The sequence below is a fragment of the Rousettus aegyptiacus genome, unplaced genomic scaffold (assembly GCF_014176215.1).
Source record: "Rousettus aegyptiacus isolate mRouAeg1 unplaced genomic scaffold, mRouAeg1.p scaffold_m13_p_12, whole genome shotgun sequence".
Lineage (NCBI taxonomy): Eukaryota > Metazoa > Chordata > Mammalia > Chiroptera > Pteropodidae > Rousettus > Rousettus aegyptiacus.
This window is the reverse complement of record NW_023416287.1, coordinates 41609140-41681228: the sequence shown is the minus strand read 5'-3', so window position 1 is coordinate 41681228 and position 72089 is coordinate 41609140. Positions and strand designations below refer to the sequence as shown.

The 72089-nt window shown below is 42.1% G+C and overlaps 2 protein-coding genes across 2 annotated transcripts in view; one reads left to right on the top strand and one right to left on the bottom strand.

Moving 5' to 3' along the window:
* Positions 1-40480: 40480 nt before the first annotated feature.
* LOC118610014 (cystatin-9-like) lies at positions 40481-66635 on the bottom strand. Its single transcript, XM_036229762.1, has 5 exons — positions 66493-66635; positions 61414-61491; positions 43384-43815; positions 41671-41784; positions 40481-40773 (listed from the first exon to the last, which is right to left on the bottom strand). The coding sequence occupies exons 3-5, from the start codon at positions 43645-43647 to the stop codon at positions 40684-40686; spliced, it is 468 nt and encodes a 155-aa protein (XP_036085655.1). The 5' UTR covers positions 43648-43815; positions 61414-61491; positions 66493-66635; the 3' UTR covers positions 40481-40683.
* A 3700-nt stretch (positions 66636-70335) lies between these two features.
* LOC118610013 (cystatin-C-like) overlaps positions 70336-72089 on the top strand; it is a 4240-nt gene continuing 2486 nt past the window's right edge. Inside the window, exon 1 of the mRNA XM_036229761.1 lies at positions 70336-70697. Coding sequence (XP_036085654.1) covers positions 70359-70697 — 339 coding nt within the window. The 5' untranslated portion in view covers positions 70336-70358. The remainder of the gene's footprint in view (positions 70698-72089) is intronic.

Here is a 72089-nt window from a genome sequence, read left to right as displayed (position 1 = left end):
GGAGGAGTCAACAGATTCTTGGGTCCTTCCAGTACAAAAACTAGCAAATATTAATCTTCTTCTTTAAAAGAGTCCTCTTATTTATTCCAAGAGGTTACAAGTAACATTGAGGACTTGATCTCTAAATGTTTTACAGAAATGACTGGAAGCATTATATTTTACTAACTATAAGTGATAAACTTTTACTAATGGAAAGGTCTAAATATAGTAATCTATAAAATTAAATTAAATTTTATGGGCTGCAGAATGATGGCACGTTGTACCAAATTTCTATCTTACTTTGCACAACCTGCCTCCAGTTCTCATAGTAAATCAGAATTTATGCTAGAATATTTTCATCAATGGTTACGTATCCAGAACCACCATACAGAGCCCTCTCCTTAGCCAATCAAGTCCATACTCTGTCCCTCACTGTCATGGTCCCTCTGTTCTTTCTCCCCGCCTTGGGATTGCTGCCTTGAGCAGCACAGTGCTTCCCTCTATAGGCCAGTTGCTCCACCAAAAATGAGGATAATGAACTTAGGGTGGCATCAGGAGGGTGGGAGACCCAATGCAGGTACCATGCAGAGAACAGGACCATAGGAGGTAAGCAGGAATGCTGCCTGAGTCATCATCATAGTTAACGTATGACAATCAATCGCATGTCTCATGCTTCCCCCTTTGCTTCATATTTCTAGTCTCTGTCTGAAGCTACACTTATAGCCTGTGGAGGAGGGAACCAATTTAATTGCACATCTTTTCATGTCACCTCTGTAGATGTCTCTTGCATGTAAGAGGGGCTCAGTGTACAGTTATTGATGCAATTTTCTTTTAATTTTCACAGTTCAGACTAGTTTATGGCTGATGTTTTTCAGCCAAGGTGTAATTTGTTAGATGAAAAAATGCTATATTTTTCTGAGTAAAAACTATGTTGTCTTCTGCTTTATTCAAACACGGATTTTAAGTTGTTTAAGAGGAAAATGAACTGACAGGGAAGCCTAGTGCAGAACTTGACATATTACAGACATTCAATAAATATGAGTTGATTTGGAGAAAAGAAATAGAAATCTTCTATTAAGAAGAACATAGTAAACCCCACTAGTAGCCTTCTAAAGCACATCGATGATTTAGGGAATTTTCATTCAAGAAAGTCGTTAATGGGATGTCCAGAAACTTTTGTTCTGATGGAGAGAAAGGAGTCACGCAGTCCCACACGGAAGGCCCATTGTGTTCTGTTTGTCTTTCTTTGCTATTCATTTTTCTCTGCCCCAATAAAATCCAAATAGCAGCAGCAGCATCTCTAGGCAAGAGATTTAAAGATGCAGAGTAACAACAACAATACAGAAAGGATTAACAAGGTGTGCTCAGGAAGCCTAAGATGTACTCTCACAATGCCAGTGTGGTTCAATCACATGGGATGCTGGCTCTCAAACTTTAGAGCACATAAAATTAAAGATAACTTCCAGTTTTCACAGATCAATCTATTTGCCCAATGGATGAAAAACAGTAGAACGACTTTTAGAATTTATTGGCTCTTGATTCAATCCTTACTCTTGTTGACTCTAACTCTAATCATTTATTGAGTGAAACAATTAAAGTTAATATCCACATGCTTTATCTAAAGAAATGCAATTGTTGATTCTGTCCACAGTAAGTCTTCCAAATGAATTCTCAAGGTGTGTACCAGGCATGGATTCTTTTCTCATTCATACTCCGGCAAGAAAGAGGAAACTACCCTTTACAAAGTTGTGCATAAACTCTAATAAAAGGAACAACTGCATATTCCTAATCATGGCTCATGAACTTGGTGGCCTAATGTGAAACTGGATAAGGAGCCTTACAGGTATGTAAAAGTCCTTTTGAACTCTGTTTATTTCTCTGAGAGAAGGAAAAAAAACCTGTCAAAGTACTCATACCTTCCTTGAATGAATTAGATGTGGATATTCAGGACAAGGTAACCCTTAACTGGAGGTGAAAGAAAATAAGATGCCATGTTATTCAGCCCTGACACTGTGCCAGCACCAATATTTAATTATATCCAACAAGGCTGGAAATTGAAAATCAAACATCTGAACATTACACTTTGTTGAGAATGACAACATCAGTGGCAGCAACCCCTCCAGAATTATTCATCTCAGAACCACTCTCACCCACCTGAAATCGAAATCTTTATCTAGACTTGACTCACAGTTAATCCCTTGACATCTCGCCTTTTTTTCTGGTAACCTTCTCAATTAATTTGAGTAACTAATTAATATATAATCTCAATTAATTAATCCCATCATGGCTAAGAATTTCAAAAAGAGCTTTCCGAATTCCTTGCACAGAAGTAAGAGACAGCACTAGAGTGGAAGTCAATGGCATAGATAGTCGCCTGATTGCATAATCATGGGGAAATCAGTTTCCATGTTTCCAAAGCAGAGTTTTACTTGGACTGAAAAATCTTTTCTAATCCTAATGATCTCCAATACTCACGAACCCCAAAGACATATGAAATAATAATATGCTTAACTTCTGCAAGCAGAACCTGAGTATGAAAAATTATACCAGCCCCCTAAGTGAGTAGGGCTAATGTGCCCGAGGTGATGCTCAATGCTCAGTGTCCATCATCTTGCCTACTCCTCTTGGTGAGGTGGGTGGTGTCACTGTGCCTGTTCCATGGATGTAGAACCCACTTCTTAGAAAGGACAATTCAGATGGTGAGGTCATATTCACAGCCCAAGTGCTCTCCCCTACCCACCCCTGCCTCATGTATCACCTGACCCATAAGTAGCGACAGCAAGTTATGATTGCTGGCATCCTTAACCCAAAATGCATCGACACCAGGCTGGGTACACAGAGTGAATATCAATTTAATAACATGGATTTTATTTTTAGAAAAGTCATGGCCAAGTCAACACCTTTTCAGATTGTGTGGTGGTCATTACTGTTTCTCATGGTATTGAGTCTGAGTCCTCGTTACCTAAAATGTTCCCTGATAGTTAATAACTAATAATGGTCCTAATAAGTATGATGCTAAAAATTACCCTTTAGTATTAGTTTTAATTATTTCAGGCTATAGAAATACAGACATGTGAGCATCAGTCCCAATTCTGTACAGGGCCATACTGTTACTTGACGAAAACCAGCCATGCACTGGAATTTCTTAGCCATCCCAGAGTCACACAGGGACAACAAAATCCAAGTAGGGCAATTCAATGAGACAGCAGGTGCAGAGGCCTTACGTGGCAGTTTTAGGAAACTGTTTGCTGTCCTCCACAGCTGAAAAGTAGGGACACATGTTAGGAGGGGAGCTTGGAGGTTGTACCGGGAAAGGAGGCCAGAAGATAAGTAGTGTCCATCTTGTCAAACTACAGGCACTGAGCTATCTCCTGGAGCTGTCAGGTCTTTGGAATACTGTAGAGGAAGAGGAGGATCCCATCAGGTAGGCATTTTGGAAATATTGTGCCTCTTCTAAGAGTTCCTTCAGCAAAAATAATGTGATAAATCAGTGGTAAGAGGCTGAAACTTAGGAGCGTAAAAATACTCTCAATACAGTGTAGACAAACTCCTGGCATGAGAGGCATGAGTCCATTGGAGGATTGGAAGTGAGCAGGTACAATAGTTTTTTGGGTGGGTGGATGATTGATGAAGGTGAGCTTGGTGCTGTTGGACTCAGGCATGGACAATTTAGGGGCTCTCTTTATGAAAAATACCATAATATCACCAGTGCCAAGTTAGGCACAGAAGTTATATTTATTGAGAACAAGAAAATAAACTATGACATATTACAAATTCTAAAGTGCTGATAAATACCACAAATATGAAATCCAGAAACATAACATGAGTCAGTGCAATTACACCACCAAAAACAAATCTGGAGTCAAGAAACTCACAATTAGTGGTTCCTTTCACCAAGGGAATACAGTCACACCAGAGCGACCCAGACAACTCTCCAAACAAAGGGAAGAGAGTGTTACAGGCCTAGGGAGAGATTGAAGGCAGCATTGAGGATTCAGAGCAAAGTAGAATTCGTGTGAGGGAGTCAACGTCAGGTCTGGTCTGCAAGGTAAACACAAGCCCCATCTCCCAAGAAAACTTAAAATTCAGCCAGACATGGGCATTGTGTACAGATCTCTGCTGAAGTCCTGCCTTCTGTGCGCAGGTTGCTTCTATGGGAGCAAGTGACCTAAGTCCTCGGGCAAAGGGATATTTGCCTCTCATTGATGAGTGATGTTTCTGTGAACCCAATAATCTAGAAGACAAAGTCTTTCATAGAGTAAGAAGCAGTAGTTAGTTGAAGAAGATGTTGCTCTAACATTTAAAGCTGCAGATGGGAGAACTGTTTTCTATTAATGTTGCAACTGGCTTCGCCCTCATTTGTTCACCCACCCTGTGGATGAAAAGGCAGAGTTTTCCTTCCTTAATTCATGTTTTTACCTTATCACATAATATTTTTACTAATTACCTTCTTTACACAACTCTAATAATTTTCCATCATATTTTCATCCCCAGCTAATGAATGACTATTGGATTGCCTCATATAATATTAAAAATGACATTTAAAATGACATTGATTTTTAATATCATTTTCTGTAAATGTAGTGAAAAGATAAACAAGTCTTTCCACTAACAGGCTTGAACACTTTTAAAAAATTATTGGTATATAATGTTTTATTTCTGCTTCAAAACTCATAATTGGTGATATTGTATAAATTTTGCAAATTATTGTCAAATTTGAGCAAGCCTCTGTTGGTTTTCTTTTATATATGATTTCTTAGATATTAGTACTTCCTTAGTTTTTTATTAAAGTTTATAAATCTTAAAGATTCGTTTAATTGACAATGCTCACCAAACACAACATTGTAAATTGTGACTATATTGTCTTGAGTATAAAAGTTGTGTGGTCATATAATTTTATACTTATTAATAAACTTATTAAATCTACATAAGGATTTTGTACTAAAACAAGTATTTCTTCAGGACATCTTACTATCCAGGTCACAATTTTATCTGTCTTATCTGGACCTGACAGACTTCATCAGGTGAAGGGGATGTGAGAGGACAGATCTCATACATTGGATAAATGCCACTTTGCACACATATGTCCTTGTTGTGGGTAATTACACTATCCATAGCTCTGTGTCCTATAGATAAGAAAGGTTGAGAAATACTATTTCATCCAATTCCCATAAAAAAAAAGAAATACAAGATACATGAATTATTACATATGCCACATTAGTGAGTACATTTTTAATAGAAGAAAACTTCTAATTTTTTACTAGGCATCCTCCACTCATAATTTTACATATTTTATGATGGAAAGCATTTTTCAAGACCAGCTTATGGTTTCTTGTATTTCTAATGTGAGCTGCTAGAGGACACTTCCTGATCAAGATCCATTTTCTTACCTTACTCCTTTAGGTCAAAACCCAGGTAGAAGATACAGTTGTGTTTGGAGGCCATTTCTACATTAGAATAGCTAGAAACAGTGTAAATATACACAGAAGTGACTGAGAACCACAGGAATATATTCCACTAACCTTGATCTAAATGCATTCTCAAATCAACTGGTAATCAGACATTGAAAATGCCTGTGACCACCCCGAAGAAAGAGACTGTGATGAGAGAAGTCAGGGTGGAAAAAGATAATGTTCTTAACTGCTCTCATTTTTGAAAATTATACAAAACGTATGGTCAAAGAGACCTGTTGCTCAGGACCCGTTCAGAACCTTCGATAGAGTTTATGAGGAGTGGTGCAGTGAAGCATCATTAGGTTCATGGACAATTATCTTCTGATAATAATATGAACAGACTCCACTATTTTGCAAGTGTCAGATGGGCAATGGGGATATGTGGGAGAGTGTATATCTACCAGCCACAGTAGTGGGAAAGCATCTGAAGAAGCGGTAAGGGTAGGAGAAAACTTTGCAGTAGAAAAGTTCACAGGCATCGGGACCTGAAGAGAAGCCTTCAGCTGCATCCAAAAGAAACCCCTTCCCTCTCATTGGCCAGGCCTGGGTCACTAACCACTTTCAGGAACTGACGTCATAGATATTATCACCAACACTAAATAAAACATGAGTAAAGACTACAGCAAAGTGTTATTGTCATTGGGGATTGGTTCAATAAAACGTGGTGTGCACATATGATGGGATAGTACACGGTCATTAAGAAGAGTTAGATAGCAACCTATGTATTAAAATGGAAAGAATGTTTAATGTATTATTTTGTTGGAGCACATAGTATGGTAATATAAGCCTCTTTGTGAAAACAAAAGTATATGTGTGTGTATGAACACACATGCTATCTGAGAGAATGAGTGAGAAGTGGGGCAGACTAGCTTTTTTCTTGCTTCTGGAAGAAAGTAGAAGTATTAATAACAATGGATATTTTTGAAGAGAGGTAGCATGGGTAGGAGAATGAATTATAAGCTTTTACTTTTTAAAACTTTGTGCCCTATGGTTCTGTTTGGATTTTGTACCATGTCCATGTTTTTAATGACAACCATGGCTGTTTGAGGGATAAGATTGTAAGTTATTCTTCATCTTATTTGTCTATATTTTAAAAACTAGCAAGTGCTATGGCTAAATGTTCTATTTTACATGGTCGACATGCCTGCCTATGCTTAATAGTGCACTACATTAACTAGGAGTTAATCTGTAAGTTGATTTTCAACATGAGGTGATTCTACATGTTCCCTTGAACGCTGGCATCTATTTAGTATTAAACACATTTTGGAGGGAGACACCTAATGTTCTGGATATGTCCTCTCTGGGTGATATTGTTCACTCATAGGGAGAAGAGCGCCTGTCTTATATAGATCATAACCCCCATGGTGCCCATCTTAGCAGGGAGCATGTCACTGCTGCTGCATAAATGGCTGGGATTATCAAGCTGCCTCCTACTTGACTCTACAGTGCTCACTTTTCTCCTCTTTCATCTCCCTTATTGTTACTCCCATGACATGTTAAGTTGAAGTAAGCTGCTTCCAGTTCAATTAAAAGTAAAAGACATATTAATCTCAAGATGGTAGTCTACATTTTATTTCAGTGCAAGCTTCAGAGATTACATTTACATTTCAGCGCCTCTACCTTAAAATGGTAATTGTTTATTGTCACTGATCCCTTTAGGATTCTGATAGAAGCTGTGGGACATGAATCTGGAAAGGCATGTGTGTAATACACACACACACACACACACACACGTGCACACACAAATATTTGATACTTCCAAAGTCTAATGCAGTTTCTAGAAGTCCTCTGTGGAATTTCATATTAAGAAATTCTGGTCTAAAACTTGGCCAGCTCTCCTCAACTCCATTCTTTCTGCCTGCCCCCAAGTGCAAAAGCTGAAAGTGCCATACAATGATTCCTAGCCTTCCCCACCCCAAAGGGACCTAGGATCCAGTTCCAGACTATGACGTATAAGACTTCTGCTAGGGTTTTTCTAGGAAGACACCTATTCTGCATAAAAAAAGGAAGAGTTCCTGGAGAAAGTCTCTCTCTCTGTCCTCCTCCATCATGTCTCTCTGTAAAACCCCCCTTCCTGCCCTGTGATTGCCTTCTACTCCTTCTGTCCTTTGGAAGGTACATTGTAGACAGGATATCTAAGGCTATGGTGGTCTTTTTGGTCATGAGCAATGTGCCCAGGAACAGACCTCAGAAAGGATGGAGGAGATGGACAGAAACAGCCTCAGCCCTGTTGACAATGTTGTGCCATCTGCTTTACTCTGTGATTACCATATCCTCATGGCCTGTTAGTCAATGGTCAATGTCATCACCGGAGAGGCCAGTGTTTCTTAGGACTGCTAGTAGCCATGACATTTCTAGGAGAGATGAAGGTGAAACCGTAAGTTACAGTCCCAGTACCAGGGACTCGCTCCATAAAAGATTATTGTCTTTGGGGTTAAGAATATGAACTTAACTGAAAATCACATGTCTCTGCTTGCTGTCCTCAATCTTCCTTTCACTTATTTCCATATAAGTAAAAGGAGTTTGTGCCCAGCCTTACTCATTTTATGGATCAAAGGAGATTAGGTATGTGAAATGTTCACAAAGACCTGTACAGACGGAAGCTTTGGTTATTATTTCACTGAAGATGCCAGAGGGGGAAAATTTCTAGGTTGAGTAAGAGATTTTTGAAAACAAGCAACTTCCCAGATGAGGCATTTTTCCTTGAGCAAGTCTCAGATCTGAGAACATTTAGATCATCTTATGCATACATCCTTAGAAGGGATATATGGAATGTCCTAAGCAAGAAGTGCCTTGTCCTCAAAAGTTTATAGACCAAATACACAATGTACTGAAAGGGTCATGGGACACGGTTTTGGTCCTGACTTCACCCTCTTAGGGTTCCCTGGCAACAGACTCTGATATGGAGATTCATGTGCAAGAATCAGGTTGAAGAGTGTGCTCCAGAAACAGGAATGCAGAGATGGGGGATGCAGGACACAGGGGCACAGAGATGCAAGATGCAAGGACCCAAGAACATGGAAACTCAAGACTTGGCATGGGAGAATTTAGGTGGAAATGCAGTTCCACAGAGGCCTCAGCAAGCCCCATAGAGCGCTCTGGAGCTGGGACAGCCCCCTGAGTTACCGCACATTCAGGTAGAAGAGTCAGGTCTTTGGGCCCCATCAAAACCATTCATTGAAGATTGGAAATCCCAGGGCAGTGGAATGATCTTGGGTAAAGCAGCTTTTGTTTCTTCAAATCAATGCCCACAGAAGCATTCAGATGTGAACAATGAGTAGCCACACTCCCAGCAGCTGAGAGAATAAAGACTTGCTGCTGAAGAGGAAACTGGTTGATGCAGGGTCTACAGGATAGGGGAAAGGAAAAACATCTCTGAGGCTCAGTTAACTCATCCATATAATGGGGAGAATTATAACTGGTCATTTAAGAAATAAGTGAAAGAATGTTTTTGAAAGGGTTTGAATACCACAAGATATTATATAATGTTGGTAATTAAAATATGCAAATGCAAAGGAAATAAAAATAGCAGCACATAGTAGCATTTAACCTGCACCACTGCAATACTCAGTGAATGCTTGTTAACCAACTCTTAGGTGCTTTGTGTGATTCTAAGTCCCAGGAATAAAAAGACGCAGAAGACATGGCCTCCTGCATGTGTAATTGAGTAAGCTAAACCTGTGGGGATGGAAAAGGCAAGATTACTCTTATTTGTAGTTTTTCTCATATGTCTACAAAGCTCACAAGAATCAACTGAATTGAGAATCAATATACAAGTTCAGCAACATGGCTGAATCCATGGCAAAGATCCAAACATCAATATATTCCATACACATGAACAAAAACCAATTAGAGTTTATGAAGAAAAAAAATCCTACTCTAGCAACAACAAAATGCCCAGCGATATTCTTAAAACAAAGTGCATTGTACATCAATGTTCACAACAGTACTACTGTTCACAATAGCCAGAGGGTGGCAGCACTAGTGAAAGAATGGATATGCGTATGCATATATATACAATGGAATATTATTCAACCTTAGAAAGGAAGGAAATTCTGACACATGCTACAACATGGATGAACCCTGAGAACATTATGCTAAGTGAAATAAGTCAGGCATAAAAGGACAAATACTCTATGATTCCACTTATGTAAAGATGCTAGAGTACTCACATTCATAGAGACAGAAAATAGAATGGTGGTTGCCAGGGGCTGAGGACAGGGAGGAATGGGCTGTTATTGTTTAATAGAGTTTCAGCTTGTAAAGATGAAAAACTTCTAAGATGGATGGTGGTGATGGTCGCACAATAATGTGAATGTACTTAATGCCTTTGACCTGTACACTTAAAAATGGTTAAAGTGACAAATTTTATGTTATGTATATTTTACCATAATAAAAAATTTATTGGATAAAGAAGTTATGGTTCATGTATACAACAGAATATTACTCAGCCATTAAAAAAATGAACCTAACATTCGCAAAGACATGAATGAACCTACAGGTTATTATGCTGAGTGAAATAAGTCAGACAGAGAAAGAGAAACAACACATGCTTTTACTTATATGCAGAATCTAAGGAACAAAAAGAACAAACTAATCAAAAACATACTCACAAACATAGAGGACAATCTGGTGATGTACAGAGGGGAGGAGGGTTGTGGGGCTAGGAGAATGAGGTGATGGGTTAAAGAAATGTAGATTAGTCATTGATAGATGGTCATGGGGATGGGGAGCATGGCATAGGGAATGCAATTAGCATTAATGTATTAGCTAGGTGGAGAGCCAGAGGAGAGAAAGAGCAATTAAGGGGATTGTTTTATAAACTATATAAATGTCTAGCCAATGTACTGAATACTTGAAACTAAAATAAAATTTAAAAAATTTATTTAAAGAAACGTGTGAATTGTTCATGAATAATAAGAAAACTTTACTTAAATGAAAGTTATATAACTAGAGCTTTATAATTTATTTTATGGAAAAAATAATTATAATAAAGATGTTAATTTATCTCAAATTAATTCATCTATAGATATTTTGAGCTTCATTCAGAATACATTAAATCATTTTTAAGATGCAAAAGTCATTTGGAAGAATAAACAGAAATAGCTAAGAACATTTGGGAAATACCTGCTGTACCTGATATTAAAATATATTATAGAATTAAAACAATGTGGTCATGATGCAAAATAAACACTGGTTTCTCTCTCACGTCTTGGCATCAGTTCACACCCTATTTCAAGAAATCCTACCTCCTGTGTGCCAGGCATGGCTCTGGGAGGCAGAAAACAGAAATCAACAATTATAGGGTCCTGGGTTGTGCCAGGGACCACAGAGGGGCATCTACTCTAGCCCAGGAAAGGCCACCTGTTTGCATGTAATCCTGCCTGTGTTGAAATTACAGGCTAAAGAAGAGGAAGGGACCCAAAGGCACACTTTCCAGACTCAGGACAAGAAGGAAGACTGGAAGAATAGAGTCTCTCAGGGATCTCAGGGGCTCCTTTGTGGTAATGTCAGACTGGAGACAGGTCAATATGTGGTGATCTTGGGACTGGGACCCACACTAGTAATGTCAGAGGTGGTGGCCATACACAAATCTGAGGCAGAGAAGCAAACTATTTAAAGATGCTGTAGGCATTGGGGGAATGTTGGGGAGAAGGACAAGTATTCAGACTCCAAAAGGTCTCATTTTAGAGTTCAGGGCATTGGTTAGAGTCCTGTAGCTGCCTACATAGCAGTCCTCTTCCATAGTCTAAGCTGGACCACCTGATCTGCAGCTGGCTGTGTGAGGGGATTAAGTTGGCCAGAGGCAGCTGCAAAAGATACAGATGCTGCACAAGGAAACACTGACCTCAAGGCCATCAAGTCACTGACTGTCCTCTACATGCATGAGAAGCTTAGAATGTTTTTTTTTTTTTTTACCTTGAGTGACTTCTTTGAATACAAGCTCTAGTTCCCATGAGCACCATCCCACAATCCCCAAACATTAAGGAATGAATATGGAGTTCACCCTCATTGCACTATGAAAATTGAGCCATATGCTCTTCAGTTTTCCACTTAAAATGTGCAGGGCACAACTGCAAATGGCAATCGACTAAGATCCTCAGGGAACCAGACCCTGATTCTCCCAGCATTCTGGGACCTGCAGAATCTACAAGAACAAAAGCAAACTAGCAGTAAAGAACATGTGATCTGCACCTAGGATCAATCTCTTGAAATGGCTTCACGGCCTCAAACCAGAAGGAGTGACGTGAAGTAGAACTCTCAGTCAAACCTGGACTATGAGACCCAAATTTTCTTTCTCCTAAACCTTTCTCCACTTAACTTTCTTGCTCTGTCACATGCCTCATTGCTCTTTTGGTGGGAAGGCATCACCGTGGTCCCATTTGAAAGGAGATAACTTAGGAATCCAGGTAGACTGGGGAAGATAAAGGAGAGGAGGTAGCTGCAGTTAGAGAGAACAAATGAAAAAACATGAAACTGTGCAGGACAGAGCAGCCTGCCTGGCAGAAGACATGGCCACAGGCAAAAAGACAGAGATGGGCAAGGGTGTGAAGGAACTGTTGGAGAGGGTTAAAATGACATGAGACATAAAAGGAGTCATGTAATGATATGCTTTTCATTCCACACCAATGGTTTTGAGTATTGGCACACAGCCCTCACGTCCTAAAGACTTCCAGGGAACACCAGTACCATACAACAATTCAAAGAGGCGAGATCTATGTTCAAACTGTGATAAATGTTATATACTAAACCTTCCTCTCTGAAGAGTCACAAAGCTTTCAACCAATAAACTAAAAGTTCTCAGTAATCTATAAATATGAAATAGATTTTATTTTGTTATCCAAAACATTTCTCAAAATTTCTTGATCTTAAGACATTTTATTCACATAAAGCTCATTGACTAATATGTAATAACTACAATATAGTGAAGAAACTTTCCTTGAATTATATTCTGAATGTAAAAACGGTTCACAAAAATAAGTCCATAGACAGAGCACAGTATGATCATTTGTAGTAGGTTGTACTGTAGGTTCCTCATCTACTGTGGTAGATGATATACAGGTTCCTGATTATCTGTAGTAGTCTGTATTATGAATTTCCAAGTTTTCACCCCTCTCTGTGTTCCAGCATTTGCCGTGCGACTTTGTAGGTATTCCCTTCAGAGATGGGATGTTGGGTTTGACCAATGGTATGTAAGTAGGCATATTGTAAGCTAAAGCATGAAATGTACCCCCACATTCTGCCATCGCCACTGAAATTACCCTCAGTAACCCACTGCTTCAAAGAGTGAGAGACACAGAGGTGCTAATCTGGACCCAAACTGCAGCTCAGAACCAAGCCCAGCAAATTCAGTGGAGCCTGGATCAGCCAGCCCCAAGACAGGTGAGTCAGAATTAATAATTATGGCTTTGAGACATTGAGGTTTGAGTGGCATCGCATGCTATTTGTTTAAGAAAATAAAACAACTTCCAGATTAAAATGGTAGATTTCAAACATGCATCTAATCTTGGTTTTCCCTGTGACACACTACTTGAGAGAAAGCGACTTTTTAATTTTATTCTATTTTATTTTGTTTTGTTTTGTTTTTTTAGGAGTAAATCCACAAGGACAAATGGGAGTAAACAGGAAGATTTGGGAACCTGGGAAGAAAATTAATGAAAATAATTGACTCACTCTTTGGGAAACTGTTCCTGACTAGAAGCAGGAAAATGTCAAAACAAAACAATATAATTTACATCATGAGCCGATGGAGTCAGTTACCTCTGGAGAGAAGGGGGGGGGGGGGTAAAATAAGGCATTGTTGATAAAAAGCAATTAATCCACAGATCCTTTTCCCAGAACCTGAGAGGTTTGTTTTCTGGGGAGGGTAACCTAGAGGGTCTGTGCATTTGGGTGTACTGAGTAAGTGTATGTAGATGGATATGAAGAGCCCCCAGCCCTCTCTACCAGATATGGTAGCCAGGCCTCCCTCTCCTGGCAGGAAGTTAGGAGACTCTTTACTGAGAGTCTTACCAGCCAAGGGTAAATCTTAAAGATGCTAAGATAAAGATACTAACCTTTGGGGTTTCCCAACAGAACAGCACAACCGGATCACTCTACAGTGAGCTCCTAAAATGAAACACAACCAAGGTCAATAAAAAGTACCCCAAAATACAGCCAAAGAAATAGGGAAAAGAAGCCACTGTGGAAGACCAAAAAAAAAAAAAAAACAAGGCAATGCAACTACACAGCCACCAGAATAGTTGCAGTTAAAAAGATTGACAGCCCCAAAGGCAAGGATGTGGAGCAACTGGATTGTCATGTATTGTGGGCGGGAGTGTACCATGGTACGATCACTTTAGAAAAGTTTGTTACATGATTGAACAAACACTAAACCCACTGATTTTTGGTATAGGTACATGAAGGTTTTTTGTTTTTTCTCTCTCCAACGAAACATCTTAAAGGAAAAAAGTCATGGCGACTCAGTAGCTCAGGGTAGATGGTATGGTGACAGTGAAGCTCAGGGCAGGTGCTCCTAGTGGTAGGGCCAGGGATGGGGCCTGGGAGATGCAGGATATTCTTAGGCCAATTCTGCCAACCAGGTGTGAGAGCCAACTCATACAGCTTCCATCCTGAGCATGTGGCTGGTGATGATATTATCAAGTGAGATGAGTTTGTTTGTGGATATTTTGAATTTTATTTAAGCTTTGGACAGCTGGATAGAGATTTCTGGCAAACAGTTGGAAATATAGACCCAAAGTTTAGGAGATGTGGACCATATTTATAAATCTACATCAAAATATGCTTACAAAAGACAAACTACTAATATGTAAAAATGCTCTGATGGAGAGAAGAAAGAGTGTACTTTTGGTAAATTCATCTTTGTAGAAACAGATTATATGATGAACTGATTTAAAACCAATAAAAATTTTAGGTCATTTTACAAATGAAGAATGAGGATTGGAGAAATTAAATTACTTGCCCAGCATCACAGCAGAGTCATGATGCATAACTGAGACTTGGAACAGATGGGTGCACTCAAAATCCTTTCCACCTATTACAGGCCTCACCTCAAATTCACATGTTGAGTCCTAATCCAGGTACCTCAGAAAGTGACTGCATTTTGTGTAAGGTCTTTACAAGGTAATCAAGGGAAAATGAGTTAATTAGGATGGGCTCTAATCCAATAAGACTGATATCATTAAGAAAAGGGTAATTTGGACACAAAGACAGACACATATACAGAAAACATAATGTGAAAAGACAAAGAGAGAAGATGACCAATAAACAGGCTTTGGAACAAGTCCTTCTCTCACTTAGAAGGAATCAACCCTCCTGATACCTTGATTTTGGACTTCCAGCCTCCAGAACCATGAGAGAACAAATTCCCATTGTTTAAGCCACTTAGTCTGTGGTACTTTGTTAGAGAAACACTAGCAAACCAAAAAACCTCCCTTCCTGCTCAGCCATAATAGGTACTTTCTCTCAAATGTCATCACCACAGAAACATCAATATTGTTTCTCAATGCAGTAGAAGGAGGGTGGACTTCATTCTCAAAATAGCATTCGACATGCCTAATGAACCAGAGGAGCCTTGAGTCCAGCTAGGTTCGTGAGTTTGTAGTCTGACTGTAGCCAGACACTGCTGGTATCACTTATGTGAGACCACAGTCTCTTTACTCCTTGCAGAGGACTTTGCCTATGAAACATATTCTTGGGGTTTGTAGAGATATTATTTTCAGTGTGTGAAAAAAACAGAGCTGACATAGACATCTCTTCCAGAAGCATCTGATACTTCTGCTAATGAATGTGGAGCGTTTCAGGTTAAGAGTGGGGTAAAGTTGATGTCTGGCCTCTATATGACCAACTGGCGTCTGGCCTCTGTCTGTCTTTGCTATAAGCTTAGTTCACCCTGACTCTCCATAATGAGGCCAAAATAGTTTTTCCATATATCATAGGTCATTCTGAGCTTGTAGAAACTGTAAAACAGACAATTATGGTCATTTCAACCATTACAGGAAGATAGCTGAAATCTCAAAATGCTGTAAGAAAGTTGATTTCTATTTATAGCCTAAAGGATCTTTTGGAAAAGGTGGCCTTTTCCCTGGAAATTTCATTCAAATGTGATAAAACAGCAGTGTTCTTGAAATGCTTTTTTGTTTTAGAGCTGACTTTGTCTGCCAAATTATATCACATTAATCATAAATTAGCATGGGATGCCCTTAACTAGTGGGAGGGAGGTCCTCTTTCCTTTTTTTAATAATAAAGAAGAGAGAGAAAAATTTCAAGAAAGAGGCTTATAAAAATTGCACGTAGTTGTTTGACACCTATTCATTTCTTTTTCCTCCTTATTTATTCTTTTCCTCTTCTTCTCTGCTGTCTTCTCTTTCTCCTTCCCTTGGTCTCAGTTAATAATGACAGTTTTCTCTCCTCATTTTGACTATATCTTGACTGTCAAAAACAGAACACACAAATCTATCAGGCAAATATACCTCTTCTTCAGGGTATAATCTCAGGAGAGTTTCTTAGTCATTCTGATCTCATTTTTCACATCTAGAAACTACTGCAGCCATCAGTACAGTCTGGGTTATTCTGTCATAACAAACCACCAAACTTCAGTGACAATACAGCAAAGTAACACTCAGCTGTCGTGTCCACTTATTCACAGAGGCACTACATATGCCCTGGGACTCTGCTCCATCTTGTGCTCATTCTGGGTCCCAGAGTAAAGAAGAAAACAATGCTTGGAACAATGCTGGCACCAAGGCAGCAAGTCACATAACTATGCCTAATCTAAAGGAAGGAGGAGTGCAATGGCATCTTGTATTTGGGAGAAGAAGCAGGAATATTCAGAGGACGGCCCTAATGGCTACCACAAAAGTCCACCTAACCACACCAGGTAGATGTCTGCCACCTCTGCAGACAGCACATGGCTATAAGGCAAGTAGAAGCAGAACTTAAAGCCACTGTGTCTCTGCTTATAATTCTTCTTTCTTGAACATGAGGACCCTGAAACCCATGGTGTGAGTAGGATGCAATTTTGAATGTTAACAATTCCTTAAGACATAAAGAAAAACATCTTACCTCATTATTGAGATGGTCAAGTATCACCTAGACAGAGTGCATGGATGACCGGATGACCACTTACACTTCTTATCCAATTTTGAAAAATTCACCAAGAATCCAAGATGATCCTCCTCCCTGAAAGCCACTTGTACCTACACTGGGATGCATTTTGTTTTTGTCATGTCTCTTGACCAATTCCTTGTTTAGTCAGAAGAGAATGAGCTTCACACCACCCGTGATTTGTTTTAATTTTACCTTATTTTAATTCTGGGCCTTCAGGCTATTGATGATCTTTCCCTACTCTTGTATTCCAGATTAATGCATTTTAATTTTTCTGGGCGATTTTCTAAATTGTGTGAAGAAGCTTGCTTTTTGTTCCCGCAGCTTCTATAAAACATTTTTGTCTTTTAATTATTTAAGAGCATTCCTCCATAAATTAGCTTCTGAATGATATGAGCCTAATTTTGTAACACCTCATACACTAACTGAGGATATGTTCAATGCCAGAAACTCTATCAGGTGCTAGGGAAATCAAGAGAAAAGAGTCTTTGGTCCTCAATGTGTTTGGAAGGTGGGGTGGTAGACATGAAACAGAAATCAGAGACAAGAATCAGGTACTGGAGGGCACTGAGGGACACCACACCCACACAGAGGGCTGGCACAGGAGGTAGCTGTGATAGATGCTGTCCTCATCTTCCTGGTCCTCTTTATGTCAGTGCCTACCTGCTCACCTCCCAATTGACAGCACCTGCATCAGTTTATTACTGCTAGTAGCTTGAGGAGTACTAGAGAATTAATGTCTCTGGCAATCCCTGAACCACCTACAGATCCCGATCAAACCGTTCTACACCATCTTCTAGGAGTTCTTAGCAGAACCAAGCCCCAGTTATCTACAGCACAAGCCCAATGATTCTTATTTCCTTTGTTGGCTGCCTTCCTTCCCTGTCTCATTTCCCCACCCCTCCAGTAGTGTTTTCTATCACTACCTATCAAATAAATCAATTGTTTGTCTACTTGTGCTCTGCTTCTGGTTTGCCCAAACTAGACAGTCATCTTAATGGAGAATATAATACATTTTGGATAGCAAAGGAGGAAGAGGAATCAATGAGGCAACATAAGGGTAAAGAAATTCCAAACAGAAGGAGAGTCTGGGCCAAGACATCTGGGTGTAAACTTGTTTCACAGGCGAGGACAATGACCCAGAAGTTTTAAAGGACCCATCCTCTGAGCTCCAGCTCAACAGCAGTGGTGTACCATAGAATCTCTCAAATGTCCAAAGGATTTGGAGATTGCAGACAGCTAGGACATCTAAATTCATGACAAGATCATAAGCTTTGGGTTCAGACTGCATGAATCAATATCTTAATTCTGCCACTTTTAAGCTTTGAGATACTTTCCTAACCTCTCTTTGCTTCTGTAAACTGGGAGTAGTAACTACTAAATAGTTATTGTTGAAGCTATAATGAATTACTGAGTATTATGTTCACTGTTAGATGGTATTATTATTATTATCATTATTATTATTATTAGCTACTTTTTGTTTGTGATTATTTCATCATTGTTGTCTGAGAGGTAAACCACATGGAAGAGACTCCAACTCTGCCCTCTAGGATCATGGCTTGATTGGGCTAGAAATATAAACATAAATAAGAAAGACCCCAAAAAGAGTGTGGTGAATGTCTCTAGTGAATGAAAAGCAAAAATGCTGCAGATCTTCAGGAGAAAGTTATTCACCTCTGGCTGACTGGGCCACAATGAATTCATACACAAGGTGCATATCAACTGAACTTGAAGAACAAATACAATTTGGGGAGGCAAAGATTTGGGGTGAAGTAGAAAAACAGAGGTGAACTTTCCAGAAGAATAAAATTGCGTTAGCTTGGACAAGTAAGATTGTATGTAAAACAACAAGGAGCCCAGGATCCTCAGAGGCCAGGATAAGTGAAGGGCAAAACTGAGGAAGATAGCTCCTGAGGGCCAGACCACGGCTTTTCATACGGTGGGTAACGAGGTCTCTGAAAACTCTAGAACCAGGAAGTCAGACTCTAAAGGAGGAGACAAGTGGCCAGTGAGGACATCATGCCAGATGTTCAGCTTTCAGTTGCCTAGGGAGAGCTCAGAAATATGGGGAGTGGGGGGAGAGAAATAAAGTGAATGTTTTCATTTCTTTGATTGCAAGACAGTTTTTGAGAGCAGAAAGCAAGTTCTTATATTCTCATATCTCAGTTCAAACACAATCACTACCTTCTTTTTATCTATAATTATAGCATCGGGATGGTTATGTAATCAAATAAGGTTTATAAAGGGTGTAAGCACAATGTCTAATGCAGAGTAACTGCTGACACCTGGCAGTGATGATAGTGGTAACAGTTATGGTGGCGATGTTGGGGTAATGATGGTGATGGTTGTGGTGGTGAGGGTAGTGATAGTGCTGATGATGATGGTGATGATGATGGTGTGGTGATGGTTGTGATACTGGTGGTGGTAGTTGTACTGATGCTTAATGGAGAAAAATTGAGCTCTTTGGAGAAGAGGAAAAGCACCAAGACTGAGCAGGTGCCAGTAAGAGAAATCCTATGTTTGCAGATTTATTAGCTCAGGACTCCGAAGATTCTTTTCAGTCACCTCACTGTGGATGAGAAACCATGTCCATTACAAATAGGTTGTGTTCTTGTTAACCACTGGATCAAAAGCCATGTTCTATGACATTCATGTTTGTGTCTCCCAGAAATGACTATAAACAAGAAGGAGAAAGTTGTCTTGAGAAAAGGGAATGAGGAACAATAGAAAGCAGAGAAAAGCAGAGGAGGGTATAGAGGCGAGACAGCAGAAACCAGACTTGTCTGCAGAAGTATCCACACACTCATTGTCACCTGCTTGAAGGTCTCTCTACTAAAATGGTCAGTTCTAGGCCTGTCTCTCCTTCCTGGAGAGGCTTAGTACTTGGCATTTCTCCTGAAGAGTTGAATAACAAGAGGCTGCTGCATTCTACTGGCATTTTCTCTGTTCAATAATTCCTAGTGTTCCCAGATAGCCCAGAGCAGTGAGCACAGAGCCAGGAGATGGGTTCTCTAGAGCGTGTGACAGCACTCAGGGAGTGTTTATTTTTCAGAGCTCCTTCCCTCAAGTTAGACCTCAAGTTACCCTAGGGGAGACCTGGAGAATATGCAGCACACATGTGAGGCTGGAATAAGAAACTAGAGGAGAAGTCTAATGATTAGTGGGTGAATACTCCCCTCTGGTTATCAAGGCGAGGATGCAGACACAAGCCTAATAAGAGAGAGTCTCTGCAAACTCATAAATTCATCAAAACTTACAGAGCAGGAAGGCTGCATGTCCTGGAATGGTCCCTATTGTTGCAGTTGAAGTTCAAGCTTCAAGAATTCTCTTCTTAAGTGTCTTCATCTTATATTTAATATCTCAGCATATTGACTGCTTCTCGATTGTGGGTGAGGGCTTCCCTCATCTTGTGAGCCTCTCCTTCATCTCTCAGAGTTCTAAAGGCTCACCATCCTGCCAATTCTGACACAATCCCATGGTCCTCCTCAGATAGCATCCAGGCCATGAGTAACAGAATGTACATTCTTATAACTGGTGTTTATTTAAATGAACTATTGCTAATGCTTGTATCTTCAAGTAAGACTATCAAAGAAAAAAATCTATCACTATAATAGAACGACATTTTGATACTTCCCAAAATGCAGGGGTGTCCTGGTCTTCAATTTAACTAATGAAAACTACCCCTTTAGGCTAGAATCCACAGGCTGTCATCTCAGATCCACAGACCTACGCCCATGACTCTATCCATGATTTCTCCATGAGAACATCCCCCTATTACTCCCCCAGGCTAGAGTCCTGATGGTCCGCTCATTCTCACTTCTTCTCCAGTACCTCTCACCTTCATTTGCTCCAGCCCGGGCTGCAGTTTTTGTTCTTTTCTCCTCCTCTGAACACACACTCAAGCCCTAGCAAGTTGACTTCTCACATGCATCTTGAGTCTTTCATGTGCACCATATCCCTGATACTACAGAAGCCCAAGTCGCCATCTTCTCATCCCTCAACCACGGCAATATCTTTCTTACCGTTTCACATGCTTCCATTTTTGATGACTTGAAACTCATTCCCTTCACCCTGGCCATGCTCATCTTTTAGTAATATGTAAGTCATCACGTTCTTAATAAAACCTTTCAAAGGTTTCTCATTATATTTTGAAAAAATATGAACTCCTTATGAGGTTATGTAAGGTCTGGCATGAACAGATGTCTGTTCGTCCATCAAACCCAATCTCTTTTACCCAATCCTGCCAGTCCCTAGCAATCCATACAAGAGCTTTTTGGAAAATAACAAAGGCTTAAGGAGAAATATCAAAATACAATTGGGGAGGGATGAAAAACAATGGCCCTAGAGAGAGTAGCTCATAGCATAGTGTGTCTCAGAGGCAGGGTCCTGGGACCAGCCAGAAGAACATTTACTGTCAACACTTGTCACCCTCTCTTGAGTGCTTTGTGTGTCAAGCAGATTACAAAGGACCTCACACACATCAAAATTTTCTCTTCACAATTCCCCAAATAGATAGATGTCCTTTTGACATTGATAAAATAATCCCTGATATACACTGAGCACACCTTAAGCTTTTTTCACTGACTGAATGTATGGAGTTATTTTCCTCCCTTAAAGGTTACTTCACTGAAGAGTTCAAAGATCCCAGGCGGAGTTTAGCAGTGATAAAATCATGCTGTGGGGTCTGATTGGCCTATAGTCAAATTCTTCCCTAACACTGTTTGTTGCAGTTTCATCACTTGCAAAAGTAGAAAAATACACTTTATAAAGAGTTTTGGGAAGGCCATTCATTCAAATATATGCCTGCTAAACCCTGTGGCGGGCAGAGGGGTGGGGAAGACTGGGACTTCAGCAGCCAGCAAGCAGACAATGTGCTGGTGTCAGAACAAAGGCGCCACATTTCTCCCTTCTTGGCCTGGGTCTTGGTTAAAGAAGACGCCTTGTGGTAGGACGTGCCTATTGTTAGGAAGTACCTGAGGCATAGTAAGTGTATCTTTGATATGATGCTATCCAAATGAAACGTCACCATGCTGCTAAGCAGCTGGTAACCACAAAAACTATAGTGCTTATCCAGAGATCTGAGAAAAGGCAATGAGATGTTCAAGGGGAATGCAGAAGCCTCTGAATGAGGGTCAGCCATGCTCATTGGAAAATCAGTAACTAGCAATTCTTAAACTCTGTGGAAGGATTGGGGCCTGGCCTTTTTACACACACACACACACACACACACACACACACACACACACAATCTTTCAAGTGTGTATTCAGAGGAAACATGTTCTATAGATATTTGTCAACATTAGATTTCCTCAAAAGTGCAAAACACTTTATGTTCATTGCAAAATCTACAAGAATTCCTTGCAGAATGAGAAAGAACTAAAACAACATTTCGTAAACAATTGCATGCAACACAAATGTGGCTTTATGAGTTAACATATGCTCCTAATTAAATTTTTTAAAGTTTCTTGAACCAATACATTGACAATATTCTGCACACAAAAGAGATACCAATGCATATTAGAATACTCATTAAAACACTGAAAATATATATAGTAAAGAATCTGGTTAATTCTCTTGAAACTTTCATAGGTGAATTTAATCCTCAAACCCTTTTTGTAGGGGGAGTAGAGTAATGACTAACACTTATCAGCAACCTTCAGGAATAGTGTCATGTGAAAATAAATTGTAAAACACTGACAGACTAAAGTTTCACTCTGTAAATTCTAGTATTGAGAAAGTATATTGATGGTAATGGGATCCAAGTTTATGGCTGTCAAAAAGAAGGAGTCACAGCTATAGAAAGAAAGGATTAGAATGAGTCTTACTGTGTGGAAATTGGTATCATATAAACTCATGATTTTTAATATATAGATAGATAATATAAAAATAGATATCTATATGTATGTTTTTGGTGTGTATTTCCTAGTTCTGTCCACTGAGGGCCTAGAACAAGGTTTCTCAATCTCTGCTCTATTGACACTTTGGGCATAAGAGTTTTTCATTGTGGAGGCCATCCTATGCATTACAGAATGATCAACTGCATCGCTGACCCCTAGATGCCAGTAGCATCCCCCTTTCAACTTGTGACAACTAAAAATGTGTCCACACCAAAAAATAATAATAATAATCTCCTGAGAGGCAATAGTGACCCAGTTTGAGAACCACTGTCTTAGATGTGATAGCATCCCAGTTTTAATGAGCACACTTAGCACCCAGGTATTGGTTTCTACATGTTGTTCACCATGAATTACAACCAGGGAATGTGAAATAGGAACCTAATATTTCTCATTATATCAGAAAGTAAGAATGGGTTCAAAGAATTATGGGGACACAAGACACAAGAAGCAGCTTAAAGTGGCTCCCATTAGCCAACTCTAAGACAAACTTATACATTAGAATAAATAGTAATAAAATATTATAATGCAAGGAATAAAATAAGATATTATGTGTCAGATAGGTATACAGAGGGAGGAAGGGAGGGATGAAGAGAGAGAGAGAGAGAGAGAGAGAGAGAGAGACAATGACTGTAATGTCGTTCTTCTGAAAATTATTGGAAATCCCAGAAGGTCCTAAATCAACAGTCAATGATGAGAAAAGTGAGGAAATTAATCAGCATTGTCTTTTATACCTACAACGAGAGTCTTTAACTATAGAAGCACAGTGCACAAAAAGCTACTAAAACCAAATCTAATTGACTTAAGAATAAAAAGCTTAAAGAAAATAAGGTAGTTAACAATCTTGGGGTCACCTGGATAACCAGGCTCAGAAAATGAGCACAGACTGAGGGAAGTCAGGCAGCTGGAAAATGGCTAAAGTCATGTCTCAGAAAGTGCCTAGTTTGGACTATATCTCCTGTCACCCCTAGGCAGTGGACCATGCCATTAACACTGTGGTATGATGGGCAGCATGCTGGCCTCACCAACTCTACCATACAGACATGGACATTGCATCACTCCACTTCTTATTAATCTGTCCTTTTCTCCTTGTACACCTCTTCTAAATTTACAACCCAGAATCAGAGCATCTGATTGGCATCTGTGTTCCAGGTGGCAGGAGGAAGTGTCTGGCTTTCTCAGCTTGCAGAGTAGGGAATGGAGCTCTGACTTCCTCCACAATGACACAAGGGAGTACTCCGAAGAGGAAGCTGTCTCAGATGCTAGACAGTCTCAAAATTTAAACATTAAAGCTGCAAATGTCCAGTACAGAAAATTAAAATAAATATTAGATTTGACTAAAATTCTAAATAATTAAGATTACTTCAGTTGCATAAGTAACAAAAAGTCACTGGGCTACTCTGAAAGTGTTTTCTTCCTCAGTGCATTTCTGAGAGAGAACTAGGATTGCTAGATTTAAAGCAACTGTAGCCTTCAGAGTCTCTAGTAACGACTAATTTAAAGTCACAACTTTTATGAGGGTATGTGAAATGTATGGATACGTCTTGCACTGTGTGGTACTTAAACAGGTTTCACTCCTGTGTGTTAAGGGCACAAGCTAAATGCTAGTCACTGCATATTTGACTCATTGGCCCTTGCCTCTAGCCATATAGTCCTATTTAGGTTTACCTCTAAGTGCCAGGTTAGCTAAACAAGGACACTAGTCCATCAATCATTCAATACGAAGTGTACCAACCCTCCCAGCCTGAGGCCAAGGATTAACTCAATACCATGAAGACTATACTGCTGCCCATGCCCTGTGTCTTCATCTACAGCCATGCCACCCAGCGGACCACAATCTGGCAGCATCAACATGACCTGGGAGAGCATGAGAAATGCAGAATCTAAGGTCAGCCCCAGAACTACAAGTTTCACAGGCAGTTCATGCACACATTCAGTTGCAGAAACCCCGGTGGACAGCTGTCTCAGATAGGGATAAGCTTCATGGGTACCACTGTCCTCTCTGGAGTGTTGTTCACCTGCTCTGCTCACCGTGTCACCAGAATTTTAGCAGGAATAGACTCAGTTCAAAGATTGTTTCTCACTGGGTTTCCTGTCTTAGTCCTATGCCCCTGTGCTGTGGCCAGCCTCTGAGTTATAACATCTTATCATCTGTCAGCCTGTGGCAATCAAGCCCCATAACTCCCAGTGAGATTGCGAGTATTAGAGACTCAAAAAAGGTTTTCCCTTGAATCACAGTATTTTCCCCTCCTTTCCTCTCAGACCCTCTCAAGGGAGGCTTTCACAGGGATGAATGGCCCAAAGGAAAATGAAATGACAGCCTCATTTCTGGGAAAACTCCCAGGAAATTCTAGGGCAGATCTTCCTGGTAAATTTCAAGATGCAGTCTCCATGCTGCTTCTCTTTCCAAATTCATATGGACTTCCTGGTCCACTTTGTAAACACAGAGAGAAAGGCCAGTTCACCACAGGTCAATCCTTCACAGTGTGCTCTCAGCTCAGGAATAGGAAGTGAGAGGGGAAAAGAGAAGGTCTGGACTTCCTCTTGCATACTGAGAGAGGTTTTGTCTTTCATTACAATTCTTCGGGAAGGAAATGAAAGAGGATGTGGGAAGCAGTCCCTCTGTGCATGGGGCAGGAAGTGAAGAAGCTAAAAAAATCCCCGTTCCTCAGTGGAAGACCCTGTCTCACACTAACGTCTCTGGACCTCCTACAGAGAGTGGTCAGAGCCATCTGCTGAGTATATGCATTTAATGAACATTCAGCATGAAGCCGAGGAGCAGCCTGACTCCAGATACCATATTACAAAGAGATTGTATATTTAGTCAATTTCAGACTAAATTTTAGACCAAGCACCATATTCCAATGCAGGGAAGGCCTCGTTCAACCTGTTACAGATGCTGCTCCTTCTCCGTCCAGTCAAGTCAAGTAGCAATGCCAGTAAACCCAAGATTTCCACCACTCAGTCCTAAGTACAAGAGAGTTAACTGATAATACAATCTTTTACTCGACTCTCTTCTGTCTCATGAAGAGATATGCAAATTCTGGAAGGAACAAAGCTTGAATTTATCCAGACAAGTTAATGACAAAGGCAAAGCTAAATGTGAAAAATTCAGACTGCATAAGAAATAAGCTTTAGAATCCCCAAAGGATTCCAAAAATTGAGTGAAGTGCCTTTTCTCCCATAAATTACTTGCTGTGTTTTAATAAACTCCCTCAGATCAGAGTCTCCATACTCATCAATGATCGGATCATTAAAAATTGTATTATCTGCACTCATTGTTTTCTTCTTGAAGTATCGAGATGAAAAACCTTGAGTGTGTTTTCTAATTTAGCTCTTCTGTGGATCTTTGGTACTGAAATTACTGAACGTTACTGAGAAGCAAGTGTAAGCCAAAGGTAACATAAACAACTACAAGACTATCTAGGTGCTTATCAAAAGTGATAAACCAGATGGTTGTCATGGCACCTCTGTCCAGGTTAGCAGAGCAAACACTGGCACTCCCCTTCAAGCTCCCAGCCTGACCGGGTGTGCTCATGAGTCCCCAAGCTTGACACCAGTCACTCCCTTTTCTATTCCCTGTTCAGCCTCATCCATCACTTTCTAGATCCCATCATTTTCTCACCCAGCTCACTTCCCATTTCCACAGAAAGGGAACAGATTTGACTTGTATCCTCTTTCTGACTGAATGAGTATAAGCGATGTACTGACCTTTTACAACATCCACTTTGATATGCACAAAACAGGAATCATGTCTCCCAGCATTGTCTAAAAATTAACTGAGGAAGGACGTACAAAAGATTCTGGTATGCATTTGGGAGTAGAGGTTACCTTAAAAGCATTCATTTCCCTGCCTTCTCCCTTCTATTCTCACCCTCGCCCCTTCAAAGTCACCCCACTTCCTTGTCCTGCAGCATTACTTTCTTCCCATCAATTCTCACAGCCTCTTGATAAGAGGTAATTAAATTTACTAAACACTGTGATGGCAATTTTAAGAAGAAACCCCCATATTCATTGGATGACACTTTCTGCTGCAGTTCCCTTGACCTCACATCTCCACACAGCCCTTGGACACTTACCCAGCCACAAAAATCTTGTCAGCTGACAGAAGGGTAGGAATGAGGATTTCTGATTCATAAGTTACAAATTATATTTGCTGAACATTTGGCTTTCTCAACAGAGATGAGCAACAATCTCAGACATTATTTACCTTGGAGTTGGAATCCCACAGAGGCTGGTCCCAGTTTCCCCAAGGCCATGTGCTCTGTGGAGCATGGATGTGTGAGTCAGGACTATATTTGATATTCACAGGAGATTGAAAACTGTGGATGCCTGGATCCCATAACCAAGCAGTTAACTAGAAACTTTAGGTGGCTCCTGATCTCAAATAAGACCGCAGAAGATGCTGCTATGTGACCGGACCATGAGTGAGCTGTCAGAGACACAACTCTCAGGGATGTCAACCTCAGGCAGTCTGTGTGCCACCTCTCCCTGTCATGAACCCTAGAGGGCACAAAAGGAGGGAGTTTCCGCCCCACAGAGTGGTATAAGAGGTCAATTCTGCCCACTCTTGCAGTGCACAAAAATCACAGATGGCAAAAGATGAGTTTGGGGTGAGAAGGGAAGGAGAGAAGGAGGAACAGCCTAAGGTTGGTCTCTAAGAGCAGGTCCTCTTTTACCCTAGTGCTCCAGAAGGAGTGGCCCTCAGGTGTGGTCCAAAAGTGGACAGCCACAGGTAAAACCTGGCTGGGCCCAAGTGGTGTGTGGGTTCCTCGGGCTGTCTAGGAGTCAGCCATCAGGTCTTCTCCTTTAAGGGCATCCTGGGACCATTCCTGACTCCTCTTCACGGCTGGGCTGTCCATGCACAACCAACCACCAGTCCCTCTTAAAAATGCACTTCAAGTCAACTCTACTGTAGTTTCAGGTAAAGCACTATCTTCAAAATTTAAACGATTGTCTCACAGACTCCAGCCGTCATATTTAAGGTCTATAGACTGTCTGATGGTTAAAGCGAAAAGTTACCATTATAAATAGGATTATTTGCCAAGGGTCCCTCAGATCTAGAAAAGGGACTTCCTAACAAAACTTATTCGAGAGCCTCCCATATTGCCAAGAAGAAAGGGAGTACATGGAATATCTTCACTGACTTGGGTACATCATCACCTCTTTTGTGGCCCAGTATTCTGGGATTGGCACCAACCCAGAAGGCAAAGCCCAGCCCTACAGCCCACTGCAGCAGAAGCTTATGCTGAGAGCTGTATTTTAGAAAGAAAGGCAAACACAATAATAATAATAATAATAATAATAATAATAATAATAATAGTTTCAGACAAAAATGACCAATAGATGCTAAAACCACTGGAGAACAGGATATTTATAGTGTCTGAAAGTACCTCCCATCTCCCCATAGAAAGTTTATTAATTACAAAGGGAGCAAGATACATAGAGAAACCTATTACACATTATCTAAAACAAATGTTAAGTTAATGTCACCAGGGATGGGACAAACCTGCATTGCGTGCCTCCTGAAATGATGACCTGAGGGGTATCCATGTGGTGCTTCTGCCAAAAATATTATTAAAAAACTGTTCTGTACTCCTAAAAAATGTTAATGAAATGGAAGATAAATGATGGCAAAACAGTTGTTCCAGATTAAAGGAGATTAAAGAGAGTTGGTAGCTAAATGCAAAGTGTGATCCTAGATTAGATTCTGGACTAGAGGAGAAAATGTGTAATAGACATTTTAGAAACAATTGGAAGAATTTGAAAAAGGATTGAATATTAAATAGAGTATCAATGTTAAATCATCTGAATTTGATTATTATTTTGTGATTACATATAAAAGAAAAGTCTTCTTAGAGGTACTTCCTTCTTAGGCAGAATGTTTAGGTGTAAAGGGCTATAATATCTACAACTTCTCGCAAAAAGGTCAGCAAGTATTTATAACTAAATATGTATGTATAAATAATTTGATATTTCAGATGGCACTCCTGACTTTATGATGAGCTCAACTTTCAAAATGTATGGCTTTTTTCAAGTTATTGTTTCTAAGGATTTATGAACTAAAAAACCAGAGAGTGAAATTTCTTTGAATTGTGTGTAAGAGTTAATCAACTTTGAGTTAGGCCCGAAGAACTTTCTGATAAATAAATTACATTTAAAAAATGTGGTCTTCTAATTAGATTATGTAGAGTCATTCTCTACTTATTCTTGGATTTGAGGTAGTTGAATTTGCTGGAAAAATAATTTCTGAAAAAAGTTTCGAATTTTAAAATGATTTAGTAGTGGTTAGAAAATTAATTTTTAAAACCATTTCTTAGAAAATTTCAGACATGCTCTTGAAAAGTCCTATGCAATTAAATTTTTGTAATCTATGTAAGGGGAACTTATAATTATTCTCTTCCTGAAATGTGGAAGACTTGAAACACACATGACACACATGCTTGCTTTTCCATAGAACTTGCTTAGAGCAGGTCATGCTGTTTTTTTCTGAGTGTGCAGTTCGGCCAAGCCTAGGAAGGACTTCCATTTCTAGGAACAAGGCCCAACAGGGGTCAGACCAACCTCCCACTAGAAACAACCAAAACTGCTGACAAAAAAAAAAAATTTAACTTTTTAAAAACACCAAGTTTCTGGCAAGACAATAAAAAATTAAAGTACAAAATTAAAGAAAAAACAAAATCTCTGAAAGTTAAGTGGTACCCTAAAGTTCTTTTTGAACTAAGAGCATTTGCCAGTATGGGCAACCTCGAACTCTTAATTATAATACACACACACACACACACACACACACACACACACGCACACACACACACAATGTGAATAATACATATATATATAAAGCTGATGCCAGAGAGTTTAAAGGGGCAAGGAATCCAAAGAGGCACCCCCACACACACCCAGAGCTTTGATGACCAGGTTCTTGTTTTATGCCACAAAAAAAATTCAAGGACACGACAAGCAGCAAGCAGGAAAGTGCAAGTTTTATTAAAGCAAAAATACACACTTAAGAGAAAAATGTGAGTGAACTCAGAGCAGTTTGCCCTAAGCGGTCTGAATTATAGGCTTTTGTTTCCTGAGGGAGTGGGAGGATGCCTGGAGATGTGGTATTTGTAGTGCAGGTGATATGATGATATTATGATTAGTCAAAGCAGAACAAAGTATAAGGGGAAGACTCTGGTGCCTTATCCTAGAGGTGAGGAGGCAGCCCTCCTCCTTGGCCTGTTTCTCATGCTGGGGTCTCACACTCCTCTCTGAATCAAAACAAGGAGAGGGCTGAGTAAGGGACCAGGGGGAAATCCCAGAGAGGAACTTCCTGAGGCTAACAATCCTGACTCAAAGCCAATACTGACAATTGGTATATAGGTATCAGTCAGGGTTCAACCAGAGAAACAGAACCAGATGTATATTAAAAGATTTATGGCAAGGCATTGGTGGCTGGAAAGGCATAAAAGGGGATGTCCTCAGGAAGGCCAGGCTTGAACTCTGGGGCATAGGCTGGAGCTGCTGTCCACAGACAGAATTTCTTCTTCCTCAGAGAGGCTCAATTCTGCTCTTCAGTCCTTTGGACCAATTGAATCATGCCACTCAGATTATCTAGGATAATCTCCCTTCCTTAAAGTGAACTGATTATGGACTTTAGTAAGATCTACCAAATACCCTCACAAACAACACCCAAATTCCTGTTTATTTGCATAACTGGGGTCCAAAGACAACAAAAGTTTACGTGTAAAACTGACCATATATTTTTGCAGGTTTTCTAAAATTTTGTAATCTTTCTAAATAAACAACCTCAAATACTGTGCTCCCTGTTCCTACCTGAAACCCAAGTAAGTGCAGGGCTCTTCAGTAGAAGACTCTGAGGACCTACAGCCACCCCTCGTCACTGCCCCAGACTCTGTCCACATGGCTACTATAGCAGCAATTAAAGGACCAGGCCCACTTTTCTCTACCACAATGAAGAAATTGATTCACAGTCTCTGTGATGGAGTGTTATGCCTCAGTCATATAAAGTAGTGCTTCTGGAACCATAATGCGCCTTAACCACTTGTTTCAGAAAGAAGGAAACAATATAGGTCATACACTCATATCCACATAAAGAAATAACAGAGAAGAAATAATTAAAGGGAAAAGAAAATATTTTATTTTTCTTACTTATTTCATTGTTCTCTTAACTTCCGCGAGCTAAGCTGATCTATAGGAATGTATTAGATGTGCATATTACTATAGTATAGTCCCCTCTCCAAAATAAAGTTGTCTGTGCTTTAATTTTTTTTAATTTCTTTAAATTAAGTTTATTGGAGGAACATTGGTTAATACAATTGTATGATTTTCAGGTGTACATTATCATTTCATATCTGTATATTCTATTGTGTTTTTACCAAATAAAGTCCAATTTCCTTCAGCTACCATAAATTTTATCCCCTAAAACACTATATTTGACCCCTTCTACTTTATCCGCTACCCCCATTCTCTCCCACCCCAAGAGTAACCACAAGTCTATAATCCTCTGGTAACCACTAGCCTATAGTCCATGTCCATGAGTATTTGTTTGTTTGTCCTGCTCATTTGTTGCTTTTAGGTTTATATCAAACATATAACTAATATGAGATTTTCAACTTTTTCTGTCTGGCTTATTTTTCTTGGCATGATTATGTCCAGGTCCATCCATGTAGTCGCAAATGGCAGTATTTTATCTCTTCTTATGGCTGAGTAATATGCCATCGTATGTATGTACCACAGCTTCTTGAGCCAATCACCTATCATAAGACACTTTGGTGGCTTCCATGTCCTGGCCAGTGTAAATAATGCTGCTATCAACATCGGTGTGCAAAGATCTTTTCGATTATGGGTTTTCAAGACATTGGGGTAAATACCCAATAGTGGGATTTCTCGATCATGTGGTAGATGAATTCCTAGTTTTCTGAGGAACCTTAATACTGTTTTCCATAGTGGCTGTACCAATTTGCAGTCCCAGCAGAAGTGTAGGAGGGGTCCTTTTTCTCCGCATCCTCTCCAACATTTGTTATTAACTTGGCCTGTTGACTATAGCTATTCTAACAGGTGTGAGATGGTATCTCATGTGATTTTGATTTACCTTTCCATAATACCTAGTGATGATGAGCATCTCTTCATATATTTCTTGGCCATTTGTATGACCTCTAGGGAGAAATGTCTTTACAGGTCCTCTGCTCATTTTTTGATTGGATCATTTACTTTTCTTCTGCGTCCCCACTTGATCCTCAGCTGCAGGCCTGGGAATTCATTCCTGGGAATGCTTGCCAACAAGTCTTGGCTTGTGGGTGGTTTCAGGGAAAGGAAGGGAGACTTTACTGCTTTATGATATTGGGGGTTCATGTCTGGACCAGATCTGCCCTCATAGGGTGTCCACGGTTCTGGGTGTTATTGCTGTGTAGGCCCAATGGTTGGTCTTGAAGGAGCTGTGGGGGAGTTCCCAGCCTCCCCGTGTGGGAAGCAAAGTCCGTTCCCACTGGCCCTATGGACACAGGGCTTCGGAGCCACTGTGCTGCCCACGCAGATGACCAGGGTCTGGGGAATCTCACACTGCGGGAAGCATGAGCTCTGACTCTTTCCCAGGATATGTACCATGTCTAACAGTATTTAATTCAGATTACTGCTTTCAGGCATTGTCTATGCCCACCAAGAGCTACCTCCCAGGCAGTGGGTGTCAGCCTTCTTCGTTGGCTGGCTTCCTCATTTATTTTCCCTCAGTTCTAAGCTTGCCTGAGCCTTCCTGCCAAATTTCAGGCCGTTTCTATCAAGTGTTGGGCTGTGGTCATTTTCAGCCTCACTGCTTTCACAGTTCCGTGTTTCACCTTTCCTATCACATATCCATTGGAATGTCCGTTCTCATGTCATCAGTTTCTGGGAAACTGATTAAAAATTAATTACAAAATTGGTTAATTTTGGTAAATATCTGATTCTAGAACACCTTTGTAGGATACTAGATTGTGACAAAAAGGATCAAGGGCACAGAAGTGATCCTGTCCATCACGTCATTACTGAGAAAGAAACACATGCTACTCCAGGGTAGCAATGTAACTTTGGTCTCAAGTGGTTGTCTCTAGACTTAGGTGAAGTGTGTGTGTCTGTGTCGTGGGGATGACAGCTATAAGGCTGTGGGTAGCTCAGATAGTACCTGAATTTCAAAAACTCAGTGCAATCAAGGTTGGCCTGTGCCTGACAAAGATGGAGGCATAGGACATGTGTTCCTGTCTTTCTTGCCCTCTCCCCACTAGACTTATGGTCTATTATATTATAAAATGGTTGATAAAAATTGCCATTTTTAATCACTTTTTTCCTTTGTGCACAAAGAATTTAACCATTGCTGTTCAAGAAACAAGAAAAGAGCAAACCGATATTTCGATTCTTCTTCTAAACAGAGGAGATCCTCTCTGTAGCTGAAATAGGATGGGAGAATGAGAGTCCCTAGATCTTATCTCAGCATTCTGGCTGAGACTGAGGTGAAGGATGCCCAAGGACATCAGGCTACTGAGGGAACACCCAGGGGGAAAATGCCGATTGCGGTGGGCTCTGAAGAAGCAGCTCTCATAACTTGTGGGAAGAGGTAGTTTTGGATCTCAGTTTCAACCATATCTGCATACAATTAAGTCCAAACCTCTTTATGTTAAGCAATTCAAGTTTTGAGCACATTTTTAATTTACAAAGTTTCATTTATGTCTCTGTGTGTGTGTGTGTGCACGCGCGCGCACGTGCGTGTACACACACATACACTGTGGGATAATTTGTTACACAAAAATAAATAACAGATGAATATTTATATCTATTAATGTATCTAGATTATATAATTTAGAATAATTGAGGATAATTTAGAAATAGAACATATATCTTTTGTCTGTGGGTTGGAAATTCAGGTGTGCCTTTGCTGGGTACATCCTGCCCAGGGTCTCTTACGAAGCTGTGGCCAAGATGTCAGCTGGGGCTACAGTGACCCAATGGCTGGACTGGGCTGGAAGATCCACTTCTAAGATGCTCACTTTCATGGCTCTTGGCTGGAGGCCTCAGTTCCTCACCGTTGTTTTGAAACACATGTGGGTTTCCCTGTAGGTCTGCTCCACACAGCAGCTAGCTAACCAAAGCAAGTTCTCCAAGAGAGAGCAGGGGCCAGAGGGAAGCAGGAAGCCACAGGGCCTTCTGTGAACCAGTCTCTGGAGTTGTATACTGTTATTTACACTCTTCTTATTAGTGAGAAGCAAGTCATTGAGCCCAGACTGCACAAACGGTAAAATAAACTAGGCTTCACCTCTTGAAAGGAAGAGTATCAAAGACTTTGTGGACAGATCACTATGCTGCATGTATAAAAAGAAATGCATGAAGGTAGTAAAATAAATATTTTACACTACGTTTTTAATGCCCGTTAAAGTCTATGAAGGGAGAATTCAACATGAGAACTGAGAAGAGAAAAAGGAAGAAAATGGGGAAAGGAAATAGTTGGAGAGACAGAAAGCGAAATGGATAAGATTGAAGAAGAAATACAGAGAGGGGAAAGATGAGAAGATACACAGAAAACAAAAAAAGTAAATGGTGAAAAAGAAGAGCAAAGCTCCAGGAGACTTTGGAAGTGACCCCTGTCCTCTGCTAGAACTTACCCTTCCATGGGATCAAGTGCTCGCAGGGGCTGCATTTCCTGAGATAGGACTGCGGGCTGCCTAACAGGTCCCAGCCCTGTGGGCTGGTTAGTGCTCCTGCCTAAAGCCCAGACTGAGTGCTTGGTGAACTCAAAAGGACAGGGCGTGTGTGTGTGTGTGGGGGGGGGGGGAGGGGATGGCAGAGAGTGGTGGGAGTGGATGCTAATTATAGTGTGCGAAAAGGAAAGCAGCAACATTAAGGGTGATTGGTATCATGCCTCCCTGACAGAAATTAAATTAAATATGGAATTCCTCATGGACCAGGAGTGAGGTTGTAGGTTGTGATTAATATGTGGGTGATGTCCGTGCCTACCTCTCTCTTTGTATAGAGTAATATGCCCTTAGTATGTCGCCAGACATTGTGTATGTGGTCTGAAATCTGAGTTGAGGAGGGACCTGCATAGGAAACAGGGGGCTCAGGGAATGTGGCAGAGCCAGCCCCCCTAAGAATCTCGGTTGGCAAGTCCTTAGGAGGCAGAGAGCACAGCTCTGATGGGAATCCTGCACAGTGGTCTTCACTCAGATCTCTCGGCCCCAGGCGTTGAGTAGCCCAGAGGTGTTTACAGGCCCAAGCAGCCTTAGTGCCCCTGGGCAGGCCGGCAGCCTCCTCCGCAGGCCATGGTTCCTCTTGGTCTCTCTCACCTGCCAGAGCCAGCCAGCTAAAGTCGATCAGTACCTGAAAGAGGGGGGTGAAGCCTAAGAAAAAAGAAGAAGATAGGAAAGCGCTTCGGGAGGGCATACAGTCGCTGCTGCAGCCCCATCTTTATTTAGCACAGCCTTTATATAAGTTTTTGGATACAATAGCAAAGCACAAGGTATATCATTCGAATGCTGACATTCACACAAGATCATATAACATCCTTGTTATCTGGGTTGTAAAACATCCCCTTATCTTAAAAGGATTTCTTTAGGAGGCAAACCTCCCCTCCAGGGTCAGTGATGTTTAACTTAACCATTTGCTTCCTTTCACCATTGATAACACAGTCTCAGAAATTGCTTTATGGCTCCAAGCAGTCTCAGCAGCAGCAGCTGCTGCTTCATGGCTATCAGCTGCGTGACTTCTTCGGTGTCTCTTAATGGCTCCCGACACTCACCGTCCTTATTCTGCAGTGTTCTGGGAGTGGTTTGGCTTCTTCTTGTGTCCTTGATGATTTTCATGCCTGTTTCCTGGTTCAGGGGTCATAAGTGCAGCCCACCGAGCCTGCCAGTCCCCAACCTATGCCTTTTCCTGGTTTAGAAACTTTGGGGAGAGGAGGATGGGAGGTGAGCTACCCCTGCAGCCAGAATTCCCCTCCCTTTTATCCAGAGGTCTGTCACGTACAATGCCTGTCTCCAAGACCCATTTCAGATGTGAAGACCTGGTCCCGTGTCCTCCTTGGGGTGAATTTTGCTACTATGGGCGGTACATGCTGACTTAGGTGCTAAGGCCTGTGCCCCCAGCCAGCTCCTCAGGGCTTTTGGGAGGAAAGTCCAGTGGCACAACATGGGGGCACGTGGTGACCTAAGAAGCTCATGACTGGAAGCTTGGAGATGGCACAAAGGCAGGCCCAGCTCAGGAGTTCCCAGGGCTCGGGCAGTAGAATGCAATGCACCGTGGCTCGGTGCTTCTCTGAGCACTCTCGCTCTCTCACCGAGCAAAGAAAAGGAAATTGTTTTACATTTTCTTGTGGATTTCCAAAAAGTTCTGAAGAATTTCTCTTCCTTCTTTCCTCTGATGGCACAGTTTAAGTTTCACCTGATCAGTACTGCCAGTGAGGACCTACCCAGCAAAAATGGGCACGCGCAGCTGAATACCTTCTGTCAGTAATGATATCTTGAAGCTTTGATAAAAGATATGACGAATGTTTCCAAACTTCATTTCTCTAACCACATCCTTCAAAAACGTTTATTTCACGACTTCCCTTGGGACTATTTCCTCGTCACAGCAACATTCCATTGGCTTCCTTGCTTTCCTTTTCTAAAATAAAACTTTAAAATTTAAACAATACCTGAAATGTACATATATAATCGCCGTCACTTTACCTACACTTAACCGTACAACACTTCTTAAATCCGCTTGACCTGATTCTGTTTGGGCTATTTCATTCCGTCCATCTAGTTAAGAAAATGTTTTTGACATGTAACCATGGAAGTCTCCTATGAATGTTCTTTATAAGAAATAACTTACATATTTCTCGATCTCTACTTATAGAATTTTAGAATATGTCTAAGTGCATGAAAAAATTCTTTGGAATTTTTATTGGTATGCATTATATTTGTAATAAATTGGAAAATAATTCACCTTATTAAGTAATGGGAGTTTTTCCATGCATTACTGTGGTACTCACACACAAACACATGTCTCCATTCCTCAGATCTCCTTTTATAGTATTCAACAATATATTGTTATATTCTTTCAAATCTTTCAGCCCCGAGAGATGTGTTACACTACCCCAACGTGATTGTGGAATTGCCGGTTCGTCCTGTAACAGCCCTAATTATTCTGTTGTCTGTTCCAGCTTCATATGTTGTTTGGATGCAGGGGCATGGGTATTAGAGCTCCTTGGTAAATTATTTATCTTACCATCACATAACCTGCAACCGCATTGCTATAAATGCTTTCAGCACTTGATCCAACCATGTGCCATATTCCCATTGTCATAAGAACATTCTTTCAGTTGCTATTTGACTAGCGATACATGTGAAAGAATTGGCTCACCATAAGGGGCTTTTCATGGGAGCTACATTTGATGGTGACACCTTGTTAAGGGGAATTTACTCTTTGTCTTAACATGTAAGACAACCTGATTGGGATACTCCATATTTCTGTGGTTCAGAAAAACCACGGTTTTGGCATGAACATCAGGGAGACCGCATACCGTGTGGTGCAGGTGGGTACCAAGTGTTCCAGATGATGAGGAGAGAGGGTCAGGGAGACCCAGGTGGGCAGGCAGGGCAGAGGAGGAACCGAGTCCCTCAGTTCTGGGAGCTGTGTCTGCATCCAGGGCTCCATGGAGCCTTCTGGCTGGAGCCTATCTTAGGAGGGGTCCTGTGCTCCTGCACTCGTCCTCTGTGTTTTCTGCCGTGGCAACAACTCAGGGCCATTTGATTATCACAGTGGTGAACATCACTCCCGAAATCTACACTTTGCTGCCATCTTGGTGACAACACCAAGTCCCACCTTAACTCTTGTCCCTACGGCTGTGGCCAAGAAATGACCAAAATGCAAGTTCCAAATGGATTCAGAGCAGAAATAAGGAAAAGAGCAAGTAGTACAGAATAACTCTCATTTCTAGTTAACTCAGCACTTGTACTCCATAACTCTGACTTCAGTCCCAAACGGAAACCTTTTTGGGGAAGGCATAGACAATGCTATCCCCATGGGAGGAGTGGGACACTGAGGTGTAGAAGGCTCGAGGAGGGGCGAAGGCTACAGGCTGGACACATGGCAGAGTTGAGCTGGCCCTCTGGTTTCCAAGGCCAGGGTACCTGCCCAGTTCCCGGTGGCTCCCTGGAGAACACAGGTGAAAATATCATGGTTGGCCAGCTGCTGTAAGGGAGCCAAAGATCTCAGTGGCCTTACTCCAGGAAATGGCATAGGTCGCCCACTGCCCAGGGCAGAGATGCTCAGCCAGAAATGGGGGCCTGTGCTGCAGGCCGCCACTCTGAAATTCGGATCCTGTCTTCATTTTCTGTGGGCTCAGAATCCCACCTGTATTCTCTTCCTTTGTCCTGCAGCTCTGGTAAATGTGGAGGAAAGATTGCTGCAAGACATATGTAACTTCCCTCTGACCTGTGGAGGTAGACCCGAGCCAAAATGGAGATTGCTTCCCTTAACCTCAGAGACTGTCTGATTGTAATTGACGCTTGCCTTGACATAAACCAGCATCCCTCCCCTGCTTCCTCTCCATGCTATTTTCTGGAACAGGAGATTGTACTGACCCAGTCAAGCATGTAATGCACTTACTGGCACCAGGGACAGGTCACTTAACAGTACGTGTCACTATCCCACCTTGTTCTACATAATCCTCTGGTGCCAACTAAAGGGCACATGGATCCATTTCATCTTGCAGCTGCCCAACACGTGCCTCATGTGTAGATTTCCCTTAGTAAACTGTTAATTACCAGACCGGAGTAGCCAGCCTCTTTCTTCTGGCTTTCCCTGCCCTCTGCTTACAGATGTACATTTTCAGTCCCGAGGCCTTTCCCTGGGTCTCTGTGCTCTAATAGAAAGAGAGGTTGTGTACACACGTGAAGGGTTGTGAGCCTGGACAGGGTTTCCATCATGGCCATCCTCATCCATTGACCATAGCCCCTAAGGCCCCAGCCATCTTGGCTCTTCCTGCCGGATCTGCTCACCAAGGCAGACAGCTCTTGACAAGCCCTCCTTACTCCTCCCTAGGCTCACTCTCCTGCCCAGCCCTGGGTCCCAACACAGATCTAGAAGTAGGATAGGTGCCAAGGCAGAGATGGTCAGGGCAGAGAGGAGACGTCTCCCCCCCAAAACTGGTCCTTTAATCTTACCCCTGTCACCCATAAGCCTGAGCACCTGGAATGTGTTCTCACCTTCACCCACAGGGAAGACAGTGGGCACCAAGGCAAATCCTCACTTCCTGTAGATTCCCTAGTGGGGGTGGGGGTGGGGCAAGCCACTTACAACCCCCACAAGTGTGACCTGAGTGAGGCAGGAATCAATGAGTTCCTGCTGGGAGGCATTCCTGACGCCTGTCTTTATGGGCTCCCTTCCCCAGTCCCAGGTGGTGCGGTGAGCTCACAAAGGGTTCAGGGCCAAGCTTCCCCCTATGGGGTTGACTCCACAGGAGATCCACTCCAAGAACTGCCTCCAAATGGCACCTGAATGAAATGAGTGATTAGACTCCTTGGAAAACGTGCATTGGGGATCATAGTGCGTAAAGAAAATCTGTAAGCTTTCTTCTGCTGAATGAGCCATGTCTCAGTAAAGACCAGGGTGGCAGCAGACAAGAGGGTGGTGGGAAGTTCTTCCAGTAAAATAAAAAGTCTAGGAGCAGGCAAGCAGGGTTGTGGGACAAAAGCACAACTGTGCCCATGTCGAGTGATGCTCCGTCGGCAGCGAGGATGCCCATGGCCCAGCTTTCCCCTGGGCCTTGCCTGCCATCCTGTTCCTGGGAAGCCCACTCAGGTCTCTGTGAAAGATTGTCCAAGCAGATATCTAGGACCACATGTCTGCTCTGATTCTCCCAGGCAGACCCTGCAACAGACTGCTCGGGCAGGTAGTCTATTTGGGAGATAATTGCAGACAGCATGGTGGGAAAGGGAGGCAGAGAAGAGAATGCCAACTTGGCTATTATCACAGGTCACCACTGTAGCTGTAGGTTTTGTCCTCCTGGGAAGTGTGAGAACCATGTGGCAACATGAGAACCGCTCACCTCTATATTGTCTACCTGGGCTGGGATGCTCAGCCCTTCCCCCTCCCACCTTCTCCATGGAGGAAGTGCTATCTGCAGCCCTTGCTCTCTTACTGAGGGTGGTTCCTGCTGCTAATGGAGCTCCGGCTATACAGAGAGGCCCTGAGCAGAACTGGGGGTCGATGTGGATCTTGCAGTGAAGCCGTGTATGTGCTGATACTGGGTCCTCCAGCTCAAGGTGGGGGACCTAGTAAGTGTCAGGGCAGGGGGCGCCTACACCCCAAGGACCAAATCCATTCCCTATCTATAGAAGTAAAGTCTTATTGGAAGAAGACCACCCCTGTTTGTGTTGACATTGCCTATGGTGCTTTTCAGATACAAGGCAGACGCATTAGGGCGTTGAGAAGGAGACAGCATGGCCCACGAAAGTCAAGGAAAGTTGGCCAAATCCTGTTTGGCGGTTCGGGCAGAGTCTCAACAGCATCTGGTACAGCAGCGCCTCTCATCTTTAATTGTACATGAGTGCCCTGAGGATTTGTGAAAATGCGGTCTTCATGTCCAAAGGTATAGGCCCCAAGACTGTACATTTCTAAAAGACTCCAGGAAATGCTGTCACTGCTGCCGCCGCCGCTGCCACCACCGGCCTAACTGCTTTTTTGGGTGGAAGTTAGAATCTTTTCCTACATTGTCCCGGCTGTCATGAACCAGGGAATATGTGTAAGCAAGTTCCCCAGAACAGAGGCCACGTGTGTCCTGAGGGACCCGAGGCCCTGTCTGTATCCATCCTGCACTTTGGGATCCCTACTCAATATGGTCATTGTGCCTCTGGGGACATAGGTTACCCCTCATGAGCCCTGAGACAGCAGCTCAGAGGCATCTCACTTGTGTCACCTGGAGCCAGCTCAGGAGGAACAAGAAGGGAGGAGAGAAGACCCGTTCCCCTGGGGCACCAGACTGCCTGCTGGGCAGTCAGCTGCCCAACCCCTTCACTATGGAACCATGCTACACAGAGCTTCTTGAAATGCTGATGTTTAATGACCTACTTTACATGAAGAAAATGGACAATGAGAAACTTCTACAATGTCTGCATATGAGACCCTAGATATTTGCGAAGAAGAGAACAGAGCCTGGACCTGCTTAGCCACTGAAGGGCCACATACGGGGAGTTGTTGGTGTCCAAAGTGGGTAGAGAGACCAGGCTGGGGTGCGATCTTACTCAGTGGAACCCCTCCAGGCAGGTCTCGTTCAGGAGCTGAAACACTGTTCTCCAGGGCTCGGTGCGGATGACAAAGAAGCAGATGAAGGTCTAAGGGAACAAGCACAGGAATGGAGTGTGGGTGGAGAAGCCTTGGGAAGCTTGTGGCTCCAGCTCTAAAGACAGCATCCACCCCAACGTCGCATTCCTGGGGTGAGAAGCCGGAGCATGCAGGCTCTGGCTTTCAGGAGCAGCCCCAGCCTGAGTCCTAGATGTTCCTGATGGGGATCTCTCCTGAGCCTAGGGGCTCCTGTGTCGCTCTGCCCTTCTCAGGGCTGTGGTCCCTCGGGGAACCCCAGGCTGTCCCAGTGTGACCCATGTCCCTAGTTCAGCAGTGGGTGCTCCTTCCTAGAGGGAGCCATCTCAGAGGGGCCCTGACCCTTAGTGGGTCTATCCCAGAGCAGGAGTTCACATCCCCTTTTCTGCTGGAGCAGAAACTGCAGCTCAACAGGGCCCAGGGCAGAGCCTGGGAGAGAGGGCAGGGGGCCACCCTTAGCCCACCCTCCTTGGTCAGTGCCAGGGGAGCCTGAAAACTGGCCACTCAGGCAAAAGAGATGTTGGCCACTCCTGACATGTTCCTTCTCCTGAGAGCAGGAAAGAGAGGTGGCTAAAGAGCAGGGAGAGGACATCCTGTGGTTAGAACTTGGAGACCTGGACCCTAGGGGCAGGAGCAATTTCTCACCAGTTTGGGCCAAAATGTAGATAGCTCGATAGGGAGAGTGGACAGAGTCAGGATCTCAGATTGGCCAGGGGGCCACAAGTGGCCCCCGGGGCTTGCCTGCCAGACTGGGTTCCATTGCGTAGCACAAGCAGTGGCTGTAGTAGAGACAGCAGCTCCCTCACGCCTCTGTGTCCCCAGGAATGGTATGTCCTCTGCCCCACCCCCCCACTGCATTCCTATGCAGGCCCACAGCTGTGGAAACTGAAGGAGGCTCACGCGTGTCTTACATTGTTCAGCTCTGGGCTTTCTTGAAAGGAGCAGTTGTCAATGTCTTCATCAAATTTCCCACACCTGGTTCTGCGAAGCTCCAGCTCCATGGAGAATGCCATCATGGTCTTTACCTGTGATATGTATAGATGTTAAAGTGGAAACATCTCTCATGGTCCCATTAAATAGTTGCTAGTGTAGACATATGGGGTGCAGGGACCGGTCCAAACACTACTCTCTTTGAGGAGTTTGCCTCTGGGCCTGCACTAGCTCAGCTTGGGACACTCTGGGCAAAGAGGCACGTGGGCCTGGCAGAGGCCCCGGGGTAGACACAGGATGATCACACAATATTAACTATTAATATCACGCACTGCAGTCTCAGATTTCCAAATGCCACAGTGAGACCCCACCTTCCCTTTCAGCATGCTTTTAGCTTCTGCGGCATTCCCAGAGACAGGTGACAAGTACCTGTTGGCCCTTGAGGGTGTTGGCCCTGCAAGAGTTTTGATCATCTCAGCCCCAGAGTGGGAAACTCATCTACAGCCCCATTCTCACAGCCTTCACCTGCCCAACATCAGAAAAATGCCACGAAATGCTAATGAAACACACACCCCTTACACACACGTACATAATTCAGACAGTGTTTTCTGAAATGTTCGGTACCCTCCTCTACTCCGTTCTAATCATTCTATGCTGTATCCTCCCACAGCATCGCATTCATTACTCCCAACATTCAAACTCAGTCTGTGACTTTAGATATAGAAAACCCAACTGAAGGTCCAGCCTGAGGCAGCCGCACTGGGGTGCCTGAACCAATGGGGACATTGCACACTAGTGTCCACAGAGGTTTGAGCTCAGTGCAGGGTGGAGATCCTCTGCCCTCTGTGCCACCACCACCACCAAAACCACCACCACAACACACACACACACACACACACACACACACAGAGTCACACAATAGGAAGCTGGACGTGCTCCTTTGGGAGAATGTTTTCATTGTTTATGTCTGCAACTCAGATGAAAATGATATTTCTGGTTGCATTCTGTAGGGATTCCAAGGCAAGGAGAACACTTTAGGATTAAGAACCATTGTCTGAGGAAAAGTGTAAAATAATATCAATCCATGTAGGTGGAGAGCACAGGAGCTCATGGGAGTCAGAGCAGAGGCCCAGACCTCACAGCAGGACTTCACAGCTCATGACCCTCAGCTTTGTTCTCCCTCTCTCCTTCTCTCTCTCTGTATCTCTCTCTCTCTCTCTCTCTCTCTCTCTCTCTCTCTCTCTCTCTGTCTCTCTGTCTCTCTGTCTCTCTCTCTCTCTCTCTCTCCCTCTCTTTTAAAAAATTATTTCTTTTTATTTTACTTCCTTGAAATATTTTTTTCAACCAATCTTTTCAAACATCTTCTATGTGAGGCTCTGCCTTACTGGATGTCTTGATCCCCTCGTCATCCAAATTTTGAAGTCATTCTTCATTTAAAAAGTCCTAAAAATGACGAAGACTGAAAATACACCTTACGTGTGAGTAGACATCAACTGAAGTTTTTACATTTCCAAGAATTTCTTTTATAAAAGCTGAGATTAAATGAACAGGTTATGGTTTCTCTATATTTTACGGACTTCGGGTAGTGAACAAAATCTTTCGCTAAGACCCCCTCCCTCCATCCCCCCGCCCCGTCCTTGACCCTCACTCCTCACAAGTGCAGACCAGTGGGACAGGAAGATGTGATTACCTACCTGCTCCCTCCTGGAACTCCGAACGCGCACCAGCTTGTAGGCATTCCTGTCCTTGCTCTTCAAGTTGAATATGTGTAAAGCATACTCCACAGTAGCAGGGAAATAACTTTCCATGACTTTTTGGTCATCATTCTCCCTTTCCTCTTGGGAATTCCAGCCATGAGTCGCTAGGAGCTGGGAACCTATGAGAAGCAGGGGCATGGCCCAAGGCAGAGCCCACCTCCACTGCCCGCACAGCAGGACTACAGGCAACCGGGCACCCATGGCTTTCAGTCTGCCTCACTCAGGATCCCACCAGAGCTTACCTGGGCACTGGTCCAAATTATCTGCCCCAGGACAAGTCCTTCCGCTGGGCCTCCTCTCTGCTATTACACCCTGCTCCTTCCCACGCGTGACCCTGCCTCTTCCCTCCGAAGCCGTTAAAATTGTCTCCTGTCCAGCAGAGAGGAATGAAGCCTAGGCTGGGTGGGTTGGGAGGGGTAGCAATGCGAGGAGGGGTCTTCTGTAGCTGACTCTCGGCCACAGGGCTCCCTCAGCACCTCAGTGAGGAGAGAACACTTTCCTCAGATGCCTCCTAATCAGACGCTGAAATGAGGACACAACTGCAAGAGGTAGAACTAGGAGGTGATCCCCAGACACAGCAGTAAGGTGAGGGCCAACAAGAAGGAGGGGCAGGGCCGAAAAAGATGGGTTGCTGAGAGCCAGCTTTGTGGGCGATAGAAGGTAACCTGCACAGAGAAGGTGTGTATTATTTAGAAAGGGTCAGAGGGGCTTGAGGTTTGACAGGTGTTGGTGTCTCCTTGTTCTACTTGGCTCCTCAGACCCTCTGAGTTCTGGGACGGGCAAAGCTCACTGGCTCCTGGGGATGTTGCCAGACTAGGGAAGTTGGAGGATCAAGCTGGGCTCACTGCATCTCTCTTGGCACAGCTTCTCAGCTCATGGATGTGCTGCCATGCGCTCAGCCTGGGGCCTGGCTGGGTGAATACATGCTCTCCTGACAAAGGTGTCTACAGGAGAAGTGGCCATCGACACACACTGTGCCTATAATATCCTCCGTAGGAATTTATCTCCAGAGGAGGGGGAGCAGAGTAAAAGAGAAACAGAGAGGCAGAATGAACTAAATGCGCTCCATTAGTTGATTATTGGTGCCCTCCTGTGGCCACAGTCATCACAGTCCCATGGGCACAATTTCCTTTGTGCAGTCTGTAGAGAAGGGACCTTTACACCACGCTCCAGCTGGAACAGGAAATTCAGCTATGGAACAACTAAATAACATATTCTTCACAAACAAACTTCAGCTCTGTGACATGAAATAGGCCTCCGGTCTCTGTGTGCAGCTACTTCTGAGCTTTGGAGGGAATCATAATCTCCTGAAGATCTCGGCAGTTCTGAGAAGGCCTGAAAAGTTTGCTTCTTAACCAGAAACCTGCGGATGATGATGTTTTTGGTCTCTGGACCACGCTTTGAGAAGCACAGTGAGAGTGAGTCCCTAGACTTGGAGGCAGCCAATCATATGGAGAAATCACTCGATTGTAAGGGCATGGGGGTGGGCACTTGAGAAGGGTTTCTGGAGCCACGCTGGATCAGAGAAGGGGTCAGAACTCCATGCCTGGTGATAAAGGAAAAGGGTTTCTAGATCCAAGGCAACAGTAGCCAGACGGTGCTTATGGAATGAGAGAAAGCTGCTGCTTTGACTCTCACAGCCTGTCTTCACTGAGGTCTTCAGAGCTGGTGTTCTTCCTAGGAGCGGGAGCTCTCAAACCTGACCCCGGTCTCCCGCTCCTCAGGTCGCCCACATTCAGGAGAGTCTGCTGCGTGCTATCAGATAATGCTCTTCCCTGAGACCTGGTCTCCCTGTTCCTGGCCAGGCGAGCATTGCTGTCTACCCTCCATGTGTCTTTGTGATTTCCTTTTCAGACGAGGATCTAGGTTCACAGTTCCAAAATCTTCCATCAGACAACAACTCTGTCCTGACAGGACAACATCAGGTTGAAATGTGTTATCTACAATGAATAAGCAACTTGATATGATCATATGTAAAAAGCAGCGAGATGTTAACAAAACTCTACCCAAATAGGCTGTATCTTACGCAATATTATTAGGCTTTAAAAAAAAAAAAAGAAAATTTGCTCCAGTGTGACTGGAATTGGAGGACATTATGATAAATGACAGAAGCGGACATAGGACAAATAAGGCATCCTTCTATTTTTATGAAGAATCCAAAATAGCCAAAGTCGCAGAGAAAGTAGAATGGTGGTTACCAGGCTGGGGAGGGGAAACGGGAAGCAGCTGTTCAAAGGGCATAAAGTTATGCACGATGAATAATTTCTGGAGATCTACCGTACGACATGGGGCCTGCTATTAACGATAACATATTGTGCACTTGAACATATGCTAAGCACGTGGCTCGTGCTCTTACCACACACACACACACACACACACACACACACACACACATTAAATTAACAAAAGTAATGGATGTTGGAGGACACCTCTACAGGTGATAAGTGCATGGCCTTGATTGTGGCAATGGTTTCATGGCAGATACTAATCCCTAGACTCTTTTGGTTGTAGACATTGGTTACTTCAACAAAGTGGTTTAAGTAAAGCAAAAAAAAAAAAAAAAAAAAAAACCAAAAAACAAAAAGGTTGCATCTTTTCTCAGGTGACTTTAAGTTCACCAAAACTGCCACTGAAGTGTAAGTAATATGATTCTTTAGTCTAAGAAGGATTCTGCATGTTTGGGACTGGGACAGGGTGTCAGCAATCATAGGAACATCTTTGTGGGTTTTCTGGGGAACAAGCCATAGAGACCTGGGTGAAGTAGAGTTCTGACACACCTAGATAGGTCGCAAGCGTGCCCAAAAGAGTCCAGGAAATGACCACGGAGGCCACTATCACCTTTCCATAGGAGGGCCTGAACACCATGGATCCGTCCTGCAAGTGTCAATGTCCATCTGTCCTAAGGGCCCACATGCATCCAAGGGATTGTCCACACGTACTCTTACACGAGGGATGGTTTAGACCTCTGTGGACCTCATCTGCCCTTACCGTGCAGGCAAGGAGAGGACAGGAATGGCCACACAGACCTAATCATGGATGTGCGGACACAGGTGGCCCTTACAAGTGTATCTATACTCTTGCCAGGTCCCTAGTTGCTCGGGGTGATTTCTCCCTCCCAGATTTAGAGCTAGTGACATATCAAGACATGAAGCGAAGGAAGAAGAGTGAATTGGGCCTTAGCCCATCAGAATCCTGAAGACATGGGCACAGACATTGCATATGCCCAGGTAAAGCCAGAAGGTGTGAAGTGCCAAGCTGGATGCCTGCAGCAGCTTGTCACAGCCCCCAGTCTGGGATCTAAAATGCCTCCTCTTCAAGGACTCATATTCTTCTTTCAATGCCCAGACACAGTATCAATGCTTTCCGAAAGCTGCCCCGACTCCCTATGGAAAAGCTCTGTCTCACTAAGCTGAGTCATGGGTACTTGTTGACCTGTCTGTCTCCTGGGGGAAGCAGGACTCCTGTTTTGCCCGCTCTTGTGTGGCTGGCACAAGCACCATATATGCATGATAGAGGAAGGTCTCAGTAACTGTTCACTGAAATGATTCCCTGGAGCCAAAGGCCTGTATTTCTGGAATCATTCCTTTTAACAATCAGAGAATGTCAGCAGTGGTCAGGAGCCCCTCTCCGTGGAGCTCAAGATGAGGAAGAGATGAGAGGAAGCCATCACCTCTATCTAGGACACATAATGCTCCTCACCTGCTTGGCTTCCAGGCCATTTCCTAAGGGCCCTGCCTGTCCTGCTTGACACTCCTTTAGGGGCCCTCGCCTGAATAACCTGAGATTCCCCAGGTTTCCCATGTGCTGGAAAACTAGAATGTACCCAGAGCGTACATGGTCAGAAGAAGAAAACGGGCTGAAAGAACTCCAGAACTCAGGACAGAACACAATGATCACAGTTGGGTCAAAGGAAACAGTTTAGGAGGGGCCGGGAAACTGGAGGGCTCAGTCCTCAGGTGACTTTGAGTTTTGATCATTTAAGGAATCTCGTTTCGACTTCCAGCAAATTTAAGTGAAAAAGAAGAGCTACAATAGAATCTAAAAATGGCAAGAGGACGAATAAAAATATAAACGTAACCACAAAATAGGTAAGGTCTCAATCTAAAATTACAGAGCAGTTTTCTTCTCCTCCCACCTGTCCAGCGTGCTGAGTAGTGATAGCCTTCTTCCTAAGCCCACTTAGGAGCATGGCACCCACCTGCCCACCTCATTCCAGAGCAGCCTGTTGTCCCTGCTAGTGGAATCAGAGATGGGGCCTGCTGGGGGAGAGGAAGTGCTCCCCACCAGCCTCTTTATGACTCACTCTTGGAAACTGTTCTTCTCCTTTCATGGGACCAGAGTTTGCTTTTCATCTCTTTCATTGTTTCCATGTAAACAAAGGCTTTCCTTGAACTTTGGGCAAAGTGGATTTGAGGATTGAAATAAGAAGAGAGAAAATAATCAACTCTGTTATAAATGTGTTTGTTGTTTCCAAAGTCTTTTTCATTAAAATGTCTCTCTCTCTTTCAAAAGCCCTCTTGCTCTCTCACTTTTGCCTAACACATGCCTGCATCCACTTCTCTCCTGCAAGCCTTTACTAGAAAACATGTAGATTCGCCTCAGTATACTAGAAACTCCAAAAAAGCTTTCTTGGCTTAAAAAACACGATGTTTATTTCTCTCATGATATTGCAAGTAGATAATATATAATGAAATAAAATAAAGTAAAATGTAACATAACATAACATAACATAACATAACATAAAGTAACATAACATAACATAATATAACATAATATAATATAATATAACATAATATATAATATAATGCAATGCAATGCAGTACAATGCAATACAATACAATACAATAAATACAATGCAATGCAATGCAATGCAATGCAATGCAATGCAATGCAATGCAATGCAATGCAATGCAATGCAATGCAATACAATACAATACAATACAATACAATACAATACAATACAATACAATACAATACAATACAATAATGTATGGTTCGCTTTTGAGCCTAGGCACTGTCCTATGGTCTCCACGTGCATTAACTCATTGAAGCCCCACAGGGAGAGTCAGCCAAAATGATATATAGTATATTAAATTGCATGCTTTTAGCATCTTGCATAAATAATATCATACTGTATTTCTTGCAACTGGATGCTTTGACTCAGATCATATCTGTGAGTGGCACCCACACTGGTACTTGTCGATCTAGTTCCTCCATTGTCACTGCTTTTGTTTTATTTGTTAGATCCTTATCCTAACAGACCATGGTTAATGCAATCATTCCCTACCAGTGACCCTAGGTAACTCTTTTCTTGTTAAAATTAGGCCTTCGGTAGCACCTCGCCCAGGTCTCCACGTGCATGTGTGTGAGGATTTCTCCAGGGTGGGTGCCAGAGGGAGCATCGCTGGGGAATGGGAGAGTCCCTTCCTTCAGTTTTATTAGGGTATCGCTGTGCTCATGATCTCTTTCTTTTTTCAGATTAAATTAAAGACAGTTCAGGGTATCAATGTTTTTGTTGAGGGTTTGTGCTTTTTTACGTTTGACTTCAAAAATTCTTTTCTCTGTTCTCCTGTATTTTCTTCTAATTATGTTACTTCTTTGCTTTTCCAGCTGGAGTTTGAATGTGTGTACGGTGTGAGGTAGGAATCTAAGGCTTGAGCACTTCACCCATGAAAGCACAGCTGACCTTTCAGCACTGTTTATGGAGCAATTCATTCTTTACTGTCCAGTTCTAACAACGTGTCCGTCTTATGCCTGTTTCCCAAAACATACTGGTTGCTTCTGAGTCCTTCTTCTCTAGTACTGGTGGGTAAAAAGGGCATAGGCCAGAGGTAGAAAGGTATCGTTTGACCTTGGCCAGAAAAAGGAGTAAATGCTAGGACTCATTCTAGGGCCTGGATATGTGTCTCATGTCCTGGGCTCTGCCTGCTACATGGGGTCACTCCCTACTCACCCCTGTCTCTTGGTCACACCCTTTGGTCACTGGGCTGTGGCACCCTGTTCTCTTTACTTAGATTCCAGCTTTGGGGAAGGTGGTCTGGGTTTGACCCAAGTGTTAGAAAGCCCTTCCTGGATTAGCCATTGCTATGGATGCTGTCGTCAGTATCTCAAACACCGAATTCTGCAAGCTCCACCCCATTCTTTCATCATTTGAAAACACGAGATTTGTTCTTGTATCCTTTTCTAAACTCTTTTTTGGTTTTATTCTTCAAGGATCTTGTCTTCCAGGCAAGTGGGAGTTACTTCTTGGATACAGGTAAGCACTTTTCCAGAGGAGTAGGAGGAACTGAGCATATCAGTCATGGAGAGAGAGGGCTGGGGTACAGAACCGGGAATAAAGGTTGATAGTGGAAAAACAATATCACCGTTGTATTCATTTACAGAAGCTTGAGTTTTTAGATGATTTTTACAGACAATATGTTGAAGTCGATAGAAACCATGGCAGGAGGAAAAGCAAGGGTTGAGTAGGTCTTTGGAGTTGGACACATCTGAGTTCAAGTCTCACTTATACTTCTTACTATTTATAGTATCCAGAGCACATTTTTACTTTATGTGAGCTTCTGTTTCCATAACCATAAAATTAGAATTATTTGATATCTCCCTGAAGGGGCTGTTATAAAATGAATGACATAACTTATGGGAGGCATTGACAGAATGCCTGGCAGAACCGGGCAGTCAACAAATGATGTTTCTAGTACTTACTCTTCTTGATTATTGGGAAAGCATCCCTCTGTAGCAATGTTTGGTTCTAACGATTCTCATCACCAGGCAGGTGGTAAATGAGCCACCCGTGTACACTACATTTTCGGAGCTGTGGGACCTGGGGCCACGAGGGGAAGGCAGAGGAGCAGGTGTTTCCGTGGCTCCACTGCCATCCATCAGGTTCCCTAGGATGGTGTGGACATAGCTTGGCTTCGAGTTTAGACTTTCAGTCTGAGCCATGTTGGGATCAAAGCTCAAGAAGACTCATTCTAGGAAATCAAATATGACGGTTTTCTTTTTGGAAGGCACTGACGACCAAACTCACGCTCCTGAGCTTCAAATTCAAAGTGTTAAGAAGCACGAGTTCGAGGTCTTGCATTCTGACCTTGCAGATGTGAAACCCTGGCATCATACTTAGCCTTCCGCACCCCCCTTTCCTCTTCTACAGTATGGTCTTGTGTCGAGTCTACATGAGGGGGCATGTGCAGCAATGCCGTGTGGCCTCTCACAGCGCCACGTCACTATGGACAAATAGAACACCTCTGTCTCTCGCCTCCATGCTGAAGTCAAAACAGCCTTGAGTTCTGCTTGTCCTCTACTGGGAGCCAGTTTTATTGCATAATAAAAGAAGGCTTAAGTGATAGGTGTAATCACTTGCTGAGGCCTGCCAAACTTTCTAGGCCAACCAATTCTTTTCATTTCACACTAGACCTTTGTCACAGGAGCTCTTTCCGGGCAGGCTGTTTGGGATAGTCCTGCCTCACGCACTTTACTCACACTGTGCACTGTGTTCTATTTTTCATTTTGACAGGTTTGGGCAATGTTTGCCACTGCTCCTTCCAAAAAGGTCTCTTTAAACTTTGCCAATTTGAGAAATGTGTCTCTTTTGCCTTCCTTAACGCTCATCCAGGCATGGACAATGGCTGCTTTGTCCTCAGAATTATTCCATTTGGAGTTCTTTTTGGGTACCCCACAGCAATTCCTGTTGACTCAGCTGAATTTCTCTTTTCTCAATTATCATTTGGAGAGCAACCGCAACGTCTAACGCTTACATTTATTTTGGTAACATTAAACAGAGAACTCATTGCAGAGATAACATGCCCTTTTAGGGGAACAATTCAGTCCATTTTCCACCTTCTGTACTTTTCCAGGCACATCAGCTGTTCTTGACTAAGCGAAAATCTTTTTTTTTTTTTTTTAAGACTTACCACAATCCACGTGAATTCAGGCTAAAGAGTTAGATTTGGAATCTGTTTCTTTAATGTCTGTACATAGTGGTTCAAGTTAAAAGATCACCTGTAGCAGTATTAAAATATAAATATCAAAGATTGGAGGTGGGGTTATGCATGTGTGGGTCAATGACCATCTTTCGTATCAGCCATCAGACAAATATTGCCTAATATCGACAAATTCAGTGATAGTGGTGTAAGCCTATGACCCAGAGGAATCATAAGAGAAGACACTGAAAGAATTGGAACATAGCAACCTGCTACCAAGGACTGGGACAGCACCTGGGAGCAGCTGAAGACTGTTGCTTTTCGTCTTAGCTCATCTCTACTTCCTATCATGTGCAGACATCACTTTAACTAAAATAAAATAATGGTTCTCAGTTTTTTTTGTACCCCTCTGAATTCAAAGAGAAGTTGTCAGGCCCAATAGAGTGATGCAAGTTGAGGGGTTAGGGGCAGGAGCATTGGGCACCTCCTCCTTAGGGGGTGCCCCACAACAGGGGACCCAAGTGAAGAGCAGGTCAAAAGGAAAAGACAGCTCCTGGAAAACCCACTGAGTCATTTGACGAGTACTTTATGGCACTCATCTTTAGATTTTCCAGTTAAATGGTCTAAAGGTAACCATGGGAATGCATCACGCACTACCACATATTTCAAGAGCTTAAGGCCTGAGTCGTCACAGTCAAGTTCCAAAGTTGACTTCAGAGCCCTAACTCTGTGCACCTTTCTCTGTTTTAAGACATTCTTCCTCAGAGTTTGAACATTACTCCATTTCATAAGATTGTAAGATAGCTTTGGAAAACTGAATTCATAGCAATGTTTACTCACCTTGGCACGTGCACACACAAATCCCAAACAAATTCTAGCAACCAAAGGACTCCTTAATGAAAACTCAGGGCACTGAATTTCATCCTGGGACAGGTAAGCTTTAGCCCTAGAGCCTTTCCCATTTTACTAGATCCTAAGATGGTTACTAGAGTTCTGGAGGTGTGACTGATCTCAACGTCTGCTTGGGTCCTGGAGGGGATAGTCAGGAACTGTTTGGTCCAATCCTCCTTATGCTACAGGGAACCCCGGAAGCCCCACAGGACTCAAACTAAAATTCTCCAACTTCTAATTACAAGTTACTTTCTTTGGACTCTGCTCATCTTTCTTTGGCACTGTCAGTTGACTGTCCATCAGAAATTCTGGGGAGTTTATAGATGTACATCAATTCTGAGGCCTATCTGATAGACTCGGAACCTCTGCATTGGGGCCTAGGAACCTTTTTTTTTTTTTTTTTTAACAAAACCTCCAGGTGATCCTGAGGCAGATGAGAGGGTACCATTCTTCGAAAAAACACTGAGCAGAAGGTCTCGAGGATCCCCATTAATCCTTTGATGAATGATTACATCCCTAGCACAGAGAGGGCAGCACACCAGTGGGAAGAGAATCCGAAGAGTCTTCCAGAGCTGCCCACAGCTCACAACATTTCACTTACCACATGCACACGCACGCAGACACACACACACACACACACACACACACACACACACTCGTCTATAAGGAGTTTCTGCCTGCGCCCTTTTTCCCTCCTAAATGTGGTCACCTTTGAGAACTGAAAGGAGCCATTACTGGAAAAGGGCAGCCCTAGTGCCCCTCACTGTAGTCCCTTAGGATCCCAGCGCAGCGAGACCTGCAGGAAGAGAGCAGACCCTGCTGTGGAAGGTGAGAACAGTCTTTGGAAATTCATGCTTCAAACCCTGCTCTGCCCATCCCAATCTCAGTGATGGGTAATGACTTTATTCATTTAGGAAACCTTCTCCGGCATAAGCTGAGACTTCAGTATCTGCAACTATCACTAAGAATGTAACAGATACAAGAAACATTCTGAAGTGAAAGAAATTTAGCTAAATTTAGAGGATTTTTTTCTTTTTCGTTTTTTTTTTTTTTTTTTTTACTGTGGTAAGATATACATAACATAAAATTTACCATTGTAACCATTCTTAAGTGTACGGTTCGGAGGCATTAAGCACATTCACCTTGCTGTATAACCATCACCACCATCTATCCCCAGAACTTTTTCATCTTCCCCATCTGTATCCATTAAACAATAACTTCACTTTCTTCTTTCCCATCCATCTCCTAGCGACCATCGTTCTCCTTTCTCTCTCTGAGTTTGATTACTCTAGGTATCTTATGTAAGTGGAATCATATGGCATTTGCCCTTTTGTGACTAGCTTATTTTAGCCTAGCATAATGTCTCCAAAGTTTATCCATGTTGTAGTACGTGTCAGAATTTCCTTCCTTTTGAAGGAAGGAAATACACATTCCACCATATGTATAAACCAATTTTGTTTATCTACTCATCTGTGGATGGACACTTGGGTTGCTTCCACTTTTTGGCTGTTGTGAATAATGCTGTTATGAACATAGATATACAAATATTTCTTTGAGTTTCTACTCTCAGAAGTGGAACTGCTGGACCATGAGGAATTCCGTTTTGAATTTTTCAGGAACTGGCATAGTGTTTCCTATGGAGGCTATACCGTTTTATACTTCCGCCAGCAATGAACACAGATTCCAATTTCTCTACATCCTCACCAACACCTATTATTTTCTGTTTTTTGGTTTTTGTTTTGTTTTGTTTTGTTTTTAAATAATAGCCATCCTAATGGGTGTGGAAGTGGTATGTCTCATTATGGTTTTGATTTGCATTTTCCTAAGGATTAGTGATTTTGAGCATCTATTTAAAGGATTATGAGCCATTTGCTTATTTTCTTTGCAGAAATATCTATTCATGTTTTTTTGCCCATTTTTTAAATAGGGTTGTTTGGTTTTTTTGTTGTTGAGTTGTAGGAGTTCTTTATATGTTCTGAATATTAACCATTTTTGAATATATGATTTGCAAATATTTTCTCTCATTCAATGGGTTGCTTTTTTACTTTTAGGACAGTGCATTTTGATACAAAAGAGTGTCCAGGTTATCTATTTTTTTTCCTTGTGCTTTCGATATCATATCCAAGAAATCATTGCTAAATCCAGTGACGCTTTCTCTCTACATTTTCTTCTAAAAAAAAAAAATTAACAGTTTTAACTCATGTTTAGGTCTTAGATCCAGTTGGAATTAATTTTTGTATATGGGTTAAGGTAAGGGTACAACTTTATTCTTTTGCGTGTGGATACTCGCTTTTTTCAACACCGTTTGTTGAAAAGACTGTCCTTTCCCAATTGAATAGTCTTGGCACTCTTGTCAAAAATCATTTGACCATATACGCAAAAGTCTATTTCTGGGCTCTCTCTTCTGATTAGTTTGTTTATGTCTTTGTTTATGCCATGACCATGCTGTTTCAATTTCCGTGCTTTTGTAGAGTTTTGAAGTCAAGAATTGCAAGACCTCCAGCATTAAAAGTCTCTCTTTATCTTTAAAGTTTGACAAGTTAATTATAAGGTATCTTGATGTAGGGCTCTTCAGAGGCAACCTCTTTGGGGATCTTAGGGGATGACGACTCTGGATGTTCATTTCCCTCCTCCAAATTTGGGAAGTTTTCAGCTATTATTTTATTAAATAGATTTTTTTTAAATCTCTCTCTCTCTCTCTCTCTCTCTCTCTCTCTCTCTCTCTCTCTCTCTCTTCTCCCATTTCCCTCCCCACCCACCCAACCCTCTGCCACCCTCTACTGTTTCTGAGACTTCCATCATGTACATATTACTTTCCTTGATGATGTCTCATAAGTCGCACATGCTTTCTTTACATATTTTCACATTTTGTTTTCTTTTTGGTCCTCTCATTGGATAATTTCAAATGCCCTGCTTAGGAGTTCACTAGTTTTCTCTTTTACTTGATCAAGGTGTGTTACTGAAGCTCGCTATTTAATTTTTCAGTTCCGTCATGGAATTCTCTAGTTCTAGGGTTTCCGCTTGAGTTTTTTGTTTTTTAATTCTATATTTTCGTAAAGTTTCTCATTTTGATCAGGCACTGTATTCCTAACTTTGTTTAGTTGTTTAGCTGTATTTCTTTTCCTTTTTAAAGACATATTACTTATGTATCTATTTATATATTTTTAAATTAAGTTTATTGGAGTGACATTGGTTAATACAATGATATAATTTTCAGGTATACATTATAACTTGACATCTGTATATTCTATTGTGTGTTTACCACCCAAAGTCCAGTTTCCTTCAGCTACCATATATTTGATCCCCTTTAACCACTTCAATCTCCCCCATCCCTCTATACTGGACCCCCTTTACCCCGTCTACTTCCCCCCTCCTCCTCCACCCGACTAGTAGCCACTAGTTTATAGGCCTCTGGTAACTACCAGCCTATAGTCCATGTCCACAAGTCTCCGTTTGTCCTGCACATGTGTTGCTTTTAGGTTTATATCGCACATATAAGTGACATTGTATGATTTTCAACTTTTTCTGTTTGGCTTACTTTGCTTAGCATGATTATCTTGAGGTCCGTCCATGTCGTCGCAAATGGCAGCATTTCATCTCTTCTTATGGCTGACTAATATTCCATTGTATGTATGTACCACGGCTTCTTTAGCCAATCATCTATGGTAGGACACCTCGGTTTCTTCCATGTCGTGGCCACTGTGAATAATGCTGCTATGAACATTGGTGTGCAAATGTCTTTCGAATATGGGTTTGCAAGTCTTTGGGGTAAATACCCAGTAGAGGGATTGTTGGATCATATGGTAGATCAATTCTTAGTTTTTTGAGGAAACTTCATGCTGTTTTCCATAGTGGCTGTACCAATTTGCAGTCCCACCAGCAGTGTATGAGGGGTCCTTCTTCTCCGCATCCTCTCCAACATTCGCTATTACTTGTCCTGTTGATTATAGTTATAGTAACAGGTGTGAGATGGTATCTCATTGTGGTTTTGATCTGCGTTTCTCTAATAGCTAGCGACGTTGAGCATCTTTTCATGTTTGTTGTCCATTTGTATGTCCTCTGAGGAGAAGTGTCTGTTCAGATCCTCTGCCCATTTTTTTGACCAAATCGTTTGTTTTTTTGTTGCTGCTGTTATTGAGTTGTACGAGTTCTTTGTATATTTTGGATATTAGGCCCTTATCTGAGGCGTTGTTTGCAAATATATTTTCCCATTCTGATTGTTCTCTACCTTGTCGACGATTTCTTTTGCTGAGCAGAAGCTTTTTGGTTTGATGCAGTCCCACTCATTTATTTTTGCTTTTACTTCCCTTGCCTTTGAGGTCAAATTCATAAAATCCTCTTTAAGTCCAAAGTCCTTGAGTTTCGTTCCTATGTTTCCTTCTATGCATTTTATTGTTTCAGGTCTTATATTCAGGTCCTTAATCCATTTTGAGTTAAATTTTGTGTGTGGTGATAGACAACACTCTAGTTTAATTCTTTTGCAAGTGGCTTTCCAGTTTTCCTGGCACCATTTATTGAAGAGGCTTCCCTTTCTCCACTGTATGTCTTTGATGTTTTTGTCAAAAGTTATTTGCCCATATAAATATGGGTTTACTCCTGGACTCTCGATTCTGTTCCATGGGGTCGTGTGTCCGTTCTGCTGCCAATACCACGCCGTTTTAATTACCGTCACCTTGTGGTATAGTTTGAAGTTGGGCAGAGTGATGCCTCCGGCCTCGTTCTTATTTCTCAGGATGGCTTTGGCAATTTGGGGTCTTTTGTGCTTCCATACAAATCTGATGACTTTTTGTTGTATTTCTTTAAAAAAATGCTGATGAGATTTTGATGGGGATTGCATTGAATCTGTATAATGCTTTAGGTAATATGGTCAGTTTAACTATGTTGATTCTTCCAATTCAAGAACGTGTAATATCTTTCCTTTTTTTCTTTTTTTTTCTGTATCTTCTTCAATTTCTTTTAATAGCCACTTGGAGTTTTCATTATATAGGTCCTTTGCATGTTTCGTTAAATTAATTCTTAGGCACTTTATTCTTTTTGGTGCAATTGCAAAAGGAATTATTTTTTCCACTCCCTTTTCTGATGGTTCATTATTAAAGTAAAGGAATGCTACAGATTTTTGAATATTGATTTTGTATCCAGAGACTTTACTATAATTGCTTATTGTTTCTAGTAGTGTTCTTGTGGAGTCTTTAGGGTTTTCTATATAGAGAATCATGTCATCCACATGTAGTGACAGTTTGACTTCTTCATTTTCTATTTGGATGTTTTCTATATCTTTCTCTTGCTCGATTGCACTCGCTAGGACCTCCGACGTTATATTGAATAACAGTGGCGATACTGGACAGCCTTGCCTTGTTCCTGGTTTAGAGGGAAGGTTTTTTAGTTTTTCACTATTAAGTATAATATTGGCTGAGGGTTTGTCGTAGATGGCCTTTATTATGTTAAGGTACTTTCCTTCTAGACTGATTTTGTTAAGGGTTTTGATCATAAATGGATGCTGTATCCTGTCGAAGGCTTTCTCTGCATCTATTGATATGATCATATAATTTTTACGTTTTAATTTGTTTATGTACTGTATCACATTAATCGATTTGTATATGTCAAATCATCCCTGAGCCTCTGGGATGAAGCTGACTCGATCGTGGTGTATAATCTTTTTAATATGTTGCTGTATTCGGTTCGCTAGTATCTTATTCAGGATTTTTGCTTCGTGTTCATGAGAGAGATTGGTCTATAGTTTTCTTTTTTTGTGTTATCTTTACCAGGTTTCGGTATCAGAATAATGTTGGCCTCGTAAAATGAGTTGGGAAGTATTGCCTCCTCTTCGCTTTTTTGGAAGAGTTTGAGGAGAATAGGTGCTAAATCTTTGAATGTTTGGTAGAATTCACTGGTGAAGCCGTCTGGTCCTGGACTTTTACTTTTTGGTAGGTTTTTGATGATTGTTTCAATTTCTGGACTGCTGATCGGTCTATTTAGATGTTTCGGTTCTTCTAGATTCTGTCTAGAAAGCTTATATTTTTCTAAGTACTGGTCCATTTCTTCTATGTTACTAAATTTGGTATTATATACTTTTTCATAATATTCTTGTATGATCTTTTGTATTTCTGCAGTGTCCGTCATAATTTCCCCTTTCATCCCTGATTTAGTTTATTTGTGTCCTTTCTCTTTTTTCTTTAGTGAGTGTAGCCAAGGGTTTGTCAATTTTATTAACCTTCTCAAAGAACCAGCTCTTTGTTGCATTTATTTTTTCTATTTTTGTTTTGTTTTGTTTTGTTTTGTTTTCAATTTCAATTATTTCTGCTCTAATTTTGATTATTTCTTTCCGTCTGCTGACTTTAGGCTTCATTTGTTCTTCCTTTTCTAGTTTTTTAAGATGAAGCATTAGTTTGTTTATTTGGGCTCATTCTTGTTTTTGGAGGTAGGCCTGTAATGATATGAACTTTCCTCTTATGACCATTTTTGCCATGTCTCAATATCTTTTATATGTTTACAATCATTATCATTTGTTTCTATGTATCTCTCGATCTCTCTTTTTATTTCTTTCCTGACCCAGTTATTCTTCAGTAGCATGTTTTTTAATCTCTATGTATTTGTGGTTTTACTTGATTTCTTTTTGCAGTTGATCTCCAGTTTCAAAGCATTATGATCAGAGAATGGGGTCGGTATGATTTCAACCGTCTTATATTTGTTGAGGCTATCTCTGTGTCCCAGTATGTGGTCGATTCTTGAGAATGTTCCATGTGCACTGGAGAAGAATGTATAAGCAACTGTTTCGGGATGGAAGGCTCTGTAAATGTCAATTATGTCCAGCTGGTCTAATGTGTCATTTAAGGATGTTATCTTCTTATTGATTTTCTGTTTGGATGATCTGTCCATATCCAACAGTGGGGTATTTAGGTCCACTACTATGATGGTGTTTTGGTCTGTTTCTTCCTTTAGTTCTTTTAGTATTTTCTTTACATATTTTGGGGATCCTTGATTTGGAGCACAGATATTAATAAGTGTTATGTCTTCTTGGTGCATGATTCCCTTTATCATTATGAAGTGTCCCTCGGTATCTTTCTTTACCTGTTTTATTTTGAATTCTATTTTGTCTGATATTAGTACTGCTACTCCTGCTTTTCTCTGAATGCCATTTGAGTGAAATATCATTTTCCACCCTTTCGCTTTAAGTCTGTATTTGTCTTTGGAGCTGAGCTGTGTTTCCTAGAGGCAGCATATGGTTGGGTTTTGTTTTTTGGAGCCATTCTGCAACTCTGTGCCTTTTTATTGGTGAGTTCAGTCCATTTACATTTAGGGTGATTATTGAAATACGAGGTCTTCTTATAGCCATTTTATCTCTTGCTTTCTGGTAGCTCTGTGTTTCCATTGTTCTGTTCCGTTTTCTTTATTTTGTGGGTTTTCCCTCTGGTACTTTTTGCTTTACGTTATATACTTCGATTCTGAATCTTTGGCGAGTGGGTACCATTATGAATATGTAAAGGATAGTGATACACACACACACACACACACACACACACACACACACACACACAGAGTCATCCATTTTCTTCTGCACGTATCTTATCTCCATTCCCCTTTGCGAATTTTGATCTTCAAATCTCCCCCTTTTCAGTCACTGTTATCACAAGTTGTTCCTATGTATGCCGAATGTTTGTCACTACCTTGTTGTGCTTTAATTTTATACTTTTTATTGCTTTTTAAAAATCTATATCCCAGCTTTTCCAATTAGCTCTGTCTTCTATTTATTTCTTCTCCATCTTGCAAACTAACCTTGAATGTTCTTATGAACAGGCACGTGAACGCAGTCATTATTGTTGGCCAATACAATTGAGGCCAAGAGGGCTTGGACACCACTGGTGACTCAAGAGTCGTGGTTTGGGAGGGGTCTCAGGCTAACACCCAGTTTTTGGACATGTTAGACATAAGCCCATTCTTACTACTTGACATTGAAAAGTGGTTGGTATATAGATGTAAGAAATGTCTAGACCTGTAGGGAATTTTTATAGGAACTTATTTGAACCAAACTGATGGCATATACCAGGGAGCAAGATCTCAAACGCTCTGAAGAATAACGGTTTTGCAGTTTCTTTTATGCATTTGAAATTAAGGAGGGACTATAATGAAGATTACGTGAAGAAAGTAAGGTGGGGATCAGATTACATGATAGTTAAGATTATGTGCTTCCTTGAGGGCGGTCTGTCTCAGAGGAGAGGTTCTCAAAGGAGCATTTCAAAGTTAACATGCTAACTTAGATGTACAGAAACAATGGACAGGGCTTGCTTAAGGCAAAGATAAGCCTTTTACTAAAAGTGCTATATGCCTGGGACATGACTACCCACCAGGACCTGCCCCATTATGAATTTATGATCAGATTACCCTGTGAGGTTACTTTCCACAGAACCCCTTTTTCCTCCACAGAGGCACATCCATTGAAATCACAGGTCCCTGTTCATGTCACTTTGTCTCCTAGTTCTCATTTGGCTATAATGCCCTAACATTTGTAGGCTTTCAGGAAAAGTCACCCCAAGATGTGTCTCTCTAGCATGCAGATTTTGTTTGAGCTAAAGGCAACCAAGACACTGTAGGCTCAAGAGAAACTTATGCCACCATTTAACTACCTAGAGAACTTTGAATTATGGCCCTTGCCTTATAATAACAGATTATTAGAGATGATCTTTTCTATGTATCCATAAGGTATGGCAAACTTCAAATTATTGAACATCTGTTCTTATCATTCTGTGAAAGATTCCTCCCACCTCTCAAAACCCCAAGGTCCCTACCCTCTTTCTTAGCTCAGAATGCCGTATATACCTCAGTTTTCCTTTCTGTCTTTGAACCTTTATTTTATTTGTGGTCTCTGGCTCACTCATACATGTATGGTTCTCATACACATGCATGTAATTAAATTTGGTTATTTTCTCTTGTTAATCTGTCTCATGTAGATTTAATTATTAGGCCAGCCAAAAGAACCTACGAGGGTAGAAGAAAGTTTCTTCCTCCCTTACATCTTCAATTTAAGACTGATCAAGAACAACGCAACAGTTGCATCCTTCTGAAGTCAACTCAGGTGCAGAAAACATGAAGAATGATGAGGAACGAGAAAAAAAATACTTTAATTATTAGTTATTTCCAAACGGGTACACTCATACCTTACCTGGATAAATACACCACTTTCCTTTTTACTTCATTGATATAAACTTGATGTCTTCTACACAGGTTTCATTTCCTATTTCTGCAACATAAAAACAAGTGGTATAATGTGCTACTTTCCATTTTACTTTTTTTTTTCATGTCCCTTGGGGATTCTCCCTTCCACGTCTTACTGAAAAAATTAACTCCAATTCTGCAAAGCTATTTATAATTTGAATTTTGGGAAGTTTGTCAAAATATACCAAAAGGTTTGGACACTTGACTAAATAGGATCAAAAGTCATTATAAAACAACGCTAATTACTCATTTAATCAAGTGACAATAAAATATTTCAAAGGCAAATGCAGAAGTTTATATAATCGTTAGCAAAACTTTGTTCTTACTATGAAGGAGATTTGGTTTTCTTAAGTAATTAAGGACCTGATGAAGCCAATGAAAAATTATTTTGGTAAAACACAAAATTTTTGTTTTCTATTCAGAAAACTTTTCCACAATATTTTATCAGTAGCAGAACAATAGCTCATGAAAACTGTCCTTTTATCAGAAAGAGAACCAAACTCTAAATTTGCATCAGCTTACTTTAATATTTAAATTCATTTACTTGATTAAATTCACATCGGTCTTATTCCGCTTGACCACACACATCAATGTCCTTTCTCAAGATACCTTTTTCATAAACTTTCTATGACTTTCGGTGTCTCTTTTAGTTTGTCTCTTGTTCTCTTACCCACTCAGAAGTAATTAGGAGAAAATTACTTAATTTCCCTTAATAAAAACACATCTCCTTAGCTCATACCATTTTAAAAAGCCAAACATATAAATAAGTAAGTAAGTAAGCAAGCAGGCAAGCAAGCAAGCAAACAAACAAACAAACAAACAAACAAATAAATAAGACAACGACCAAAAAACCAACAAAGGGAGAAAAAAAATCAAACTATCATATTTTAATATGCACAATTGTTTTTCTATTTGTATTATTTTTTGTAGCTTTAATTACATATATTAGAATTCTTAATCTTTAAAAACCTCAATTCAGTGAAAACTAAAAAATAAGCAGTTGTGAAATGTTTTGTTACACCAGTGTTCTTTAGATTGACTAGTTTATGAACATGTTTCATAATTTCTAGAAATATGCATTTCCCCATTGCACAATTTTTAATGTGGCACAAGACGTTTACTAATCGACCCAAATATTTTTATTTTCTCTGTAATAAGAAGCAAAAAGTAGATAAAATTTGTTCAGTAATTAATGTTCTTCTTATTTTATCTTATTTGGAAATGACCTAGATATTCAATGACTATTCATCATTTAATATAGCAGTAAAGCTTTAAAGTTTCAATTCACCAAATAGATTTAAGAAACCATTTTTAAGTACACATACACTATACTTATTGCTAAAAAGTCACTTAAAAAATCTTTTTACCCTAATTACATTACTTAATTTATTTTCTCTTAACAATTATGATTATTTATGAAAATTTTATCATATCAAGTTATTTTTCTTGCGGTCAAATTTTGCAGCAGAGGTAACGTGAACTTATTTGACTAATAAATCTAGGTAGAATAAAAGTATTATTTAATGCTGATGACTTTAAAGACATGCCTATTTAACCAAATAAAACTCAAGCCAGCTTAATAGCAAATATTTTCCCTGATCATATGATTCTGAAAAGCATTTGTGTTAGTTTACGTTATATTTTCAAAAATTCTCAAATAAGCTCTTCTCTGTTTAGGTGAATTTAATAGATCTCTTTCATAAATTAACAATACCATCCGGAAGTAGAAAATACCATGCAGTACATATGAAAATACAGACAAACGCAAAGAGAGACTTCCTAGTTTTCATTTTAAAATTACTGCCATATGATGGGCATGACAATGTACAAGAACAGTTGGATCCGATTGTATTTCTGACAAATGGAATGAATTAAGGTTAATCGCTTAGATGGATAAATCTTTTTTTCTCTTAATATTGTGGAGAAGAAAATTAAGACTTGTATTTGTCTTTGGCAAGGGAGCTGTAGAGCCGGAGAAGCACTTTGTGCTTTCAAAAAATCTTCATCCCCCCCCCCCCACCCTTCGTTTTCCCCTTTCAGTCTTAGGAATTGGGGATGATAAGATAGGCGGGCTTTTAACTGGTTTTAGAGCTGTTCTTAAAATTTGGGTTGTAACTTAAGTGACATTATATGTTGACCTACCTAACTACAAAGCCCCTAAATGTTTTTGTTTGTTCGTTTGTTTGTTTGTTTTACTCTGAGTATATAGTTTAGGTAGAAGATCTTTAATATTGTATTATGCTCTTGAATCTTCAGCTTCCAATTTTTCTAAATTTCTGATAAAAAGTTATTAAATAATTCCAAATGTCTTGTTAGGCTTCAGCTGGGACAAACTATTTCTGGCGGTAACAATTCCATGGACTCAGGAGGGTACAAAGGTCATTACTTTCCAGAGTCTTTCTCTCCGATAGCCAAAAGAAAAAAACCTGATATCCTTCAAGTCCCAGTTCCCCAGCGAGACGCGATGGCTATTTCAATAACACAATCATGTGAAAGAGATGCAATCGCTTCACATGAAGCCTGTTGAAAATGTACCAATTGACCTATAAACTCATACCTTAATTTGTCAACAGGTTTCGGTTTTATAATACTGGGCAGGGAAAGTGTTCCTAGCCAGACAAAATATCCATTCCTATAAAACATTCAGGTAAAGTTGACATAACTTTTTTTTTTTAACATAAAGCCTGTTTAAAATTTTCTATTTTTATGATCTTATCAGTCCTTATATTTCCATACTCTTTTAATCTCACCGTAGCCTGAGTAGGACTTTACCAATGGGTTTTGGTACCACAGTCTATGTATGAATTCCCATACCAAGGAGTCCTTAATATTGCTCTTATCTATCCCCTAAGAAAAAAGACTTTAAGTCCCCATGAGATGTCAAGCCAAGGGACTCTGGTCCTGTTAATCTATCTTTAATTTGATTTAACCTCCCTTATGCTCCAAACAATTGCTGGTCAATTTCTCATTGTAATCTATTCCTTCCAGGCTTCAAACTGGGGTAAGGAAAAAAAAAAAAAAAAGTAGACTTATTTGGGGCAATTTAATGTTGGGGGATGAGCAAGGGGTCAGTGCTGACCAGGAAATTCTAGGCTGATTGGTGTTACATTCCACTCCTGGGAGAGGCTGACTGCAATGCAGTTAGTTATTATGTTTTGGTTGAGTGGCGTGGCTTATCAAAAGTAACTCCATTTGGTGGTCTTTTGTTTCTTTTTAACATGACATGATAATACTGAAAATAATTCAGCATCAAATTATAATCATCACATTATCTCAGTGTGGTAAACAATATGCAGATGCACTCATGTAAGCACGGGTACACACACAGTCACATGCACACACGTACTGTATTCCTCTTATACTTTTCTTGTTTCTTATTTTTATAACAAACATATCGTAGTAATTTGAGTTTTAGAAAACGACTTTTATTTTCGAACATAAGGACGAGTTTGCAAAATCCGCTCTTTGTCATTAAAAATTTTCCCACAAATAAAAATAGCTTGGAGGGTGGAAGAGGAAAGGAAGGAAGGAGGGGACAGGGAAGAAAGGAGTTGCAGCAGGGAAGGGGAGAGGTAGGAAGTTGTTCTACATTAAAAGAAAAAAGGGAAGAGAAGTAGTGGCAAAAATTTCGAGTAAATAAGTATTGCTCTCCTCATTATGGCACACCCTATGTGTAATCCAGAGCCTGAGAACCCCCAGAGACTCTTCAGGACCAGGCTCCTTGTGGCAACCAGAGGATGACATAAACATACAACTTAAACAACAGGCATGAACCTCAAAAACCTCAAGCAGAGTGAGAAAAGGCACACAGAGAAGTCTACATACTGTAGAACACCATTTATATAAACTTCTTAGAATAGTAAAAGTTGATCTATAGTGGGAAAAAATTAACTCGGTAGTTGTCTTTGGGGGTGAGGACTCAAATTGACTGGGAAGGGAAATAGGGAACTTTCTGGGGTCATGCTCATGTTCTCTCTCTGATAAGAATTTAGATTACACAGGGCACGCATTTGTCGGAATTAAGCGAATGCACATCTGAGGTCTATGTGCTTCACTACGGGTAAATTTACAGCAAATGGAAAAGCTGTAAATAATTATTAAACTCTAGTTGATACTACTCGTGCTTAAGTGTTTCGGAGTGAGGAATACTGATGTCTTTTACTTACTTTAAACTGCATTTAAAAAATGGATTGATGGATGAACAGAAGGGAGAATAGATGTGACGAAGCTAGTAAAGTACAATATTAATGGTAGAATCTAGGTGATGGGTATATAGGTGCTTGCTATAAAATTCTTCTAACTTTATGTACATTTGAAAATTTTTATAGTAAAGTCACAGGAGAAAAGCATCCCACTCCACCACCCCCACAACTCCCCTGTGCCCTTTCTTCACTGTCTGCCTCTCTCTGCCTTCTCCCCTTTCTCTGATCTCCTGACGTATCACCGGCCTCTGGGTTCCTACTTGCCAGCAGTATTGTCACCACGTTCCAGGAAAAGCTGGGATAGGCAGAGCACAGGTCTGGCTGGCATCCAGGGTTGAAGAAATATTCTTCTGACATTTGTTAAAATGGTGAAGGAGACTTCACTCAAAACTATTACAATAAAGATCAAGACTATGGAAATAGGAGAGAAAAGGAGCTCAATTTTAAATACAACAAGGACAAATGGGGATTTAGAGCCAAGGGAGGAGGAGTCAGAAAATGCAAAATTACTAGGAGAAGACAAGGAATAGTCTTGCTAGACTAACCTAACAGGACTCTTTTAAAAGACTTAGACATCAAAGGTGAGGGATGAGGAACTCGACCAGATAGGAGGGTGGGGGAACTCTCACCAAGACAGGGTTAGCAGGCCTGGCAAGGACAGGACACGACCAAGGCCTAGGCCTAGTGAGGAAGTAGATTTGGAGGAGCCAGACTAAAGCTTCATCGGGTCCACGTCACTAGGTTCAGCTCCTCTGCTAGTGGCGGAAATTGGGGGGTTGGGAGAGGCAGGGTCCTGAGGGCACCATGGAGAGGGCAGGGCTTACCTGAGTGGCCTCTGAATTCCAGCTTCAAAATCTGGTGCAAATGTTTTAATGTTGTCCTGGGCAGGAACAATCATCTCTCTGCCGTCCAGTTGCAGGTCGATAAAGGAACTGGAACCCAAGATTACAGAAACACTTGAGAGAGAAGTCACAGCAGCAACCACACTGTGGATTTGAAGAGGAAACTCTGACCACCAAGAGATGCCAAAGGGATTGCTCAACCCAACTCAGAGCCATCCTGTTTTCCTTGTGGCCAGGGCTGAGGCCCAGAGAGAACAGAGAGCACCCAGCTGCACAAGACTCCTGCCTGAGTCCCTAGATGCCCTCTCCCTGCCCCCTCCCCCTTAGCTGTGCTGCTTCGGACACCTAAGCTGCCCTAGGAACTATGCTGCTTGTGAAAATAAATGGTACCTTGTAATAAAAAGCAATGAGGGCCTGGTAAATCCTGAGAAAAAAAGCTTTTTTAAAAAGATTCTCTTTTCCTCCATTAAGCGCAAAACAGTTAAGACCACTATTCTCTGTCTTGCCTCTTTCTACGGGACTGTCAACAAGCTTTCCAGGGAGTATCACAGTTTCATTATGTTATGGCATCAATCCCTATCAGAGCCATAAGAGGTTTGCAAATGTTGGCACGCGGTGTGAAAGTACCCTCATGTCTCTCTTGAGTTGAGTAGTGGGAAGGGGGAAAAGGAGAGAAGGTGTTTACAAGGGACCTCAGATCCTATGTCTTAGCCATGTTAGGTTATCACGACAATGTAGGGCAGCTCGAAAATGACGTTGAGCAAAATAAGCCAGACACACATGTACTAACACTGCATGATTCCATTTATGGGGAGCGCAAGATCAGGTAAAAACCAGAGTCTACAGGGACAAGTGTGTGCGTTGCCAGGAGCCAGGGCTGGCCACAGAACTGACTGCAGAAGCACGAGGCAACTTGCCTGGGTAATGAAAATGTTCTAGACCTTGATGGAGTGGTGATACTGGGGTACAAGTTTGCTAAAATTTCTCAGTCTGGCCACACAAAATGAAGTATTTTATTGTATATGTATCATATCTCATTCAAGGAGTGGTTAAACATCAAGAAAGTTTTCCACGCAGTGGACGCAGGACTAGAGTCAGTAACATGGCTCCCTGTGGGGAGAAGCAAGAGCAGCCCATGTGCTTCGGCATACATCCCCTCAGCTGCCTGCTCCCTTCACTGCGTCCTTCCTTCCCTGCACCATCCTGGTAGGTGTCTCCCTGCACCTCGCTCCTGGGCCCTCACCCGCAGTTTATTATCCACATAGCTGCTAGGCTGAAATTCTGGACCATATCCCTCCCCTGTGTAAACACCCTCCAGTGGCTTTCTGTTCCTGGAGAGCTGAGCCCAGCCCCATTCTCTTTGTCTGAAATTCTCTCTCCCTGGACTCAGCAAGACATCTTGTCCTTTAGGTTTTAGCTTAAACGTTTGTCTTCTTAAAGAGGCTCCCCTCACCTGTATCCAGTGGTACCCATCTCTCTCTTTCACTGCTTCTCCTTTTCTTCAAAAAAAGCCCCTATCACTCCTTGATATTTCTTGGCTCCCACCCCACCCCCCCACCCCCACCCTCCACCTAAAGACGGGCTGTCCAATACTACAGACACCAACCATACTGGGCCATAGGGTGCTTGAAATGAGAAGAGTCTGAATTGACTACTGGTCTAAGCGTAGAATACACACACAGGATTCCACAGACTTAGCACATACAAAGAAGAATGTAAAAATATCTTATTAACAGTGGCTTGTACATGTTTCGATAATATTTTGGATATATAGGATTTGTAAAAATTTATATAAACCGAGTCACTTCAAATGGTGTCGAAGCTGCCATCCCAGAGAAACTGCATTGAAGGTCTTACTCCTCAAATCTTTGGAATGTTAACACTGGGCAAAATAACATTTGGAATGGGCCTATACGGCAGCACTGTATTCCAAACAACTGTTTGCAAAGCTAACAGGTATCAAACAAACGTCATCGATGCCAATTTTATGCCAACAGGAATTCTCAATTTGGGGTGTCATAATGGGTGACTCTAGTCAGTGAAAACAGCTCAATCGTGATACAGCACAGCTGAGGAACAGCACAGTTGTGAAACAACTCAGGTGAGGCGGCCCAGGTGAGGCGGCCCAAGTGTTCATGCGCCAGCGTTAACAGCTCCAGCTGAGGAAACACTCTCAGGTGAAAATTCAATGTGTCTTACACAGAGACAGAGGTGAAGCTGGCTTATATAGAGAAGAATGCCTACCTCCAGTCCCTGATTGGTCTGTTGGTCCATTGCTATACAAATGAGGACTCCGAACCATCAGAGTTGGGTTGGTACAAATAGCACCACGCTGATTGGTCAGAATGGAGCAGCTCTGATTGGTCAGTAAAGATACAAATGAGGATGTCTCTGCACAGCTCCGGTTGGACAGGGAAAGTCTCAGGTCTATGGGTTGAATTTCAATCCTAGGAACTCTGTTGTACAAAGGCTGACTCATAATGCAGAAACAGTGTACAGGCTGTGAGCTCACCCTGTGGCTTTTCTCTGATATGCAGTTTGCACGACAGGCCTCTGCCATAATGGCTGCTAGACTCCAGTTTTGAATTGGGTCCAATTAAGCGCAAAGAGTCCCTCTTAGCAGGTATTTTCTTTCTTGGGGTCAAAACAAGGAAGCAGAACTGAAAATCAAAGGCATCCTTTAGAATAAGCATCACTATGTTAGTTTATCTGCATCTGTAGAAATGCCTTCCTTAGCTTGTTAACACCCATAGAAATTTCTTCCTTCTATTCAAGTAATTATCCTCCTTCCTGTTCTTATAAATACTCTTTGCCTTCACCTCCTATTAGGAGCACTATTTGGGTTTCTGCCTAAAACAGTGCTTCTGGAATAGTTATTCTTTTGGATCTCAAATCAATACTTGGTGCCTCTCACCTTGATTTTTTTTCCTTTTTTTTTTTTTTTTTTTTGGTTAATATATCAAATAAAAAATATTAAACACACTGTCACCTATTTCTTTTTACATTCTTTAACGTGTCTACTAGAAAATGGAAAGTTACACATGGGTTCACATTACAGCTCTGTAGGGTAGCCCCTCTACAATGTCAAGTCCACTCCCCACCTACATGCAGACCCTACACCTCCTGGTCAAGGAGAAGCCCGAGAAAGGTTTATTGGTTGAATAAATGAGTTGCGAAAAGAGAACCCAAACTTGTCAGCAAATAGGAGTTAATTAATTCGCTTATGTTTGGCAAGGAAATTCTCCAGTATAAGGTGCAGATGGGGTCTTCCCTAGTCTTTGAAATCCTAACCTTACTCTGCAAATCCCTAGAATTCAATCAGCTGCTCAGAGGACGAGACAGTAATTTTTTCCCTTATAAAAGAAGACTTTAGAGTTCAGAAGTTACAAGTTTTGGGGGGAGGGAGGTGGGAGGGGGGGGTGAGGGGGAGGTGATACCTCCTCTGAGACCAGGGTAAGCATGGGCTTGGGCAAACACTACAGGAAGTCTGGGGCTGGTGGGGAGGAGCTGGAATGGGTTGGCTGGTAGAAACCCAGACTGATGAGGAGGGCCAGGACTGGGAGGAGAAGCAAGACTCCGATGAGGAAAGGAGGTAGGGGGCAAGGGAGGGATTTTTAACGGGAGGGCCGGGACTGGGAGGGTAGAGCTGGGTGAGAGGGTGGGTAACAAAGAGTTGTGGGAAAGGGCTGGCGGGAGAGGCTGGACCACAGGACTGGAAAAGAATAGGGCCCCAGGGCATGGGCGGGTCTAAGTGAGGCGGGGGTGGGGGAATGGGACGGGGCGGAAGAGGAGGGGCCAGGGGAGGAGGCAAGGGGAAGGGAGGCAGGACCGGCGCGCCTGGGGAATAAATGCCGAGGCCCGTGAGTGCTGCTCCAGGCGTCTGCTTTGCTTCCCTCGTCTCTTCTCAAATTGCTCCACCTCGCGTCCCCTCGGAGCCGACCATGGCAAGATCCCCGCGAATCGCGCTGCTCCTGATGGCCACTTTGGCTCTGGCCCTGGCTGTGGCGGTGAGCCCCGCGGCCAGCGCGAACCCCAGCAAGTCTCGCCTACTGGGCGGCCTGGAGGACGCGGACGTGAACGAGGAGGGCGTGCAGCAGGCACTCAGCTTCGCCCTAAGCGAGTACAACAAGGCGAGCAACGACGCCTTCCACAGCCGCGCCATGCGGGTGGTGCGTGCCCGCAAGCAGGTGCGTCCCTGGGACCGGGGGTCGGGGCAGCGGGGCAGGCAGGGCGACCGCGACCGCGACGGGGGAGCCTGCACCACGGGAGGGCGGAACCTGCGCCTGGGAGGCTGTGGCATTCCGTGACGTAGCCAGACGCGCTGCTGCCTGCCGGACTCGCTGGAGAATCAACCTCCAAGTCCCTGGAAGCTCTCCAGATGGGCCCTAGGCGCTGACACGCCCATGTTTCTCAGCCCGGCAGTTCCCCTGGTCTTTCCTGTCGCCCACATCCCTTCGCGGACTTGTCACCAGGAGTGCCACTGGGTCCCGGGCACTCCTGGTTGCCACCCTGCTCTTCGTTTCTGTTTTCAAGCACCAGCCTTCCAAGAAGAACTTGGCTTGGGGTCAGGGGCCCTGTCTAGTCCGCACTCAGCCTAATGGGACTGGGGGCTCAGTGTGAGCTGGGAACTAAAGGGCCATATGCGAAGGAAAAAACGTACACCTAGTTAGCCCCTTTCACCCACTGAATGATTCTGTAAGCAGTTTTTTCCTTTTAACGTTGCATTTTGACATAATTTCAGACTTACAGGACAGTTGTAAAAATAGTACATAGAATCCCTGTAGATCCTTCATCCAGATTCCTCAAACGTTAAAATTTTGTCCTGTTTGCTTTGTCTGCTCGCCTCCCCGCCCCACCCCACATGTGTGCATGGGTACGTATGTGCATTTATTTCTCTGAACCATTAGGGAGTATATATTTCCTAAAAACAAGGGCATTTTCTTATATGATCACAGTGCAATTTTGAAAATCAAGACAACACTGACGCATTTATCTAATGCTCAGATCTTATTCAGATGTCCTTCGTTGTCCCACCAATATCCTTTATAGGCAAGAACACTCCAGGGTCAAACGCTCCAGCCACTGTCCTGCACCCTCCTTTCCCCTGCAGCAGCCTATCTGTTTGATGGCCTTGGCATTTGTGAAGAGTCCAGCCAGTGTTGTGTAGACTGGTGCTCAGTTTGGGTTGGCCTGAGGTTTCCTCAAGATGAGATTCAGGTCGTGCAGAAGAGACATGTTCTTCCAGTCTCTCAGCAGGTGCCTCTAAACCAACCTCCACGTCCTCCATGTGCAGTGGTATCTGGGGCCAGCAGGCACTCCGAACATCCTCCCTGAGGTAGGGCCCTCACTGCTTCCCTAGTCACCCCGAAGGTGTCAGTCAGCAAACACAGGAGTCCAGGATCTGGCCTGTGGCCAGGCAGATGCCACGCAGAGGGTCTCGCACAAGAATCCAGACCTGCCTAGAGATCCTAGAGGAAAGGCCCTCGGAGCGTTGCTTCCCTCTGCAGGTCACATCCATGGAGCATGCTCTAGGCTGTGAAGTTTCATTCTGCACCTTGGAATGGGTGTCCACCACCAGC

Coding starts and splice junctions, on each gene's coding strand:
- LOC118610014 (XM_036229762.1), bottom strand. CDS start 43,647: ATGGGTGCCCGGTTGCCTGTAGTCCTGCTGTGCGGGCAGTGGAGGTGG. Junction 41,785..43,383: donor GGAGTTCCAGGAGGGAGCAG/GTAGGTAATCAC, acceptor TACATATCACAG/GTAAAGACCATGATGGCATT. Junction 40,774..41,670: donor AAAGCCCAGAGCTGAACAAT/GTAAGACACGCG, acceptor TTGTTCCCTTAG/ACCTTCATCTGCTTCTTTGT.